General features: G+C 42.1%; 1 protein-coding gene across 1 annotated transcript; it reads left to right on the top strand.

Moving 5' to 3' along the window:
- Positions 1-3,064: 3,064 nt before the first annotated feature.
- On the top strand, positions 3,065-52,530 carry EPSTI1 (epithelial stromal interaction 1). The gene is given in 12 exon segments (XM_052786066.1): positions 3,065-3,353; positions 14,226-14,284; positions 16,874-16,957; positions 20,580-20,653; positions 21,291-21,374; positions 27,097-27,170; positions 37,825-37,918; positions 41,030-41,113; positions 43,702-43,775; positions 45,353-45,458; positions 50,397-50,429; positions 51,914-52,530. Coding segments are annotated over 11 exon segments (951 nt in total). The 5' UTR covers positions 3,065-3,156; the 3' UTR covers positions 50,418-50,429; positions 51,914-52,530.
- The last annotated feature ends 8,418 nt before the right edge of the window (positions 52,531-60,948 follow it).

The raw sequence follows: 60,948 nt of genomic DNA, 5'->3' as shown, positions 1-60,948 counted from the left end.
TATTTTCTGCCAAACTTCTTTACCCTTTAATGCAACAGTGGGGTTTGCATGTTTCAGGAGGCTGAATACATTGGCATTCTGATACTCAGGAAGCACAGATGCTTTAGCATCTACAACACTAAATAAAATAGGGTCAGAGACTGATCCTTTGTCCTAAATCCAGCTACCACAGACTTGCTTATATATATGCTGCCTAAGACTAGCCTCCACTAGGCTAGGAGGAGCCTAAGTGGCTAGAAGGAGCCTAATCGAGGCAATATGCATGTCCTTACTATATAGCACTTAAGCTCCAAGCGTCCCGAGAGCCCTAAGTGGTACTGCTGTGACCCTAAAACTTTATTATTTGGGGAGATATTGCAGCTCAATGTGTCTGAAGCATTATGAGGGATGGGTTACAACCAATCAAAAGTTGTGTTTTAGTAGCATGAAACTGAAGGAGTGATGAATGACATACTGTGGAGTATGACACAGAGGTACATTGGATGCGTTGGAGATGCAGATTGCTGAGACGGTGCTGGAGGGATGTTTAGGGTGGAGGAAGCTAAATCTGGTGCAGTCATATTCATATGGACTTTCTGGGGGTCGTGTCTGGCATGAACCATCCTTAGAGCTAGGCCCGGATGTTGTCCTGGAGAGAGTTAGTTTGGATTGTCTACAACAAAGGTAAGAAGTAAAAGAAGCATTGAAGTGATTTAAGCAATTGAGCTTCTAGTGCTTGGGTTCGTTTACAGCCCTCTTTTTTGAGCAATATAGGTGTAAACTATTTAGATTCTACAGTTACTGTTTGCAGCCAAAAATTTCTGAATTTCAACATGAAATGGATATTAGATCTGAATTTTACATAACAGTGTGGGTTTGAAGATACAGCAGCAGTGGCCACATTAATTATAATCAATTTTCGTAATTAAATTTGGGTTATTAAGGTATCAATCTGCATGGGTTAAGAACCCAGATGTTGAAGCTGGATTTTTACCAAATAGGATGCCTGTAGGCACAGCTGTTATTCCACAAATCTTTGCAGTCCTCAGACATGACTGCTATCATTTTGCGCTGCTTCTAGTCTCTCTGCACCTCCTGTATGCTCCTGTATGCACCCACAGTCCTGCATAAGGGGCTAAGCTTGATGCTTACTTTCATTTGCCAGCACCCTGTACATAAAATATATATGTATTTGTGAAGAGGAGGGGGCACCTGGCTTAAGAGATCTTCCCCAGGGCCTGCATTTAGCTGTGCCTGGCAGCTCACATGAAGGAGGACGGCCAACCTGAAGCCTTCTGGCCTACTCAAACGCTATCTTGGATGATGTAGGGGATGACTCAGATTGTCAAGTGCCATGCATTTGATTTCTGCTAAGAGCCCAATCATCATCCAGGACAAAATGTCCGTGTTACCCATAGAGACCAGAGGTAAAGAATAAATCCACACATCTAGTCCAAGGCTGTAATGCCCTTTCCTCCTTTAGCAATTCCTGAAGACATCTGGCAGAGGAGACACTCTTGCCCAGACCGACCTGGAACACCCTTAAACAAGAAACGTGCCTAGGTTGGCTGTTGGCATTATCAAGAGCCTTGGAGCTATGACCCAGCAATATCTTACAGACTAGATGTACTCCCTTGCCCACAACATATGGCTTTGAACAACATGAGGCAAAGGCGGCTGTTACAGTCTATGTTTATCTTCTGCTCTGGCCTCCTGGGCAGTTTCCAAACCAAGACCGGCTGTGTGAGCAAGCAATCTGATTAATGGTGCAGGCAGCTGAAAGAGGTTGGGATTAGAGAGATCGGGGCTTGGCAGGAGGTAGGTAGAGGGCCTTTGGGTGGCTTCTGCTATCTGTCTCCAAGAAGTGACCATACTGGACTCTCCTACAGTGTTTCTGTGTGTTCATAGACCAGGCTAGACCCATCGTGGCCCAGAAGTGAGACAATTCTGGGAGTGGTGCAAGGGACTATGCACCAGTTCATCCCTTTGCAACACACTGCCATTGCACTCCAGAGTCTGCAGAATGATTCGTGTACAAATGAAGATCATCCCTGCTGCAGAGGGATGGTGGGACAGAGACACCATTGATGCTGCCTTCATCGGAGATAGGAGATCTCACCTAGGAGATAGGTCCTGCTGGATGTGGCAGCTCTGGGGGGTGTGCTGCTGGTGACGGGATCCCATACAGCACCCCAAGGAGCATCACGAACACCAGGCAGCCTGGTGGCATTTTATTTTGCTACTTTCCCAGCATGTGTGGGGTGTGCTGTAAGACCTAGACAGTCCAGACAGTGAGGAAACCTGGCCACAAAAGCATCCCTTCAGCAATGTGGTTTTAGTGCAGCTTGAGCAGCTGAGGAGAAAAAGTGACAGCATCTGCATGTGTGGAACTGGATTTCCCTAACTCTGCTGCATAAAGCTTGAGTAGCATTACTAGTTCTTTTTTTCTTGCGTTAGGAGCTGCCAAACATCTTTATTTTACTACTGATATTAAGAAGGTTTTCCCTAGCCCTGCAGATCCCATAGATACAGTACTACTGGTCAGATGTGTTCACTGAAGGGATCTGCGTTTTCGCTTAAGAGGATCACGTATTTGTCCTCTATTCATCAGGTAGAATTAGGAAAGTCAAAGTAAAAAATTTTTCTGATTGAGCAGAATTGAAAGGCAGAATTGGGAGTTGTGCAGGACCATTGCCTTAGGATTTATCTGAGAGTTAGTTTTTAGTTTCACTTTCATCTTTCTTTGTACACTCCTGCAAAATATAAACCAGCAAACCCCCTAGTGTTATTCCCCTCTGTCACAGGAAAATTTGAAGTGCTGGGGTAAAACATTGTCAGAATATGGCTTTGAGCCAGACCTCACCGTGCTTATGCTGAAGCAGTCTATTCCAAGACTGCACAAACTGTTCTTGACTGTTTTATTAGTATCGATCAGCTTTGCTTTCACCCCATGACTCCAGCCCGCCTGGGTGCTGTGGTTGAGATCATCAAACTGAGCTTCAGTTGGAGGATGACTCAGAAACCTGTGCATGTATTTGCATGTATTAGAGCTGAGAGTCCAGGCAGGGGCGGGTCTGCAAGGAATTGAAACCAACTTGCGAGAACTCAAAGGTTTGAGTCTTTCCCTAGCCTTAGTGGCAATACTCCTTTCTGACAAGGCAAGGTACTCCTGAAGCAATGTCTGGGGTTAGAGGATGGAGGGAAGGCAGCAGGTATGGGACGGCTGCTGGCTCCACTACCCCGTTTTCCTCTCAGGGTTACCTTTGGGATGGCAACAATAAAAGAGAAGAGGCTGAAAACCCCCAGAAGCTGACAACATCTGAAGAGGAGCAAAGCGGCCAAGCGTTGGTCTACCAACAACAGCAGGAGCAGTAGTAAGTAACAAGGAGCCTGACTGAGATGGTATTAATGTGTATCGGGTGCCTGTTCTCTACCATATTCAAGGTGTGCACCTTCAAAGGTGGAAATACTTTATAGAGAGCCTGTGAATGGGACCGGGCACACAAGCAGCATGTCCTCATCCTCTCAGAGCCACCTGCGATCAGCCTGAAGCCTGCCTACGAACAACACTTCCTACATGGGACCCACGTTGTTCTGGCAGGCTTCCTGGTAGCGTGGCTTACAGCTCGTGCGATAGCAGTGGCTGGTTCTGTACGTTTGATGTTGGCGTACATGGTGTCTCTTTCTTGTTTTCAAAGTGGAATTTCAAATCTGGTTCTACCTCCCTGTTTTCTGTCTCCTAATACTTCATCCTGGAAAGTCTAAAAATACTTCCTTTGGCTTAAGAGATGGATGCAGGCTGTGTTCCAGCACTGATCTGAATGCAATCCAGGACACAAAACGGCTTCCAACAACTTCATGCTGACAGAAGTAAAGCCAAAGCTTCAGCCCTCAGTTTCATTTTAGGCTTTATTGGGATCCATCCTCAGTCCCTCTCTGGTTTTCCAGTGACAATTCTTAGATAGCTTGTATAAGCTCTAGCTTGCAGATATAATACAGAACAGAAACTGACAGCAGTGTGTGTGTATTTTGTGCACATGTGCTTTATACATATATACTTAGCTAACCAAAGCTAATTGTTTACAGTCTTTTTCCCCAAATGTGCTTTTTCTGAGCTGTTAGTAACAGTGCATATAATGCTGTTATTATTATGTGCTGAGTTTGCTTAGCTTGCTTTTTGTTCCTGTCTTTCAAAGTGCAGCTGACAGAAACCGAAGGCAGTTTCAGTTTCCTTTCCCTTCTTTCTGGATGAAGAAAGTGGAGCCACGCTGTGAAAGCGGTGGCAGGCCACTGATCTCAAGCAGCAATCAGCAGCTTTCCATTGTAACCCATGAATGCTTGCCTACTAGGGACTATTAAGAGCTGGGTAGCTTTGAAATCCGTCAGCGCTTTAATGACCGACTTTCAAGAGAGCAAACAACCATTCCTGAATTACAGTCTATGTTTACTTTCTGCCACTTCCAAGCAGAAAAGACCCTCTGTCTTGCCTGCCCTCACACTGGCATATATCCACAGCAGAGTGAGAGCAGCCCTAGTTAGCTTACATAGTTGTGCTATGTGCATTTTTTTCATAGAACCATGAAATGGTCTGGGTTGGAAAGGACCTTAAAGATCATCTCGTTCCAACCCCCCTGCCACGGGCAGGGACACCTTCCACTAGACCAGGTTGCTCAAAGCCCCATCCAACCTGGCCGCTCAAAGCCCCATCCAACCTGGCCTTGAACACTGCCAGGGATGGGGCAGCCACAACTTCTCTGGCCAACCTGTGCCAGTGCCTCACCACCCTCACAGTGAAGAACTTCTTCCTTGCAACTAATCTAAATCTACCTTCTTTCAGTTTAAAGCCATTACCCCTTGTCCTATCACTACATGCCCTTGTAAAAAGTCCCTCTCCAGCTTTCTCGTAGGCCCCCTTTAGGTACTGGAAGGCTGCTATAAGGTTTCCCCAGAGCCTTCTCTTCTCCAGGCTGAACAGCCCCAACTCTCTCAGCCTGTCTTCATAGGAGAGGTGTTCCAGCCCTCTGGTTATCCTTGTGGCCCTCCTCTGGACCTGCTCCAACGGGTCCGTGTCCTTCTTATGTTGGGGGCTCCAGAGCTGAACGCAGTACTCCAGGTGGGGTCTCACAAGAGTAGAGTAGAGGGGGAGAATCACCTCCCTCAACCTGCTGGTCATGATTCTTTTGATGCAGCCCAGAATGCGATTGGCTTTCTGGGCCTTGAGCAAACATTGCTGGCTCACACTCAGTTTTTCATCCACTAATACCCCCAAGTCCTTCTTCACAGGGCTGCTCTCAGTCCACTCTTTGCCAGCCTGTATTTGTGCTTGGGATTGCCCTGACGCACATGCAGGACATTGCACTTGGCTTTGTTGAACTTCATGAGGTTCGCACAGGCCCACCCGTCAAGCCTGTCAGGGTCCCTCTGGATGGCATCCCTTCCCTCCAGCATGTCGACCCCACCACACAGCTTGATGTCATCGGCAAACTTGCTGAGGGTGCCCTCAATCCCACTGTCCATGTCGCCAACAAAGGTGTTAAGCAGCACCGGTCCCAATACCAACCCCTGAGGAATGCCAGTCATCACTGGTCTCCACTTGGACATCGAGCCGTTGACCGCAACTCTTTGAGTGCGGCCATCCAGCCAATTCCTTATCCACCAAGTGGTCCATCCATCAAATCCATGTCTCTCCAGTTTAGAGACAAGGACGTCGTGCGGGACAGTGTCAAATGTTTTGCACAAGTCCAGGTAGATGGCATCAGTTGCTGTTCCCTTATCCAGCAACGCTGTATCCCCATTGCAGAAGGCCACCAAACTTGTTAGGCACGATTTGCCCTTGATGAAGCCATGTTGGCCGTCACCAATCACCTTCTTATTTTCCATGTGCCTTAACGTAGTTTCCAGAAGGATCCACTCCGTGATCTTGCTGGGCACAGGGTGAGACTGGCCTGTAGTTCCCTGGGTCTTCCTTTTTTCCCTTTTTAAAAATGGATGGTTTTGTTGTTTGGGGTTTTTTGGGGGGGGAAGAATGGATAGTGAAAGTTTTCTCATTGGTATAACTGACTTTTCCCAGATTTGGTCTGGGATACAAACTCCCTGGTATAGGTTAGGTAAATACTTCGTCAGTTGGTTAGCCTGAGCTCCCCACAGAATTTAAGGCTAGAGCAAATATATTCACACAGATTCTGACCGGAAGATGGGATCACCGCTAAAACTAAGTAAGCTTTTGGGGAAGAATAATTTAAAGCCCTGTTCCCTTTTTCATCTTCATATGATGCTTACAGAGAGAAAGGTGTTGTGCATCTACTGCAAGGAACGCTTAATATTTTTTGCAATGTGATACGAAAGATTCTCTTTGCGTCTTCATAAAGCTGTAACAAAGAATTAATTCCTAAACCTGAGTGTACAAATTAAAGTCTGCATTAGTATGTAGTTAATGAGGAGGAGGGATGAGGGAAGGGCAGGTTCAAACAGAAACCATGTAATATGAGTGGGAAACAACTACTCCATAAAAGAAGTGAACAGAACTGGGGTTTGCTCCCTTCTCTCGAGGAGGGGGATGGTAGCAGTCAGTTTGAATGGGATGAAGCTGCTTAAACTGTGATTTCCTTAACTAACCCAGAAGAAAGTGGTAGATAGTATCTGAAATACTGAAGCAGACAAGGGAAGATCTTTATTCTTAAAACAAAAATTATTTCATTCAGTGTTATTGTCTTTGTTCTGTTATTTCAAGTTATATTTCAAGAAAGATCTCAGATTAGCATTTTAGCAGTGATAAAGCTGACTCAGCCTTTTAGCCATCAGTCATTTTGAAGGTGATCTTTAAAATTCAAATACTGGCACACCCTCAGAATAGTCCAGGTTTCCAGGCTCTGGGATAACCAAGGGTTGAACAGAGCGATTGGAGAGCTGAAGTCATAGGGTGTCAGTAGACGAAAAAATGCAGACTAGCATTAACCTAGAAGGCTTTCTAGAATATACATTGCAGAGGGAACATGAGGGGCCCAAGGAGGATACCTCTGTGCCAAGGAGTGGCTCTATTCCAACTTGTGTGCTGCTTGCTATTTTTTGGAAACAGCCAAGATATGGTTTTGCTGCCAGCAAAGCAGGAGTTGGAGTCTCTTTTGAAGCCTCTGTGTGAGTTGTTTCCATGCAAACTCTCAGTCTCAGGCTGTGTTTCAGAGCAATTGGGAGTAGGAAAACACCTTCGCAACATCTTAGGGTGGGATCAGGTGACCTTTCCTATAGACTGGACACATGAAATATGTGTGGGACACGGCATGTTGTAGTCTCACCCACTAGTCGATATTCAAACTTGACTATTAAAAAGTACAAGGTGGGCAGCTGGTATTAGAGAGTAATTTTTCTCTTGCTTTGGAAAAGCCCTTATATGATATGTTGAGGCTGAGAAGTGATAATAAAATGGTTCTAATTAGGTTAAGAAAAATACTTCTTCAAATGCAAAATTGAAATCAAACTTTGCACATCCCCCTCCAGTTATATATAGGATATGGTTTCAGGCCATGGAGAGACAATCACCGGGATGACAAGTGCTTGAAACCGCTTATAATAATAAGCTTGCATTTAAGTTACTTCACTTTGTCTGCTAAGTGCCATGAAATTAAGTTGTAGAAAGTGAATTCCCAAATTGCCCCTGTTCATGTATATTCAGAAACAAAAGTCTGTGTAGAAGAAAAGGTAGAGGAAAATGAGGAAATTAGAGACTGAACTGTAGCTAGTGCCCAAAAAAGAAAATGCTGCCCCCATTCAGCAGTCTGTCCTTGACGCATTTAAAGCTGGCAGGAATAATATTGGTTCTGGTAAAATCCATTAAAAAGATCAAATTCAAATAATAAAATCTGAAGAGACGTTCTTGCACAGTTGGTAACAGTCCCTCATCATTTTGTGTGAAAGGAGAGCAGAGTTACTAGAATGCTTGACTCGCAAAATTGTGGTCTTTGACTGCCGGAGCCAAATCTATCAGGGCTTTCTTTCCTTCCTTTTCCAATCTTCATCCTGAATTAAAAATATATATATGTATATCTCTATAGTGTTATAAGACCTCTCAATCTTTTGCTGATAGAGTATACTTAGCAGTTCTTCTGAAAATTTTATTTTCTTTCACGATCTGAAATTTCTTTTTAAAAACATCAAATTAGTCTTCGAAACTGGAGGCAGATGCTTAGCAAAATGCTTGTTTTGCCCACTGCCCTGCCACTGGTGGGAGTGCTAGAAGGGTAATGTGAATTATGGACAATCTGTTTAGAGTTGAGCTCTGCATTTGCTGCACAGAAGAAATCTCCCAACTCTCTATCCTTCAGGCTGATATACTAATCTTTACAGCCCAGTGGGGTGATTCAGAGATGCCCAGCTTCGCTGCGGTCAGCAGCCAGTCTTGTCTCCAGCCAAGTGTTTGGTGGCAGGGTCTATGTAAGAGGATAACTATGCAGGAAGATTTCTGTTAGTCTGGATTATGGGGGTTGCTGTGTTCCTCATAATTCTTGGAAGGGGGGGAGAAAATCCTTCTAACTCCTGTATTAGAAGGCTTTCTCAGAAGAGATTGATTTTCACAAGCCCCGACATGTTCCCTTGATGCATAGCTTGATGAGGAGCTGTGGTGAGATGATGAATAAGAAACATATGGGAGGATGCTGTGTTTGGGCAGGGGCAAAAAAGGCCAACAAATACTGTGGTGCAGAGGCAGAGGAGGAGGAAATACATCGTTGAAAAGAAAGTGGGAGAAGCAGTCTAAGTCTTAATCTTCATGTGATACAGCGTCTCACCTGCTCAGCTCTCCAGGCAGTGTAGTCTACCCACGGGTGTATGCCGACTAAGGGCACGTTAGTGTTTTCAGGGAAGAGAGAAAGCTGTGCTGCGAGCCCAGTTTGGGCTGAGAGCTACCTCTTGGCTCCCTGATTTGATCCATCACTGTGACAATTTCCTTGGAGCTTTAGAAGGTGGTTGAGACCATCCAGAACGGGGAGCTGGCTGAAGTACCTGCTGTTCTTTCTGCTGTGCTGTCGCATGCTGAGCCCAAACCGAGCTGCTGAATCCGAGCCCCATCTTCACTCTTGGAAATTCAGCTCCGAGTTTCCGTTTTACTCTTTGGACCAAATTTTAATTTCAGGAATTTCTGTACAAGCTTGCGGGTACCAGAGAACTGAGATTTGGATGCCAACAGCAGAACCGCAGGTCTGTTGCTTTCCTGCTTGTTTCTGACTCATACCTTCTCCTGGGCCTCTCTCTGCTGCTGTTTTCCTTCTCACTCTTTCCCCATGCAAGTTGGCTTCTGCAGGATTTAACTCTTTGTTTTATCCCGAGGCCTCACTATGGCAAAAATGTTGGCCATTTTAATGAAGGTTTTAGCTAACCAGAGGGACAAGATACAGAAGTGAGTTACCCTGGCTTAATAAGCTTCCAGATATCAGCTGAACTGTGGTAATTAAGTGTGCTCCTAGCCTGTGGCAAACACAGGACAAAATCCACGAACACAGACTTTTGATGATAAACATTTTCTGCTAATGCAGTTCATTTTCTGCCTCTTGTGTAAAGAGCACACGTGCAGCTAGGATGAATCAGACAGTGTATAATGCTAAGCCCCAGTAATTCACTTTTGTCTCTGAGCTGCAAACTGGTAAGATGCTGCTGCTGATAAAGATTGAAAGCCAGAGCCCCAAGCCTGCACGCAAGGTTTGTACACCCGCCCAGAGCTCTGCTTATGGCAACCGCCAGGGCACAGAGCATATTGCTCGACTGAGGTCTAGAACTGCGGCTGTCAGTTATCATTAGCATCTGGCCGTGCGTGCGTTGTGAAATAGGGATACCTACAGGACAGTTGTCTGCTCGCTGGGATTTGGCATCTTGTAGCCCTCTGATTTGGCAGCTTCCGTGGTGCTTAGCAGCATATGGCTGCTCCATCAGGCATGGGAGCCTTGGTGGAAACAATACCTTGTGGTGGCGTGGACTTGCCTGCTCTTAAAACAATACTTGATAACTGAATGCAAAGTTCAGCTTAGCGTATCTTTGAAGGAGATTCGACAATTGTCTTTGGCAGTTTGGTCCCTTTTCTCTTTTAAATTCAGTCTTAACATATTATTTAATGCAGTATTTCACCTACATCTTCCCTTGAGTCCTTCCTCCAGACTGAAGCTGCCCAGGTCTTTTTCCCAAGCTCTAGTCATTTGTGTTGCTCTCCAACTATACTCTCCTTGGTTTCTGTCTCTTACACAGAGCACACTGCCCAGCAGAGCGAAATATTTAGCTTTCAGCTTTGTGGCATTCATGTACCAATGCACCCGCAGTATAAAACACAGTGGAACTGGAAATAGTTTATAACAGCCATTACTTTTGTAACTCTTTAAACTATTTCACACTTCATTTGGAAAGCTCCCCAGTGGTAGATGGCTGGAGCAGGCTTGAGGAAAAACTGAAGGGCACAGCTCTGCAAAAAGCATTATTGGTGAAGAGCAGTTTGCATGTGTTTTTTCAGTTTTAGAAATAAACTATTTTATACAAACCTGAAAGAAAGTAGAACAAAAGTTTCTATGGACTATAGCCTGAAAGCATTGAAAAGGTGTCCTTGAGTGCTGCTAGTTAGATGAGTAGTTACACACAGGATTCAGAATTTAAGGTTGCAGACATGGTGTTCTCTGTGTTGCTGATCACTCAAACTGTAAGCTATCTTTGCAGATTTTCTACGACTGTATGGCATGTTTCTCCTGACTGAAATGTTTCTATATCTGTCTCTTTATAGATATTGTTATATAGGTATTTATCTTCCCACTACTGTGGTATTTGATGTCTGTTTGAAAAATCATAGGAGGTTGCTTTTTGGCTTTATTTCAATATAGATACATTCTCTTATTGGGTTATAACTTTCTTAATCTCGTTAATATCTGTTCAGTCTGTGTAATTAGTCAATACATTCCCATTTTTTGTGGAGAAATTACATCAAAAAAAGTCTCATCAAGATTAGTATGACCTATAAAGGTAGAAGACAATTTATTTCTCTTTTTTGAAGAGCTGTAACTTAGGTAAGACATTCTCCCTCCCTCCTCCAGGGACTTCTGTATTTTTATTTATAAAACAACCCTACCTCAAAGATAGGCTTAAGTCGTATAACAATAAGAATCATTATTAGGGAACCTGTAAAGTTAAATTCTTTATCATCTTTTCTGGTTGTGGATTTTGAAGCACTTTGTATATTGGTATAAAGTACAAAAAGTCTGCACACCACTGATAGCTTCAAATCTTCACATTTCCTTAATTGCTACCCAGGTAAGTAGGATAATTTGCTCCAGACTTATGGCTACTGTGGCAACTCAGAAACTGACTGGAATATTAAATTGACAGGCTGTAGCGCGTTTTATAGGCTTTACTGGATCAGAGGTTTTGTCTGAACAAAGAAATGACATGCAATATCCTGCAAACTGGCTAAAAACACAAGATGAAAACTGGTGGTGGGTTTTTGCATTAACTTTCCTTCAGAAAAAATCTCAAGAAAATAAGGGACGCTGGGTGCAGATTTTAGTTTTAGCATTAGAACTGGTAGGGCAGATGGAGTGTCTCAGGCAACAGCTCATCTGGCTCCTCTCCTGCTGTAGGCTTGAAAAGCGAGGACCAGCTCATGCCCTGACTTTCTCCTACCCCACAAGAAGTTTACCATGAGCTCGCTCTTCCTTCTCCCTGATCCCAATACCCAAAGCTACACTCTTACATATCTACCTTTCCAGAGACCCAGGTGAACACTATAAAATTAGATAAACTCACTAATGCACTTTTTTTTTTTTTGTTAACTTGGACTAAAACAAAGCATGTAGTATAAGCACTAAGTAAAAGACAACCAAAAGTTGTTCTCCCTTTCCCTCCCCCACTGGAAACTTGACATCCTCATTTTATTTTAACTTTGCCTTTATTTCAATAACATGGAAAGCAAATTGGCCTTTAAGTAAGCACTCTTTTAACCGCAATGACTCTTAAACTGCTCTTTGGAAAGCAGAGCAGAGCTTTCCCTGGTGGTAAGTGTGGTGTCACCTCTACCTCTTTTGTAAACTGATTGATTTTTGCTGTATTTCATGTGCTGTCCTTCCGAGCTCCTGGATAACGACCACGGTCAGATGTCAGAAGAGTGGCCCTCAGCTGGCCTCCTGGACTTGGAGCTTTCCAGCCAAAAAGCAGAAACAGATAAAGGAAATGATTCATGGCATAAAGGCTGGATTTGATATTGTGGTTTCTTATCCATGTGCAGACACGCAGAGGTCCATGCTTTCTTTTAAAATTGATTCCTAATTTAAAAAAAACAACCAACGAAGCAACCACTGTTTGAAGTCATCAAAGTACATCTGATGATATAAAAACTCTTCTGCCCTCTAGTGCTGTGAAGCAGTGAGATGTCTGAGATGCACTGATGGGTTTTTTGCGGGGGCGAAATATGTAGCCTTGCAATTCACAATTCCAGCCACTTTTTTCACTGACAAAGGGAGGGAAGTGTAAAAGGTACTTAATAATTTTTTGTGTATGGACTTGCGAGAAATATGATCTTAATATCTGAAACAGCCAAGAAAAACTACTAAAAAAATTTCTTGGAACTGATAAACTGTATAGCAGCTTGTCAAAGGCAGCTTGGGAAAAATTGTAAATGCTACTACTCAGTCAAATAAAGAAAAATCTGAAAAACCATCACTGATGGGGAAAGTTGTGCCATAAGCAAGGCGGGCTGTCAAAACTTCTTTTAAGTTGTGCTGCGAATGCAAGAGGGGCATTGCTGCTCTCTTAGCTCCTGCCTTTGAGGGTCTGGGATTCGGTGGAGAGGTGAAGGACAGGCTCATGGGCACCAGAGTAAGCTGGCAGGAAGGGAAAGGATCATATTAAATGGCTAAAGCTCACAGCTCTATCTTTACTAGTTTAATCTCATAAATTAATCCACATCCTCCTAGAATAAGTCTTCAAAGAGAAAGAGGTAATTGGATATAAATACTTTCCTTCTCAAACCTTGAATTACAGTGGTATGGTAGCAGGCAGCTTTTTGCACTTTGATCTCTTCGCATGATTTTCATTCCCCTTTTTAGCCTTAGTCTCGGGCCTCATTCTCTCATTACTTTTTCACAGCCAGCTGTGCTCTCTCTGCTTCCTAGCTTGTCCTCTAGCCACCCCCGGTGGCCCTTTCTTCTTTTAAGAGGCCCAGCCTTCGCCCCTCATTATTCTTTGTTTTCTGCTCTTCTCCTTGGGCCTTCCCCGCCATGAAGTCAGATGAAATATTTGCACCCACATGTGCCGATAAAACCCTGCCGAGTGCCACAGAGAGATGTGAGCCTGCTCTGATACCTGGAGCCAGCTGTCACTTACTGCATTTCTGGTAAACCTGCACCCCCGTGGCTCGGCTTCTGCTGAGCGGGAGCAGTGTAAACTCGTACCCACACAATACACCGTGTAGATAAACCCCTGTGTTTTCTTCAAGTGGAACTGACATGTTTTCATCACTCTTTTGATCACCTCGAGTCTCTAATACACTCTGAACACTGTCCCGCTTCTTTGCTGTCATGTTAGATTGATAGCTCCTTGAGACAGCAACTGCATTTTGAATTAAGTCTAGAAAAACAGGGCCTTTGTCCTGATTCAGGGAGTCGCACCTTAGGCATGACAGCAAGATAAATATGCCCAAGGAATTCCTGGTGCCTGACACACACAAGGCTGACAAGGAAACTGAGGCTCGGGCTGAGAGCAAGGCACCAGGGTGCATCACAAACAGTATGATTTTGCACAGTCCTTGGACAACTCTTGGGCAAACTGCCTAAATCCACGAGGTTCTTGGTGCCCTCGAGGTGTGGGGTGGGACTGCCAGCACCAGTGCTCTTCCCAGGAGACGACGGTCTTCCTCTGTGCTTGAGCAAGTACTTGTGGAAGTAGTTGTCTACCACATGGAACATTTTGTTCCAAGGAAGTGATTTGATTTGAAATGGCTGAGATTGGAGGTCAGCGGTCTAGAGTGAGACTTGAATAAGAAAGTGAAGGCTGTGCTAGAAGTTTCTGAAAATATTATCCTTGGTATTTGCAGCCAACTCCAAATATAGCAAGTATTTCTAGAGAATTTACCAAAAATTCCCGAAGAGCTGAATCAAAATAATTACCAGTTTTGATATGAAGTGATTTGGTACAACAGCAGAAAACTGACGTTGCTGATGAAGGAACCCCCTTCTAGTCCTGGTTTTCTGTAGACAGAAAAAATAAGAGAGTGTTTTCTTTCATTTTAGTGTTGGCCCATATGTCTTGATAACTCCAAAGGAAACCAGAAGAAACCGGTTGCAGCAAAGTAAGTTGACTTGTCTAATATGGTAATACACTACTTCTACTTGAATAAGTTTAGGGTTTTGTGCACTTTATTGCCCTTGCAACTTTTATCCTCACTTTTACAGTGCTTTTATATGTGCAGCTGTGACAGTAAAGTCAGTGCTATGAGCATTCTCCATCGTCATGTAGGCTTTTCTTAAGATTAACTTCTCATCTGACTAAACTTCATGCAGAATAAGTCTTGTTCAGGAAAAGGTTTTTGGCAATTTCAGTGCTGGAGCTGTTCAAGCTGGCTCCTACGAGACTCAGCTCGAGTTAGTTCTATCGCACTTTTACAGCATTGAATTCAAATTGGAGAACCCGACTTTGAACGCTCTCTGGGTTAGGGGGAGGAAGAAGAAAAATGTAAGAAATATTTTTGAAAATACTCTCATGTGGAGACTAAAGCAACCAGAAACACTGCTGGTTCTTGAATCTCCGTTTAAGGATTTAGGTGGCTCTTCTAATAAAGCTGGGAAAGATCATTTTAGATGGAAAATATCTGTGGATATAAGTTCACTTTTGCTTGGCTTTGAGTCTTGCTGGTGAAAGTAGCTAAGCAGGAACACCCTGAACCTCTACCAGAAAGATTAGGCATGTGTTAAAAAGCTTTCATTGGCAAAGTTACAGCAAGAGTTGGTCGTGAAAGAAATCCTGTATGCAGAGGTGACCAAGCACAGCAGTCCTACATGCCTATCTGTTTATTTGTGCGAGATAAGAAAGCTGAAGGAGCGTCAGTCAGCACTCCTCATGGTTTTAGCCCTCAAGTAAACAGTGCAATTAAATCCTTTCTTCTCACACATTGTGAGTTTGGCTGAAATGCTTCACCTGGTGTGGAGTTGGGTTTCCCTTGGTTGCAAGAAAGAAAACGGACTCCTCGTGAACCAAACCATAATATTCTGGAAGGAGGAATAAAAGCAGATCTTCTTAGAGCTGACTCCAATGCTGACAGCAAAGGTGCTGCTGCTCTAATAAAGATCTGTTTTCACTTTGTGCCACCAGCATCCAAGGTCTGAAGCATGCCAAGTATTTCTGCCTTGGATGCTGGCAGAAACAGGGCCTCACTGAATCCAGTCTCTACCTAAATGCTTGTTTTAAAGGTGAAATTACAAGCCGGTGTCTCTCTAGGGCCTCTTTAGAGGCTTGCCCAGGAACTGGCTTTATCTTGTGTCGTGGTTTAACCCCAGCCAGCAACTAAACACCACGCAGCCGCTCACTCACTCCCCCCCACCCAGTGGGATGGGGGAGAAAATCAGGAAAAGAAGCAAAACCCGTGGGTTGAGATAAGAACGGTTTAATAGAACAGAAAAAGAAGAAACTAATAATGATAATGATAACACTAATAAAATGACAACAGCAATAATGAAAGGATTGGAATGTACAAATGATGTGCAGTGCAATTGCTCACCACCCGCCGACCGACACCCCGCCAGTCCCTGAGCGGCGAATCCCTGCCCCCACTTCCCCGTTCCTATACTAGATGGGACGTCACATGGTATGGAATACACCGTTGGCCAGTTTGGGTCAGGTGCCCTGGCTGTGTCCTGTGCCAACTTCTTGTGCCCCTCCAGCTTTCTCACTGGCTGGGCATGAGAAGCTGAAAAATCCTTGACATTAGTCTAAACACTACTGAGCAACAACTGAAAACATCAGTGTTATCAACATTCTTCGCATACTGAACTCAAAACATAGCACTGTACCAGCTACTAGGAAGACAGTTAACTCTATCCCAGCTGAAACCAGGACATCTTGTTAGAGGAGAGCTGGTGTTAGCATCTGATAGCCATTGCCTGCCATTAGAAAATATGGTTCATGTTGGTTTTAGCAAGAGTGAACTGAGTTCCTAGAGCAACTGAAGTACTGCTGTAAAACACAGCTCCTCTTTCCATAGGCTTTGTGGGCCTTGCTATTGAAAGGAATTGTTGGGGTTTTTCCTCTCTCAGTCGATTTGAGAGAGCAGTTTAATCAACCAGCCATCCTAGAGCACACGGCTGGTGCCCCTGGCTGTATCGACTAGACTTCCACCAACTACGCTGGGAACTTGCCAGCCATCCCACATGTGGACACCGGTGTTGAAGTGTCTTAATTTGAAGCTGAATCATCCATTCCTCCTGGTTTTATTTAGCGAGCATGTGGTTGGGAGGGAAAATTACTTATTCTTTATTTCCCTGCTGAGGTGTGTTACACCACAAGCATTTCCCTCCATGCAGCAATAACGTCTTAATCGTAACAACTTCTGCTTTACCTGCAGGAATAAATCCTGTGGCATTTACCTACAGGTTCCCAGGGGTTAAAAAGCAGTCTATTTGCAGTCCCTTAGCTGTTTTTTGTTTTGCTTTTGGGGTTGAGTCCTCGGGTTTGCTCACCACAGTCTGGAATTAGGCAAAATGTTTGCCTTGTTAGCTGATCATTGCAGTGACTGTGTAACCTCCTGGGGGCTGTCTGCACCCCTTGAGAACAAGTTTGTCTGTTCCTGGATGGGTCTTCAGGGTTACATACAATTAGAGATACTGCCTGCTTTTTAGTATTGCCTGTAACTTCCATATATTTGTTTCTTTTTGTACCTGCTCAGTTGCTAAGAAAGAGCTAGATGACCTGGAGCGGTGGAAGGAAGAGCACAGGCCAGGGCCAGTTAAGCTGGTTCCACAGAGACTGGGTAAGACACATAAATCAGCTATTATGAATTGCAAAATTTTATTTTCCAGGACATAGGACATTTTTCACTGTTTCTCACATGCTACTTATTGAAGAGAGTCAGTGTCAGTAAGGGCTAACATGAGCCTACTGTACGTGCTCTGTGCTTTTTGATGGTCACGGCGATGAAGATGTTTCTGAAACAAAACAGCATAGATTGTCACTCAAGAAATCTGCTGAGATCAGTGTAGAAAATCTGTACTAACTTCTGGATAAAACAGGTGGTTTATCCCTCCTGCTGGTGACATTATCTGTGGTTGACGTCTCCGAGGGGCTGCACACTTGGCATTAGCATGTAGACAGACAGCATGTGTCGGAGACCCTCCACTCACCTGTAAGAAAACTCTGTGTTAGGGCCAGTACATATGCTTTCTTGACTGCTGGCTCTTGAAGAGGCAAAAGTGATCCCTGCAGCTTCAGGCATTTGCAGGCTAAATGTGCATGAGGCTCCGTATTACCGATTTTATGAACGTAACATCAGAGACAGGTAAATGAAAAACAGGATAAAAAGCTACAGGAACTGAACTGAACTGATGTGTTTGATAAGATAACCAACTTTTTTTCTAGACAGGTGAGAGAAACCGTAGGAGATCTCTTCAATTGTAACTACTATAAAACATTTAATTTAGTGCTATTTGGGAGTCAGTTTAAAAAAAAAATTAAAAGACCAAAAGCAAAAAACCAACCCACCCCCAATCTTGTACAGAGAATAAAACTGCAGGTTGGGCTGAAGCAAGAGGAAGGTTATTAGAAGGGCTTTTCAACTACCAGTCTTGTAGTACATTTCTTTAATGTGTTTGGCACAAAAGGTAGGAGAGCCGATGAAACTTGCTGACAAGACAAAACTTGAAAGCATCATCCCTATAGAACATGATGAGGATACTGTGCAGCAAAAATGGGATGACCTTGAGGAACTGCACTAATAGAAATGGGACAAAATTCATTCCGACAAAGTGAATTATTATAATGATGCCTTTATTAGTTTTGTAAATCTAGAGCTGCCCTTCCTTCCCTTGGCTGTCCTAGGAGAATTCGGGGTGCACAGTGCAGGCTATTGTCTCCCTTGACCTGGGAACTATGTTCTTTTTTTGCCATGCTACACAAGATAAGTTTGGGGTGCTGTACTGTGTATAAAAATAGATACCAGGTGGGAGATGGAGGAATTTGAACCGACTCCAACCCAGATTTGGGTTTGTGGTCAAGGTGATACTGGTCTCACGTGTTTGTTTTGCCCTGCAGCCTGAGTCCCAGCTGTTTGCAGTGGTGAACCTACCTTTGCAAGTTGGTGTAATGCTCTGTATTCCCACCATCATATGCAGTCATGTAGCCAGACATGCTCTTTGTGAGTTCATACATACTAGCTGCTTCTTGCCTGTGAGCAGTTCCTAGAAGACATGCTTCTGTCCCAAGAGGACCACAAAGCTTTTTGCTGAAGAAAGGGAAATCTGAAAAACAGAAACTTGGTGTGTGGTGTCTATGCAGGATGTGTGTGGGCTGGCTGCGTGACTGGGGACGTGGTGGCAAACCCACAGTGACTGAGTGTGGGGAGTCTTAACTTCTTCTGGTCCCACTGCATTTTAAAACTTTCTTGGGAAAGAAGCAAATTAAGAGCTGGGGGGCAGCAAGAAAAAGCTGAAAGAAGTCAAGGATGTTATGTGAGCTCTTCAGTCACTCTCTAGCTGCCACTTAGAAAGACCCCTGGAGACTGAGACACATGCACTATGTTCAGTGCCTTTGAAATGAGGTAAGGTACAAAGATTATTAGATCTTATCATTCCCAAAGGAACAAATTTGGAACAGAAGAGAGCTCAAGGAAGGAGAAAAAAATATAAGTGGCATCTCTAATTTCACAACTGTAGGTACTCATTAAGGTAAAAAAGTTTCCTATGTTATTTTCTCAGAGTGATTTTAAGAGACTACACATCTAGTCCAAATCACCAGAGAATTCTTAAAGTTGAAGTTCTTAACACTCATGCTTTCCATAGGGAAATAAGTATTCTGGATTTCAACTGTAATATTTGACTGGCAAACTTTCAGGTACCACAGAGGGATGAGAGCAGTGAAGGATGCAAAGTTCCACCCTCCTCCATAAGCAATGAGTGGAGCAACAAATCATGCCTGATAAATGCAATGGCCTCTTTTTTGATCATATTATATAAAGCCAGTCATGACATACTCTGACTTCAGTGAAGCATTTGGCACATTACAGCCAAGCCAACTTGAGTGAATTAAACCTGGCTGAAAGGCTGTAGGCAGTGGCTAACAATGATCAGAAAAATACTTGTTTGTAGCCAATGTCCAGCAGTACATGCAGAAAAGTACAGTGAATGCAAGAGTGTTAAATGTTGCCCATAAAAGGCTAGAAAGAAAGAAAGATTAAGCATCTGAAAGGTTTCAAAACTTGTTTAATAGCAATTTTATTTCCTAGACCTGGGGAGGAGACACTCTACAATGCCAGCTGTATGCTTATTGCTACTGTGAGGTTGCTGCTTGTATACTGTACGGCCAGTCTTTCGTGAGAACTTAATCTGATGGAGTTATTTGTGCGCATAGAAATGTTGCCACACTTTGGGAATTGATCTCCAATTCACTGAACCTCACAAAAGCACCTGAAGATTAGTTACCTTCCATTGGTAAGCGGAGAAAGCTACTTCCAGTGAAGAGTGATCCCTCCTAAAAGATCTAGTACAGTTGTCTTGCATTTCAGGCACCTCAGGTAGCACAGATCGGTCCAGCTGCTTCTGTAGAATTAACAGTCACATAGTGGGGAACTTCTCAGAAAAACACTAGGTGAAAATACAGCCCTCATCCTCAGAATGGGGTGGGAGCTGCTGCTGGTTTTTGCAACAACTGAGGGAAAGAATTATTGGCTCTCCCAAAGCAAGAAAATACTTTGGAGAATAGTAAAGCAGAATAATAGAATCAAACCCTCTCCCTCCGTCCCTTAAGACCTATTACCACTTTCTTTGTGTGGTTGGTTTTTTTGTTCGTGGGTTATTTGTTCTGCTACCTGGATAGGAATATGAGGTCTGTGGGAAAAGGCTTTGATTTCCATTTCAGAAAGCAGATTCTTCCTCGAGGCCCAAGACATTACTTAGAAGATATTCAAATGATAGCATGCCATTAGAGCCGGCAGACTCCAAGCTCCTAAATTTGATAAAAGAGAAACTTTTTGGCAATAAAATTTCTGACTCTGTATGTGTGTGTGTGTGACAAACTGAGCGAAAGTGGGGAAAGCTGGATCTGAAAGTGAAGGCTCACCTGCAAAGTGTGACTGATTTTCTGAAAATGGAATAGTTCCTCAGTAAACTGATCATATACTGTAGGACATATTTGCGGGTAGAGTGGATGATACAGTGGATGCTCTGTAAATAACAAGCTAGTGCTTTTGACGGATGGATAAAATGATCAAAAAGGTCTCCTATCTGTTCTCTTTAATGTCAGACAGCTACAGTAATTATGAAAAATTTCCTGTATATGCATACATCCAATCTGTTATATTACTCTGTTCTGAAATGACTGGCATTTGAACTTAAAATGCTCATGCAAAATGCAATTTATATGGATTTGGTTTTTTTTTTAAGGTGGAAAGGAATCAGAGACTGAAGCAAGGCAAAAACAGCAAATGATGCTCATGCAATCTAAATACCAGCAAAAGGTCAGGAAGAATAAATTTTTTGTTTGTTTATTTTAAGAACTCAAAAAAAAGCTTTTCATGAAGTGTTTCATATGGCTATAAAATGAACTCACAGTTGCTTGACAAAAGAAATTCATGAAACCTGAAGGAAGCAGCAGAAAACTAGAAACAAATGTTCTGCACCAAAGGAAATGGGAAATCTGGCTATAAATATGTAGCAACCCATATCACAGATCATACCTAAAATGATAACCAGTACAGGTGTAAAGCCACTTTGATGCCTCGCTGTATCTTCCAGCATGCTGCCTACACTTCGACTAATTGATCAATGTACCACCCCATCCAGTGCTTACGTAGAAATGTTGTTCCTATTATAAAGGGTATAAATGCTTGTAAGTTATCAAACTGCTGTGTGATTCCTTGCATAGATGCCCATTTATCAGTCCTAGATTTCTCAGTCTTTGTAAAGCCAATATTGGAGTAGCTGGTGCGTAGCCTGCTTTATTCAGTGCTTCATTTTAAGAAAAAATTCTGGAAACTTTCCTTAAACACACTTTAGGTTTGAAAGATGTGCAGTACAGGAGTCAAGTCAAGTTACCTTATGTGTTCTTTATACACATACATATGTAAAATAATTTTCTATGTTTATGTCATACAGCACAAGAGAGAAGAATATGTAAAAGCAAAGAAGGCAGCTGAAGAAGCTGAAATCCTGAAAAAGAAAGCAATTCAGAGAGAAAAGGTAAACATCGTTACTGCAGATCTGGAGCCATATAACAAAGTTCATGTCTTGATGCTTGATTTTGCTGAACTACATGGAACGGCTAATTAAATTAAATGGTAGCCCCAGATTGCATCAAGGAGTGAGGAAATCCAGTTCTCCTTCTTTTTGTAGCTGACTGAAGGATGCCTGACCTGGTGTTCTTTGGGGCTTGAGCATTCCTTTGGCTCTTCAGAAACTCCAGCCTTTCAGCTGCATCCATTCTGAAGAGTTAGCAGAAAGGGAGAACACTAGGGTCGGGATTAATGTTGTGTGTACAGGTTATATGGTTCACTTTGGCATGAGCTTTCTCTGTAAGATTGGATTGTGGCAGATGGCACAAAGACCTTATAGAAATCCATAATTGCCTGCTGTACACATGGGAAGAATACAAGAAAATCCCACCTGTCATGGTGGAAAAGGCATCCAAATCATGAAAAGGTCAGTGTGGTCTCTGCATTGTGCTGAGTGCACCCTGAAATTCAGATGCCCCTCCGGGGGGGGCACACCCAGATGCATTGCTAATATGTAAGATCACTTTTTCTTCTAGTATTGGCCATATATTGACACCAATGATACCTCACTTGCAAATCTTCATTTTTATTTTGCATTTGTTTGTTTTTTCTAGTAATTCTCACAAAGCATCTTCTCGTCCTGCGTGCTGCATAAACCTTTGAAAAAGTTCATTCATGTCTCCTTGGTGGAAACCAAGCAGCACTCGGCTGAGAATGTAATGTGGAATTTAAATGAAAAAAAGAAAAGAGGGGGAGCACGATGCTGATGTGTACAGTAGTAATGAGAGAAAGGGAGATTTTAGGTTTGCAAGTTTTGTCTCCACAACAGTAAAAATGATCTTCTGTGCAGAAGCTGAATGTTGAGAGTTAATTAAAAAATCATCGCTACTGGATGGCATACAAGGGCACGCATAAACAAAATTAGTCTTAATTGCCTCTAGGTAAGGGTTAGTCTGTTCCCAGTCTTTCAGCGGTTAGCATTGCTCTTTGGGGATAAGCCCCTACACAATAGCTCACAGGGGCAATAAATATTATCATGTGAAAATGTCATTAACAGTTACCAGCTCATGTTTAGCTCCAGAAGCAGTGATGATAGCAATGGTAGAAAGGGGATTAATTATACTTTATTCACCTATTAAATATATGTTGTTTGTCCGTGGGCATTCGACAAGAAAAATGTTGCAAGTCTGCTATAATTTATAGTTATACCTAGAAAATGTATTGATGTATCAGTTTTGTTTTCATGCTCTTTAATTTCCTTACCTTCACTCCCACAGATTACAAAATCTTTATAGATGTTGTAGATAGTAAAACTGTAACTATCAGTTTCTTCTAAAGGAGAATGCAACATCATGGCGAACATCTTTGCCAAACAGACTGTTTAATTTGAATAAATAAACATATACCCACAAAGCAAACAAACAAAACAGAGGAGCATGAAAGGGAACTCTTAATTTGAATATGTTTATTCGGGTTGTCTTCCACAATAGTGATTTAGCTAATGAACATTTCTGCTGGGAAGATGTTTTTATATTAAAAATTCAACTCTGTGTTTAAGAAAAGCATGCTGAAAAGCCACTAAAAGGTGTCGATTTGGCCGTCTCACCCTGCCTGCAGATGAAAGGCTCCCAAGAGCTGAGGATGACAGGAAAGGGATCCTAAAGAACTGGTACTGTATGACCAACATTGGGCCCTGGTTACCGCAGGAGAGGAACTTTTTTTTTTTTTAAATGATGGATTTGTAGACAGCTTCACCTACAGGGCATCAGCTGAGAGCATGTCTTCCTGAAAATTCACAAGCCGCCTCTTCTTACTTAAGGCCAGTCCTTCTTTTGCTCAATGTTTTTATTCATTCAATAAAAACCAAATTGTCTGAGAGTCTGAAAAGAGGTAATGGCTAGCCAGCTTTACCAGCAGGGGCCCTGAAACTTTCGCAGCTGGAGAGCTACTTTGCCAACAAACGTGACTGGTGAAGCCCTACGGACTAATGTGTGGTGGCTCGAACGGGTGCTGGTACTCAGCTCAGTTCTTGCTTGATTGTAAGGATGATGTACTGGAAGCCAGTGCTGCTTATGAACATAGGATCTGTTGATGCTATTGCTTTAATGCTGGTTTTGCAGAGAAAAGCGGTATCTGCTCTCTCGTCATCTTTGTGACCAAGAGAAATCTGGGTGTCTGCCAAAGCAGTACCCGAATGTGGAAGGTCGGCTTTACCATCTGTACGAGTCCGCCTGCCTGTCTCTGTGATTCTTTAATTAACCATGAGGTTAGGTGCTGGAATACCAACGCTCTTGGCATCTACCTTGTGTCTCTCTGGTTCCCAGAGAGAAGAAAGGTGGATCCTTTCCCCTCGTGGTGTTCCACAGGACCAGTTTGTGTGAACTGGTACACGAGTCTCCCTGTGCAGCAGTGAATGGGATTTGGGATCCCATGTGCTCCGTGTCAGGCAGCTTGTCTTGGGACTGCTTTGATTTGTTCATGGAATAACCCTGAGCTGCATGAGTTTGGATATTCTTCCAAGCTAGTGATCTCTGAGTGCTCACTGAAATAATTTTGGAGAGACTTTGTAACGACAGCAGGGGAGTCCCTATTTCTGTATTTGTCCCTAGTGCCGAGATGTGTGTGTGATCTGCAGAAAGTGTGGGAGTACATGGGAAGTAATGTTACTATTATTTGCTCATTAGTAGCGGGCATCTGCAGTTGCGTATCTTGTGTGCAGCCCTTCACATCACAGATTTTGACCAGACCGAACCATAACTTCCTTTGTATCTTTTGGGTGAAAGGACTGTCAAAGTTCCCAAGAAAATAAACAAGTGGATGATATTTGACTTGGTTTTTTAAGCTTTCTGCATTGGTGCTGTACACAAAATAGCATAACTTCAGTGCACTGGATATTTCTGTTTGCTGTCATTCACTCTCTGTTCCTGTTACCCTGCCTTTAGCCTTTCCTTGGATATTCTAAATCTTTACTAAATATTAAAAAATTCAAAAGATTTGAAGTGAAAAGGCTCAGTCTGATTCTACTGCGTGCAACTTGCTTTTGCTCTTACATTACATAGTAACAGTCCTGCCATCTTTAGAAACCATCCTATTTAGAATAAGCTGTAATTTCATTTTATTCTTTATCAAATCATGTGCTCTTTAATTTGACTGTGTTAATCAGCATGAATAGCCTTTTTCGGGATTTTGTTAAAACCAGGCACTTTACAGACCTTCTGCTAATGCTTTTCAACATGTTTACCTTCAATATCACAGCTGTTCCACTCCTGGCTTTGTTTCTGAAAACCGTGCCAAATGTGGAGTGCTTTGGCAATGTCTATTGATAGATCGTCATTAGTTAGAGAATGTCCCAGTCCCGTTGCCTGTCATTTGTACGCGTCCTAAGCGGGGTCCCAGGGTAAACCTCCAGAGTAGAAGATTAGTCACAGCAGTTATAAGTAAATAATTTCAATATGCTGGATTTTTCTTCAGGCACCATTCTGGTGGTAGAATAGCTGTAGGATATTTCCTTCTTTTTTATCTAGTGGGAGATAGGGGTGATATTGAAAGACTGTATTTATCGAAGTTAGTATCACTGTGTTGTTCTAGCTAGGAGTCAGACCACAGCAGCTCTGGTGAGCTTAGGATTTGAACTTTCAGGAGCCTTGCAATATGTTGGTGGATCCCAAGTCAAATGCTTTTTCAGAGGTGAAGGCTTCAGCTTGCCATGTTGAGCAGTGGTGGAGAAAAGCCTGGGAGCTATTACTGGTGTCTTGAGGGTATCAACATCACCTTTGACAGTAATAGATGCCGTCAGATTTCCTTTCTTTCTCTTTCCTTTCTTTCCCTGTAAATTCTTAAGTTGCACAGATGGGTGGGAGTCTTTTGCCTAAAAAATCATCTGCTGCTGGGTGGAGGGTTTAAGAGCAAACAAGATATCCCTTGAACACTATCAAAATTTAGCTATACTGTGGGGTAATATTCCTTACTTTAGTTGGAATTTAACTAAATTAATTTAATTGCATCAGTGCTTCATACATTGTACCACTGTCTCAGCATGTCCAATGACTGAGCAATGGGACATCTTATGCAGAGGTTCATCTTCCTCCTTTTGTTTATTTTCCCATTGCCTTTTTCCAAATAACAACTTCTAAGTCATTTGCCTTCCAACAGTTCATATCGTTACACAACATAGTGGCTCTTTTCCTATCTGCAGACATCAGACAGAATTTTTTTTCTCAATCCAATACATACCGAGGAGGAATTTGCACTTGTTTTGCAAATCTCTTCCAGACAGTCATTCTTTATCCAATTAAAAAATACCCACCCTGAAATCACTGAAGGCAAAATAATTGAGTAACTGCCAGTAGAACTGTAATTTCTCTGAAATGCTATTGATTGCAGGACAGGAAGAAAATGATGGGGGTGGGGGTTACAGCCCTGTTCTTAACACCACTTTCCCCCTTACACACCCCCCCACACCTGCCCCGTTCTACTTGGCCTTGCAGAATACCTCCAGCCAGGTACAGTGTCCTCTCCCTGATTTGGGGCTCTGACCAAATGGGCCATTCCCACCTACAGCTCCCATCTCATCTCTGCAAGGTGTTGTCTGAAATTGCCAGGGCACTTCGTTTAGAGCGACTTCTGGTTGCTGTGTTACCAAACAATTAGTTTTTTTTCATTTTGAGGGTGGGCGATGAGCAGAGTGACACTCCGATGTTGCAGTTTTCTCAACATGCTAGTCGTTGTGAACCCTGGGGGGGGAGCTCTTGTTGGAGCATCCTCCCACCAACTGCAGCATGGGAGCTTGTGCTTAGAATATAGCGGGGCTGAAATCCTGGTTTGGCAGCCCTGATTTGTGCTTTTAATACACCGAACTGCCTTTTGTCTGCTCCTCCCACTGGACCTACCTACAGCCTGCATGTGGAAAAAAAAATTTGGCAGGCCTCTTTTTGACTGGAATTTAGCTTGAGCTACATATTGCTGTTGCAGCAAGTTCTCTAGTTTCTGCTTTATTTTAACATTTTATTCCACTTGAATTTGGGGGGGGTGGGGCAGCTTAGACGACCCTTCCATTGGAAATTATACGCAATTTTATATTAAAGGACTTAATCACTTGCGTGGTATCCAGATTTCCAGAGGAGTTTTGTGTGTCAGGGATTTGGTTGACTCTTGCACTGGGCATGATAACTGAGGCAGAATAACACGGGTTAAGTACAATTGTCTCCCACTTTCATCCATCTTAGCATGTATTCAACTGGCCAGTACCTAATGCTCCTGAAGGCCACAGGTCTATGTGCAGAGCTACATGTACAGGTATCACGGTGCTTTCAGCGCTGCAAGACTCTCATCTGCTTTGGTGTGGTGGTTCACGTCCTCTCCTTCTTACTAGGACCAACGTTGCACCAGTTACATCGAGAGATGGCCCCAAAAGTGCTGGCTCATGAGAACCTGGATGGCTCACGAGGCCGTTTGTGAGGATAGATGGGTCTGCCAAGAGCACAGTGCAGTTTTTTATTTCAGACTGGTGTCTTGACTAGGAGCTGTTTGGTCCTAAATTTTTAAATTTGAGAATGGGTCACTTCCGTACCCAACTGCTGCTATAGTTGTTTTAAAAAACAGAATATTGAAATAACTAAATTGAAATAATCAGTGTTTGTTTCTGGCTTACTGGAAATCTCAAGTACATTTTCCTGTTTTTAATGTTGTAGGCAGAGAGACTTGAAGTTAAAAAAAGGCAACAAGAAATGCAAAGAAGAGACATGTTCCTTGAAGATCAATATTAGTAAGTAAAATTTGAAACTTATTACCTAAAATTCCTAATCTGCTTGTCCTTCTGGTTTTGGTTTGGGTTTTTTGGTATTTTTATTTGTCTGCTTTTGTCTGGTTTGGGGCTTAGGAAGGGTTTGCCTTCTGTTGCTGTTTTTTCACTTTTTGACTTGAAACTTTTGACTTCAGGGCAAGAGGCAATGGGCACAAACTGAAACACTGGACGTTCATCCTGAATATCAGGAAACACTTTTTTACTGCGAGGGTGACTGAGCATGGGCACAGGTTGCCCAGGGAGGTTGTGGAGTCTCCATCCTTGGAGATATTCAGAAGTTCTGGGCAACTGGCTCTAGGTGGCCCTGCCTGAGCAGGGGGTTGGACAAGATGACAAGATGACTCCAGAGGTCCCTTCCAACCTCAACCACTCTGTGATTCTGTGAAATATTCCAAGCCTCCTCCACACCTTATTCTGTGAGAAATTTGGTTCAGTAGATTTCTCTTAGCTTCTCAAAACATACACTTTGAAATGAAAACTGTGAATTACAGAACGACTTTGTGTTTTCCTTCTGTAAGTGAATCAATGTGATCATTCAATCCAAGACTAATTATCGAAACAGGATCTAAATTACATCTCCACCCATTTATTTTAGTGACTAGTAAAGAAATATAACCCACACTGAAATAATGAGGACTTCCTATATTTAGCATAGTCCTACAGCTTAAATGCAGAGATCTGCTGTGAAGACCTGTTTCCCAAGAATACCTCCTTAACGTGAGATTTAGATATGGCTTAACTCCTGACATAATTAATTCCATTGGCAGTGAAGTTCCTGCCTGGCCAGTTCACTCTACCCTATTTATTTATTTTTAACTGATCCAAACCAATTCTATCACATAATTAACACACAATGCTGTTTAGTCACCTTTACCTTTTTTATCTTTGGCTCACAAAATTACTCACCTGTGTTCTTAGCATGATTGATTGCTCTTTCCTCCTCTGTGACCTCTAAAGGAGTCACTTTTGTCCCATGATAGTAGCTCCAGTTCCTTCATCATTTGCCCAGACTCTGTTCTCTAATGTATAGACATTTTAGTGCTTTCTCACTGATCTCAGCCTTTCTTGTCTTTTTCCTTCTATATCTTCCCATTTGGCTTCAGGTACAGCTTTTTCCTTAAATACATTGCCAACATTTGTCTCTAGATATTGGTATTTTGCCTGCTGTTTGTCATCTGTTTGTGCCGGTGTGGATTTCCCCCATACACCTTGATTCCTCAGGATTTCTGAAGACCCTGCACAGCTTTAGATCTCTGCCTGTTTCTGTCAGACTAGACACCTTCACACTCTTTGACCGTAGCTCAACAACAACCTCATCAGATCTTTTCAGCCCAGGGTCCTCAGTTATGGGACTTACTTGATTTTTCTTGAGGGGATTGTCAGGGTTCTTCCCATTTAATCTGATTTTTTGTCTGAAGGCTTATTCAGTTATATTTCTTCCTTTCCCTCACCTTCCCTGTCTGTACCTTTTTTTGCTTAGGGTGAAATTAATTCTGCTGATCGGCGCTTTTTTGCCATTAAAAGTAAGTTTTGTTCCATCAAAAGCAGGCCCAAACCCTCTGAAACACCTTCACGTGGGCAGTCGGTTGATGCCCAGGTGGTGCAGGAGCTCAGGCTGCCTGGGCACTGGGAAGGAGACTGGCTGGCAGCCGGTCTGTCCACTGGTTTAGGAAAGCCTTGTGAGCATTCAGCTGGTGTCATCTTAGGAAACCAGACTGGCTGATGCAACTGAAGGTAAGGATGGACTGTCGAGCTCCATTGCTTGAGGTTATGGTCAACTATCAGAAGATTATTTGTATGTACTATGTATTGAACGTGCACCAGGAGGACCCTGTAGATAATGCACCTGGAGGGAGTGAGCTGAAAACCTACCTGCAGTGAATGCAATTTTGGTTAAGCAAAAACCTCCCATGCTGTACAGAGTGATATTAGTGCCTTCTCTGGTCTGAAGGAATACTCTGGTGGGCAGAGGAAGAGAAGTCTTTACCGCTGGATGCTGTTGAGGTTGCATTGCTAAGATACATTGGCATTATGGAGCACAACATCCAGGAGTAACGGAAAGAGACTGTGCGACATCTCGGATCTTGTAAAGTAACTCCATTGAAGTATTGCCAGTTATTAGAGACATGTTCGCAGAAAAGTGCTTGGTATTTAAAGATGTGCTTTTGCCTACTATGCAAAAATGAGTGACTCATTACTTCCATCATCTGAGACCCTATGTCTAGAGGCGAAGAGAACAAATATGAGGTTGTGCCCCTCTCCTCGCTGTCTCTGCTAGAGTATTTTGATCTCCTTCCCTGCTTGCTGGGAGAGGGTGGAAGGAAGGTCATGTGCTGCATATAAAGCAATGACCTCTGCAAAGTCATGGCCTGTGGAGCCATTTCAAAAGATAGGCTGCCTTGTTAGTCTGTCCTCTGTAAGCATCTGTAGCTGCAACACCACAATTTTCCTGAGGACATCAATGCCTACCAGCAGTCTCATTAGCTGGGAAACCTTTTAAAATTGATCACCACCTCTAGCTGTATCAGCCTCCACGGGGTACAGCCCAATCAGTACTTCTCCTGTATGAAGTGCTGCTTCTACTTGATAAGGAAAGGCACTTAAGATTCTCATGTCATTAACATACTCTGACAATAAAGTATGACGCTGCCCAGAAGTTCGTTGTTCTGATTAAATTCCCGTCACTATTAAAAACAAAAACTTCTCACTGAAGTCCCCTTTCAAAGGGTGTAATGTGAAGTAAGTGAGTGCCAAATGGAAAAATTGTCTGCAACCTTGTCCACTGTCTGCAGAATACAGTTACTTCCTATCTCTTGAAAGCGTCGTTAACTTCTTTGTGTTCAACTGGCCCTTGAAAGTCAACTGTATCTCTTATCACAGTTGCTTGAGTATGTGTTTGTGTCTTGTGAGAATGAGGTCTAGACATGCATGCAGAGTACTGTGGAAAAGTCTGCAAGCCTCTCCTTTTTGGGATCAGCAGCTCCTCTGACCCAGGTGGACTCAAGCTCTATTAGGTGACTAACAGGGACAAAATTCACAAGGTATCTCCTAAAGTACTGTGTATAAAAAGCCTGAAGAGCACGCAGGAGCAGACTTTGAGCTGGCAGAGTTGCTGCATGGCAGGATTGCTACGGTTTGTACTATCAGAGAAGCACTTGAGGGATTTATTGGTGATAGCATCACTGTGGTTCTGCCTCTGCAGATGCCAGATCTAGAAAATCAGGAGTACGTGTGCACTTTTCTACTGGAAACTACTTACACATGAAATGGAGTCCTTCCTTCTGAGTAATGGTGTCTTGGATGCATTTTACATTGATGGGCTGTGGTAGAGACTGTGTTTCTGTCAGAGTGCATTAAAAGGTAACTAATGCTTGTGTAGTCCATACGTTGCAATTGCTAATCCTTGTGAGGAAAGGACTGAGCATCCATCTTTCCAAATGGGAACGAAGAAGAGGTTGGGTGGCTGGTCGAGGACTTTTCAGGACATCCCTCTTTAGTTAGGACACAAAAATTGTCATTTAAATGGTAATGAGGGATGGCTAACCTGATGACTTGCTTTTCTCTGTGGCTTGCTGTTCAGGCTGTATGAATCTGTGCCTGAACTGTAGTGTGTCTCACCATATGGTTTTAGCCCAGCTCTCTAGTAAGGTGCTTTTATTTAATTTGGATTTGACTTCCCAGAAACTGTAGTGTTGGATGTGGTCCACTGCTTTCTAATAGCCACCTACCTATTTATGTAATGGGAAAAGCAGTCTAGAACATAGGGTTACTTTTTAGTAGTACATGATGGCTGTTGTGTCACTTAATCCTTCCCTTGGTTACAGATTTGTGCCTCTGTTTTTGTGAAGGTTGTACTACTGTAAAAATTCCTGGCACTGCTGCGCTCGGGTACATGTGTGCACTCAATATATTCTGCTCAGAATTTGGAGCTGGAAACAGAATTTGCCAGAGTGCTTCTAAGTGCATATTCCAAACACAATGCAGGAGGTTCACCAAACCAAGCTGATATACACTTGCCTGCCAAAGCAGTTTTCTCAAAAGTCATAAAATGCAAGAAAATAAAACCTGAATCAAAACAGAATTTTTATTTATTTATCTATTTTTTACAGGATAAATGCTAGTGTCCTTGCCAATTTTCAGTCCCCTATGATGTGTGGTTCAAACAGCAGGCTGGTAACAAATTTTCCCCACAGAAGTGCAAATGTAAACCTGACCAGACTTTTAATATAGGATGCTAGAGAGAATGAAAGAGGGCTTGCACAAAAAGGGTTTGCAGCCTTGAGAATCTTTTGTTTGCTTCTTTTCACCACAATGGTCTTCGCTTTGTTCATTTGCTCCTGATTATTTTAAGCATTGTCAATTATTTAGCTAACAGGCAGAAAACTAGGCTTTTATAGACATCCAAAGGGACTCTCTTGAGTGTAATAATGAAGGCAGTTTATTGAACGCCTGTGAGGTTGCTTTCTAATTGTACGCATTAATCTGCCCATGCAAGCTGGCTGAAAATATAGAAGCAGATTGCACATGCAGATGGAGCACACAGAATGGAAGATCTATGCTATAGACTTATACAAAACTGCATTTTCCTTAAAACTGGATTTATGCTTATTACTTCAGATAATAAATGAAACTTGATGTCTAAAATAACTTCCGAGAATATTGGATGAGTTGGTGGGAGGAAAGAATAGCCTAGCTGTATTATTTCATCCAGTCAGGAAAACAAAAAAAGCAAGTGGGTTGACAGGAAAGATTAGTTTTGGGTGTGGGTGGGAACTGATGAAAATAATTCTGCTGAGAAAGTTGCCTTTTTTTTGTAAACTTATTTTTATACTTTCTTGAAGCCTTATGCCTAAAATGAACTAGTGCCACATTTTTTGTTCTTATCCCCAAGAATAGGAACACATGCTCAAGAACTTGCAGACGAGAAAGCCTACCGGCCAAAGACAGCACACTTTTGATCACTATCATTAGATTTGTCCAAGTCCTCCTTAGTATGCTTGTGCATTACTCCCAGGGAAGTCTGTGAATACTGCATTAAGCTTGGTATGTGGCTGCTGGAAGGATTTGTGCTGAGAAGCAAGTGAACTAAGTACCTGGAGGATGGCCTTTCTTCCCAGTTAAGGGCATTGCAGAAGAGCCATCAACACCATACAGGAATTGAATGGGTTAATTATTTCACATTGTAATTATTCACCTTATAGCTTCCAGCAAAAGATGAATCCCCCGCCCACACGCACACCAAAAAATGGACATTCATTCATGCTGACAACTTTGCACATGGCTGGTGTTTGCTTTTTTCTTCTTACCCAGAAGTGGACTCTGTCCTGCAGGTGTGTGTTAGAGTTGAGGTACAGGAGAACCAGAATCCACGTAGAGCTGAGGGCATGTTTGTTGCTGACGGACGGAGATGTTTTTACTACCTTGCCCCTTGTCATGGCCCAGCCGTGGGAAACATGGCAGTTGCTTGTAGCCTTCTGAACTTACTTAAACCTTGTAAACTTCTTGCCGTGGTAAATCTCTGCAAAGAGGAGGGGGTGTGAGAGGAGTCATGTATAACTGTATATCAGCAAAAGCCATTGGTGTCCCCACTCAGGCTGCTTGCAACTTTCTTAATGGCTTAATTTTGAAATATGTACCTTTGGTGGGATTATTTTCACACATGGTATTATTGGCCCACCAGCTTCATTCCCACTGCAGGAAATGATTTTCATTAGTGAAAATCCCAACTATACCTCCCTTTGGAGTCTCTTTCTCCATCTCCCAACATAGCATCTATGGGAAACCTGCATAAATGAACAGCAATCTCATCGACCTTTGCCTCGACTTCTGGAATTTCTTCTATTTTAACATTTGATTTTGTTAAGTAATGTGCCAGAGGAGCAGCAATGGCCCTAGTACCAGCCAGCCTGGCTTGTGGGTCATAGCAAGTGCCTGACCCATGCACCACGGACCTTACTGATGAAGGGCAGCTTTTCTGGTGGGTAGGCTTTAGTAGTGTTAAGCGACTGATCTTAATTTAGGCAAAAGTTGAGGAAGTTGTTATGCTTAGCCAATTAAGTATGTTGAAGTATGGGGAGAAGTGTAGATATGCTTGCTGGTGATGCAAGAAGATCCTTCTTGAATGAAATTCAGTTTTGGTTTTTTGTTTTTGGGAGGGGGAGTCCTTCTATTATTTAAAAACCATCGTGAAACTTCTGGGCAGATGTGTGAAACTAACATTATGTATGCATTATGCATGGTTCTTAGTTTTTCAGCTGAATTGGAAAAAAATGGTGAAATATCACTTTAGCATTGCTTACTGGCAGTGAATTTGGAAGCTGATGTGTCCATGTCATTCAGCACTAGATGCTCTTTCTGTTGTCTTAGTGACTACTCATGTCGTCTCCTCTCTGAAATGGCTATAATGATTTACCTGGCTTGGGATCCTTTACTTTTATTTTTTATTACTGTTTTTGAATGGCTCTTAGCATACTTGTGGACATTCATTACAGCAGAATTGTAATGCTGGAGATCCTGCAGCTTGAGAAAACAAAATGTTCAGGAGCTGTCTTGGTTTCAATAGTAATAAGAGTGGCCATTATCTTTTAAAATTGTCAAGAGAAATAAATAGATTTATGATATATGCAAAAGTATTGTGCTGCTTTTTTTTTCAAAAGCACTGGCATAAAAGCCAGTATATTTTTTTGTATCCTGGCATTTCAATATCCATCAATTAAAGCAAAAGAATTAACTGCCACTGGTTTCATTGGGAAGGAATAATGAAGATTACAAGAAGCCTTTTTTAATTGATGCATTTTAAATGTTAGTCTGTAAAACAGACTTAAAGCCAAGAAGTTTATGTGTAGGCAGAAAAATTATTTTCTTTACATTTCTGTTCTGAGAGGAATACAGTCTCAAATGAAAAGCTTAGCAAGTGGTGCTGTGCGACTCTCGCGTGGAGGAAGATGCTGGGCCCTGAGTCCATATCCTTATTCACGTCCCTAAGGATGAATCCTTTTCAGGACTGGCCCTTCTGTTTGCCTTGTAAATGTGACAGGAGTTAAGACCAAATGACACACAACATTAAAGCCCTTATTCCGCACAGGATTTTAGACCTCAGGTCTTGCAACAAGATCAGTTGCGGGTCTTCAGATCTTCCACAGTTGCACGCTGGAGTCAACTGTGGAGCTTTCTGCTTCTCGGCTGTCAAGGCTGGAGACCCTGTTAGAACATGGGAACTCCTACCTAGGCCAGAGGAACCCAGGCTCACTCCGGCTTTTGTATCCACCCCCTTGTCTCACCACCCTGGTGGGAATGTGGGCAGCACACACATTTAGTCCCAAGCAATAAGAAATGCGTGTGGATTCCCTGATCTACAAGTAGCTTGTGAGTGCAGGGTGCCAACTCTAAATCCCTAAATGACAGCGTTCTCAGTGGAGCACCTAGCAAATTCATGTTTCTGCATTTTACATGTACTTGTTGAGCTTCAAGTATGCGCTTTTACATAACAGCTTTTAAGAAAGGACTCTGCCTGAAGAATAGTTGTGATTTGTAAAGCCGTATATCTGAGGACCCACAGAAAGCATCTGCAGCATCGACTGGTTTCCACAGTCGTGCAGTGTCCTCTCCTAGCACGTTACTTAATGATCCTGGCAGCAGAGTCAGTATTTTCCCATGACAGCTCTTAAGAGCTTTTCAGGCCCCGAATCCAGTATTGTGCTTCACTCCTCCACGGCTGCATCTGTACTAATAAATTAAATCCTGCCAGTCACTGTCACTTTTGAGGCCAACAGACCTGAGACTGCCTGCTTCCAGTGCTAGCAAACTTTTTTTACCTCCCAAAATGGGGCGGTTGCATCCAAAGTTACTTGTGGTTGAAATTCATTCCCGGACAGCAGCCAGGAGTTATTTGGGAAAGTGCTATTGGAACAGGTCAAAACTATTCCAGGAACTGTCACCACAATATAGATGGCTGAGTTCCCATGCTAAGAGTATTGCCTGGTGCTATTAAACGTACCAGTATGGGAGCAGCCTATTTTAATTAGCAGAGTAAAAGATTCGTTCCCAACGGTGTAATGGGAAACAGGGCTACCGAGAAAGACAAAATACTCTCATAAGATCGCTCCAGCTTAACCAGTGCTTCTGAACAGCTCTCTTCCCTTCAGCCTGATGCTTAGGGGTAGTCAGAGCTCAGGTTAGCAGCCTGTTAGGAGGGTGCTGTCTTCTTGGTTTGTCTAAATTTTGGATCTCCTTTTGCCTAGCTATTTTTGAAGGGTATCGGGATGCTGCTGTATTCAAATTAATTTCTTCAGCTCATGCTCTTCTTTTCTTAATAGTAATTAGTCTAGAGGAACACATTTTATTAGCATCTTTGATTAGCCCTTGAAGTTTTAGCGAGCAAGTGAGATGTTGCTCCAGCTGTCTGAATGTGGAATACCTATGGACACTTTGATATGCTGATTTCCTTCTGGAGATAATCCTTTCCTCTCTGGAGCATTAATTGAACTGTCATCTCTCTGACTTCCCCCTTTCCCTGCAGCATGGCTTATGCTATGCTCTGCATTGTTATGACTATAAGCTTAATATTAGGAAAAACACCATTCAGACAATATTTTGACAGTCTGGCAACTCCAAATGCATCGCTGGGTTTCCGTAGAGATGATACACAGCGAATTAACATATATGACTGACTTGACTGAGTTTGTCTTTATCCAGGTTCAGAACCCTAAGTCCCTTTCTTGTGATAGGGACACTTTATTAATGTATTACTTAATTCGGTGTAGTAGGGTGTTTTCTGTATTCAGTCACAGTGTACAGTCTTGCTGAGAAACTTTATTTGCTTCCACTCTTGTAATCATCTTTTCTAATGCCAAAACTGAGTTAGCTTTTCATCTATCAGTGTGCTGATCCAGGAAATGCAGTGTTTTAACCCTCCACCCCATTTTTATGCAAATAATGAGAACTTCCACATACCCCATGCCATTCTTTTGCCATCCATAAGGAATTAGGACATCCAGGTATACTCCTAAGTTCCCAGATACTTCTTTGCAGAGCTTCAACCTTCTCAAATATAGTACAGACTTTCTGTAGGAGTTCTTAGTCTTTCTGGTGTTGAAATAAATTGTTATTTTACCAATTTTAGCATAGGTAGAGAAACACAAAATCTGCGATTTAAAACTTCAAGTTCCCCAAATTATTCTGTGCAATCTCACCACTCAACCACTCATCTTTCATGCAAAAAATGTGTGTGCTTAACGCTTGGGTAAGAAGACTATAAATCTATTTAACCTTGATATACGGGTGCTTTGTAGATCAGGGGATCTTATGTTTCACTTGGTTCTTTCTGTATTGTGTGTTGACTGAGGTCCATGTTAACTGCCCAGGTAATAGGGGAAAGGGAGTGAACTGGGAATGCTGGGACTCTAAAAGCATGGCTTGCTACAGCTTGAGCAAGTACTCTGTACCTGAAGTGCTAACATGGTTTTGTATTGTGTAGAGTAGCAGAGGAGAACTTGTGGGTTCTTGCTCTTTTTCCCCACTTCTTCTCAATATACCTACTGACCAGCAGGACGTTTTCCAAAAATGCATCCACTCACTGTTTCAGATCATGGAGTGAAAGATAAAAACACACTTGGTAGTCTGTTTCAGCAGTTAATCATCATCACTCTTTGGCAGCCAAGGCTTTTTCTCCAAGGTTAAGTAGCTGTCTTTGGTAGTGGCATAGAGCTAGCTGGTTGCCCTGTTAGCAGAGTAAATCTTTGTTGAATGCCTGTTGAAGCACTCTTTCTGCTCTCACTTCAGTACTTTCCTGCTTTCCAAAGCTGTATACAGAAATAAAATTGTCTCTTTCCTCTAACTCCGTTCCTTTGAGTAAGCAAAGACTTGAGTAGCCTGGGACTGCAGGTTAGGAAACTGATTCCTGATCATGGCACTGAAATTCCTGTTCTTAACATTTGTTTATGTTGCTGCTTGTGACTTTGTTTAACTGTACTTGGTTGAAACTGTGAGCAAAGCAATGCTACTTTGAAAATCCGGTTTATAAGGGGTGCGATTGGAAAAATAAAATTGCCCTTGCCAGAATAAGAAATGACAATGTTATGCAATTTTGCTTCAACTAAAGACAAGCTTTTTTTTTTTTCCAATGCTACAAAATGCTTCAAAGTCTTTCTGCTTGATTAAGTAATCTGTTGTAAGGCTGCATTGTATTAACCGTGAAAGAAAATTCCTTAAAATAATCTTTTAAATGTCTTATCTGAGATTTATAGATCCGGTAGAAGGATTTGCAACAATTCAGTGAAGCAATTGCATCCTGATGAAGTCCAATGTTATGCTAGTCTGTGTTTTAGGAGCTTTACAATGAGGAAAGAAAGCATACCCACTGTAGACCCCAAATATGCAAATGGCGATAATTATTTGCTTAAAAATTCCTCCCAGCAAATGTCTTATCCACAATATAGGTTCTGTATCCTCCGTCCCATTTTATTCTGTCTGTCTCCACAACCTTTTGTTCCACCTGTGATGTTTTTCAGCAGTCACATGATAAAATGTCTCGGCTAGATTCCAAGGGTGGAATAAAAAGCTGTATTTATTTTTATAGAAGCACTAACAATTCTATTTGGATTGGATTTCTTTGTAGCAAAACCAATGAATTATTGAACAGATTGGACTTGGGTTTGCCAAAGAGTGATTCCTGTCAGATTGCTAATTGTGGCCCAGAATCTACAGCATGGGTAAGCAAAACCATGGCATGTGCTATATTTTCTGTCAGCTTTCCAGGTGCTGTCAATAGTGTAATATTAGAATATTCTAATTGAGCTTAATTGCCTCGACATAACTCAGTGAGTACCAGGGAGTCTTTCTGGGTGAATGAGATTGCCTACATTGTTTCTTACACACTGGCAGAGTATCCTACATAGTAGGGGACTGCCTTTATTACTCACAGATCTCTCTCTGATAAATGAGAGCCAGATTTATATTCTAAGGTCAGATCAGAATCTTAAATGTACTCTGTACCCATCCGTCGGAGGCAAGCTTTTATGAAATCTCAACTAATTCATGTCAGCGGATGCTTTACTGCACTGAAAATGTAGTCAGAAGGGAACCTTATTTCTCACTGCATCCTAAAAGCGATTCCATAGACTGCTTGAGGACTTTGTCCCAGTTTGAACGAGCCTGGTAAGTATCAATGTAATTAGGAAATAGATAAAGTATTGCTTAAGTTTCATTATTCTAATTGCCTCAAAAAGGCTTTTTTACATATGATTAGTCTCTTCGTGTCTAAATCAAGCTTTCCTACTGATGTAAAAACTTGCAGTGAGGAATATTAACCCTGAGACAGAAGTATTTCTTGTTTAGGGAGATTTTTAATTGTGGGAAGACAGAGAGCAGGCAGCCAAGTGGACAGAAATTGTCGTTACAAGCAATAGTCTTAAGTCAGCAGAACTTGGAAGTATCGAATCTGGGCAGCCCTTTGTTGTATACAACCTTGAACACCAACAGTTGAGTAAAGGGAGGAGAAGATTTACCTCCATATTTCCTCGGAAGCCTTGGAAACGTGCAAGACCCTCCCATTACAGAAATTGCTGCAAACAGAATATATGACAGCTCTGTCTTGCCTCTAGTATCTTTTCCTGGTTTTCATTGCATGAAAAGGGAAGGTGATATTGAAAATAGGTTCCTTTCCCCTTTGATTCCTCGGGTCTTTTGTAGTCCTGGGCAGACAAGGAAGATGAAGGACTATGGGAAGGGAGAAAAGACATGTTGAAACCACTTCTACCTCCCTCTTGAAGCATCTGACACTCCAAACAGCAGGGAGCTTGTTCTTTGGTAGGGAAGACCCAGCTCTGCAGCCTTTCGTGTGGTGTGAATGTTGAACTGCGAAGACAAGTGAGCTGGTGTCCCCAGGACTGACTTGGATTTTAGCATTATATTTTATATATTTGTATTTTCGCATATACAGAGGTGGGTGGATGCCTGAAGGAACACTGAATTCTTTCAGGTGTATAGGTCCTACTTTTAGCCTTTGCCTTCTACTTCACCTACCTATATGTGCCTTTCTCATTCCAGTTTTTGATGGGTTTCTTAATAAGTTATGCCAAATTACATACCATAGTTCATCTTTGGCTTCACTAACGTCCAAGTGGATAAAATACATAGTCTATCTGTACTGTTCCTTAATACTAGCTGATATTATACGTCTTTCGCATGGCAGCATTTCTATAGCTTTGTGAATCAATTCATCACTTGCTTATAACGCAGCAATGCAGTTAGCAAAATGTCTTCCCAACTGGCTTGGATGAGCTATGGTCTATAGGGATACGCACAACCTCTGCGCTTGGTGTGAGGAATCTGAAACACATAACCAATGAGTTGTTATCTAAATAAACTTGGCGTAGTACCAAAATGCTAAACCAGTGGGAAAATTTGAACTCTAATTTTGATGTTATCTTGGACCTGTCCTTTGTCTGGAGTAATTAAAAGATTCAGGAACAATGTATTTGAAATAGTGACGCTTAGGAAGTGCCTGACATGCATGCTAAAAGGGGGGCATATATATATATATATATGTGATTTTTTAAATTTAAAATTCATGTTCTAAAGAAAGTTTGGGACAATGTAATGTTGATTAATTTTTTTCCCTCACATCATTTCTTTGATGATGATATTAATTTAGCACGCCTAGTTCAAATATCAGTGTCAAATATTACTTGATGTGCATGAACAAATTTAACTTCTTTGGAGTGACTCTGTCATTGGTGACTTTTTTGGCCCTCTTTCTTAATCAAGCTCATAATTAATTTTAATCCTGTCTTTCAAAGTGTTACCAATCCTGTGTAGATTTTTATTGTCTTTCAACTTGATTAACATACACTCCACACAATTCTCCAAGCCATTACGGAGAGTAATGAATAATATTGGACCCCGAATGAGTCTCCCTGGACACATGTAACAACTCCTCCCAGCTCAAAATTGAGCTATTAATAATTGCTTTCTCTATTCAGTCTTTTTAGCAAATTATGTGCCTGTTGTTTTAATGGTGTCATTCTGCATGCATATATCAAGTTTTGAGAACATTGTGTAGACCTGCAACAAATTCCTTACTAAAGTCAAACCTGCACACTTCTTGTATTAAATTATGCTGGGTCATTATTTAGTGTGCTACACTATGTCCCTGCTCAAAGACTTCAGTGTAAGTTCCTATGTATAAGATCCTAAGGATCCTATAAGATCCTAATGGTAGGCTGGCTCTTTGCTGACAACTACAACTTGTGAAAGACCAGGGCTACTTATTGTCGTGAAAACCTACTACACTGTCGAATACATTATTCATGATGTGTAGTTCAGATTTTCAGTTGTCTTGGCTGCCCCACAAATAATATAGCAGATTTGACCTCTCAGCTTCTGTTGCCCTACCTCCACAAATGCATTTCCACAAGTAATCCTGGATTCCCCTCTGTTCCCCATTCTGCTTTGTTATCTTGGTAATATTTTCAGTACTTTTCTTTCTTCCCAGAATACCCCACCTCACTATCAGATATCCTGATTGTGTTTTCTGACTGCTCAGGGTATCTTTATGCTTGCCACTGGGACATGGAATAGCATGGGCTGTGGCTGCTTGGTTGTGATGTGCAGGTGGACATTCAGCCAAACCGAATGACTGAGAGGCTTTAGACCACTTCTTGTTGGAATTCTAGTCTTGAGACTAAACTGGTTTTTAAGTAACTGGAATCATTCAACCATTTCTGTTTTAATTACCTGTATAACGATTTGGGAATAAGGTTTGGGATTTTGGCCCCCCCTCTCCCCACACCAATATATTTATATTCTCTGCTGAACAATAGATGAGAAGCCATACTTACAAGCAAGCTCTTTGAGAGTATGAAAACAGAAGATTAGAGGAAATGAAGCAAGAACAACAGAGGAAGGTGATTATACATTAACAGTTTGCATATTGTATCATTTTTGCATGCTGTGAAACCAATTAAATACATTGATTACTTGTAGCCTATGCATAGAGCTTCTCTTTAGAAAAAGTGATTCAATCACTGTTTTCAAATATTGTGAGAGAGATGAGCCAAGCTGTAAAATTTGGACAGGGACAGGACAATTATCTTCTGGGTTCAAGGCTATTTGCATCTGGATGACTAGCTCCTGTTCACATCTTCATCTGAACAATTATGCAGAGCATTTTTTGACCATGGCACCTGATTTCATAGGCTAAGGAAACCAATTTCCTTTCTTTCAGGCAGAAGTAACTTACTGAGATATTCGTGACGATCTCAGACTCTGAGTAGTCTCTTTCTTGAGCATCAAGGCCCATGTGCCCTGCCTGCCCAAATGGGGGTGTGGAAGCACTCAGATTTGCTGTTAAGTCTGTATGCTTCTCCATTCCCTTGCTAACCACCTAAAAGAAGAGTTTCGAATTGTCTAAAAAACAGGCATGCCGTAACTGCCGCTCTGAACTCCATCTTCTGCATATGCGGCACGCATTGCCTGAGATGTGTCTGAACCACTGTAGTCCCTCTGGCATGGATTTGGGTACCATATCCACATAAAGCTCGTCTACACAAGGCGAAGGCGCTGTGCCAAGTTATCTGTCTCGGCTCCAGGTCTGACTGTGCAAGTATGGGGAGGGCAGCATTTGCAAATCATATTAGCAAATCCATATTAGCAAATACGGAGCCTCTTGCTATGCCTCTGCTGCTACTAACATCCAAATTAATGTTAAACTGCTTCCCCAGTAGCAGAATCTTAGCGCAACAAATTCCACTCCGTGAGTTGCTACTAGAGCTGGACAAGTGACTCAGCCCATCTCACGGATATTTTTCTTTAAATGTTGGGGATAAGTGTCCTCGTTTCATAGTATTCTAGCAACCAGGATGCTGGAAACAAAAGGTGGGGAAAAGGGGAGGCTCTTAATTGCTTTCCCATCAGGCATATGCTTATTCCCCAGAATTACACAGAGGAAAAATTTTTGAAAGCCAGTCCTGATGGGTGTAAGTCTGGTAGCTGTCATATTCTTTACACTGATTCTTCCATAGAGAAAATAACTACGGATGTGAATTAGCATGCTCCTACTTTATGAGTTTGGTTTAAGGGACTCATGTAGAGCTTTAGACTCTTTATTGATTTCCACAGACAGCTGAGAAGATGTTGGCTGCTTCTGAGGCTGCTCTTGGTTGCTACATGGTTCCAAGTGCTCCTTGCCTTCACAGTTGCTACTACCTATTGCGCAGAGTAATGCACTACTTACAGACCTACTGTAAATAACATGTATTTTAAAGGCTCCAATAATTGTCCCTCAGATATATGTTGGCTCCTTTCTGCTTCAAACTAATATTAATTAAAGTAATTGTGAATTCTGTCTTGTGCGTACCTCCGAGCACAGTGTAGCTATAAAACGTATAGGCTTTGTCAGTTCCCTTTTTTTTTTCGGAACAGGTTTTAGTATGCATTGCTTGATATAGAAATTTTCAGTACGCTTTGAACACTGCATCATATACACACAATATATTTCAGAACATTAGTCCATGAAAGGACTCAGCATATTGGAAAGTCAGATACTGGGTTTTAATTTTCAGGTTGAATAGTTATTTAAAACAGTGAAAATTAAGGTTGGCTTTTTTATTTCTTAATCCTGTTTTTTCTTTTAGGGCTAGACAAATATTGATACACAACACATTTGCAGTTATTGATTTTCTTCATACATTTATTGCATAGTTTTTATTTAATGTTCTACTTAAATTGATTTTTTTTTTAAACTTTTGTGGTTCCATTCAGTTATTGAAGCTTTTATCTAACCGCATCATTTTATTTTAGTTACTATTCCTACTGCTGCTCAGTTGCTATGGAAAACATGAAAGATGGGTCTGTTCCTATCCATTCCCCCTCACCCTGCAAGCCAAATTTTCTTTGTGGAAAAATCTGCATCTTCAATTCTTGGGTACATCGCAGGGAACAAGAGCCAGACAAACAAGCACACACGCAGAGCGGAGTCGCGCGAGCTGTGTTTCCTTCGCAGTCCTGGCTAAAATCGCATGAGCGAACTCTCCCGAAAAGAATTCCCTTTGACGTCGTTTCTATACCTTAGTAGTACATAACGTAAGGATGGCAGGTTGCCGCAACGCTGGGAGCTTGCGCACCCTTCCACCGCCCCAACGGGTACCATTTTCCCTTCCCTCCCCCTCGGGGGAGCCCCAGGGAGCCGGAGGTGACACGCCACGCCGCGTTCCCCCGTTCTCATCTTCTCCTTGTGCTCCACGGAGGCCGGAGGCGAAGGGCATGTCTCCATCGGACCCTACGGGCGCGATGGCTGTGTCTGCTCCTGTTAGATGACTTCGGCTGTTTTCCCACTTGGACCCACGGGGAAATTCAAACCCGTGGGTTGGGGCAAGGGGAAGTGGACTGGTGTCTGGTGTACTCCTTTAAATTAATTGGGTTTGCAATATAGGTATGTTAATTAAAAGTAAGTTTGTTGGGATTTTTTTTTTTTTTTCACTTTTATCATTTCCAGGCTGAATTCATGGAATTTAAACAAAAGCAGGAAGAAGAAGCCAGGACAAGAGCACATCAAAATGAACAGAGGAGGTATGATGCCAAAATGCAGAATACACTCTAATTGAAATCCTATCTGGAAAGGGTCTCAAAATTGCAGGCATGCATGCTTTAGAAAACAATTGCAATGAGGATTCCCTGACCTCGCCTCTGGTTTAGCTTTGCCTTCAAATGAGCCACTAATATCCATCATTACAATTGCTCCCTGTAATTCAGTATGACCCAGAGTGCCTTTTTCACTTCATTTATCCTATCAGCATAGGTTACAGCATAGGGTAGAAACTATTAGTAGTTTCATGGGTAACTACTAGTATAGTAGTTTCAGCTGGGAAACATTTTATTTATTTATTTATCTATCTATCTATCTATCTGTCTGTCTGTCTATCTATCTATCTATCTATCTATCTATTTATTTTTGTTTTATTTTAGAATGGGCTACTTGTCCGTACCACATTTTGTGGTTGACTGTCACTAAGTTAACAGGCAGAGCTAAACATGGGATTTGATATCGATATAGATGGAAGCCGCAGTGCAGCAAGGCCTTCTGCTGCTGCACTGGTCATGCCCCAGGCTGTGCCCCACTGCTGTGCCTTCTCTGTGCTCAGCGGTTCTAATCTTGCACTTCTGTCACTTAACTGACTTTCCATTATCTTGAAGCACAGCTTTATTCTCAACTTTGTTTTCTGCTGGTAAAAAGAAACAACGCTTAGGCTCAAAAATAAAAACAGCAATTGTTTCTTCTTTATGTCATTAGGGAAATATAAAAAAAATTACTTCTGTAGGCAACACTCTCCATACTGTTTTCATTTCTTTTTTTTCTCTAGCAAAGATATTGAGATAATTACCCACAGAAGTTAATGAAGGATTTTCGATTCAGTCCATCTCGTGTCCCTAGACAGAAATAATCCAGTATCTTGCATTTTACATCATTCTTACCAATAGCATTGTAAAACATTAAAACAACAGTCATGTCTAAGCATGTGTGTCAGTCCTAAGCATTAATAGGCGGGGAAAAAGAAACAGTTTTCAGAAGGTTTGAAAATATTTAAGACAGATTGAGGAAAAGTGTATTTGTATTTGTGCATGATTTCCAGATTGATAGAGCAGTACAAGAAAATGCTAGAGTTGATTTCAGAGCTGGATGGTAGGGAAAGTTGTCAGCTACACAAATTGTCTCAATTAGTAACAAGATTAAGTGGGGGTTTTCTTTGGCATTAGCAAATCAGTACTTCTAGAAACTCTCCTTGTGTACTGAAGGCTGAAAGACTACCTAAGGTGAATTGTCAAAATAACTAACCCCCCTGATAAGGTGGGTGGTGGTATGCAGGTCGTCTTTCTACGGAGAATTTTGGTGCATTTCTCACAGCAGCTGAGGTATGCCTTTTAATCACAATGGACTGATCACAGGATAAGGATGCACCTAGTGAAGTGAAAATGAAATCCACCCTATCTCATCCCCATCCATGGTTATGCAGCACAGGCTTGAAAAACATAGGAAAATGGGTATTGAACTGAGAATAGGGAAAGCCACTCACAGAATGTTAAATTTCAAAAGTCTGTGAACTCCTCAGCTACCTTCAATCATCATTCATTTTTTGTTGTATTTTAAGAGTAAATAATGCTTTCCTGGACCGACTGCAGAACAAACCACAACCTAATAGCATCTACCAACCTGGTTATTCTGGGAGTCTGGACTACCTCAGTAATGATGCCTGGGTAAGTTTTTGGGTACAGAATGTGAAAGTAATCAGATTGTTTAAAAGTTGTCTTTTCCCCCAGATACTATTATGTGTCTGTGTGCGTTTAGCCTGCCTGACAGAACATACAGTCCTGGCTGGCTGTCTACAATAGCTTTTAAGAAAAAATCCTGTCTTAAATATAAGCTGTTCAAATGGGAGGAGGGAGGAACAGCTGCTCTTGCAGCAGAACTCAGTGGCTTTGCATGCAAGGTACTTACTGCAAGGAACCGCATCCAAGGTACTTCCTTAAGTTCAGAAAAAAGGGTAGTGAAATCGTAAGGGATTTTTTCAAAGTCTTTAAGTGAAAGATGTTTGGAAATGCTGTAAACATTTTAATATGATATAGAAATTGGAGGGGAAAAGTCCCATGAAAGGTACAGCTATTCATTTTTTACCTGTATAAAATTACGACAAAGAAGACCCAACTGCATCCAATTTAAAATACATAATATTTGCAAGGATTCTTTGAAGAAAAGATATCCTGACTGTAGCCTATTAAACATCCAGTAATTTTTTCAGCTGTCCTAATGAGGCATTAATGTGACTGTTCTTTAGAATTGCACTCTTCAGTGTAAAAAAAAAAAAAGTAGTATTCCCATCGTGGAAATTTCCATTAGGTTGAAATTCCATTGCTGAGAGGACCCTAGTGCAGAAATGGAAGATTTACAAAGACTGAGCAGCAAAAGGATGAGAGTCTAAGAGAATTTAGTGAGTGTTCCAGTGTGGAGAAAGACGTTTAGCTGATAAATCAGAAAAGTTTGAATGGGATTAGTTGGACTGTCTGGTGAGGATGTGTGTGTTGGCAGTATGGGTTCAAGCATCTACAAAGTCAAGGCATGATTAAGAAGCAGATATTCTTGCTGCTGGAGTTTTCTATATACTGGAAGCGGAAAAAGAGAGTCTTAATCACTACAAGCTTTGGGCAAGCCCTGGGCCATGGCAGAGGGCTTGGGACCCTTGGACTGAGGCCACCTTTGTGCAGAGCAGGTCTCTTGGTCTTGCTGAGATGAAGCAGGACCTGCCAGCTCAACATCCCATAAGGTCTGCGGGCAGCTGCTTGGAGAACCAGTTGGTTAGAGGCTTTACTGGTAAGGCCTGTATCACATGCCAGGGAATCCAGGAGTTGTTGGAAGCCAAACTACAGATGTCCAGGCTAGTGACAGAGTGTGACCAAGAGAGCACTCTGTATGGCAGGCTGAACCATCTCCTGAAGGATGGCATGTCTGCAGATAGCAGAGGCTTCAGGTAGGACAGAGCCGACTGATACCTAGTAAGCGGCAAAAGATAAAGTCTGCTGGATGGGCCCTGGTTAACAAAGGCAGCAAGGGCAGAAATTATTATTTTTATTTCACTTTGTGTCCTTTGTCCCAATTTGTAAACTGTTTTCTGATAAAAGAAAATGTGTGACACAGCCGAGATCCCCAACGTCTAAACTCGAGCATCTCCATCAGGGTGCCTGCTGTCACCACTGAAAACCTTGCCATTGCCTGCAGAGGGAGCGGGGTTTTGCCTTTAGCCAGGTGCCGTAAGTCCTCTTCCACAGGGCAGGTGTTGGTACCACCAAATGAGCGCTCTCAGCTCAGGCACAGCTTTAACAACAGACGACTCTGTGACGTACACAGCCAATCTATGCTTTTTTAAAAATACATGTATTCAAAGAATGCATCAACACAAATGCAATAAAACCTTGTGTGTAGAAGTGATAAAATTCCTACTCTGATGTTTACTTAATGGCTCCCAAGGAGCCTGCCTTCTGTTGGGTAATGCTAGATTATCCATTTTTCCTTTATGCTATGATGTGAGATTTGAAGACAAAACAAAGCAGGGAAAGAGTAAACTATGAGAGAATATGTCATCATGGAAAGGAATTAAAAATTAGTATTGGTAACAAGAGCAAGAAAGAAAAATCTCTCTCAAAAGATAGGCTGGAGGCTGCAACCTCAGTGTCTTGGATTGTACCAAGATTCTTCTCCCTTCCCTTGGGATTTTAAGCAAAATGAACTGAACTCCAGGTGGGGCTTACAAGTCTGCAGTGTGACATTTTACATTACAAGGGAGCTAACTGAAGCAGGTCAGACTATATACTAAGCTTAAAAGAAATTAAAAAGGTTCCCAAAGTTAAGACCTGCAGGTAATTTTTGAGCCTGCTCCGTCTGTGGCACTGAAGAGGAAATAATTGTTCTCTTTCCCGCTTCTTTTTTCTGGTTTGAACTCTTTACAGTCACAATGGCTTCACACTTAACAGAAACTGAACATCACACCACACTGTCGATACACCTGCTGTATTTTTCACTATTATTTCTATTAGCCTGGTTTCGTAAGGAAATGAAGTTTGTATGATCATGCTGTGTGTCTACATGTAATAAGGCGTTCAACCTGCTGGCCAGTCTTAGCCAAATTTGCAAGGGAGTATAAGTCTCAATTAAGTTTCTGTGCGTTTCATGAAAAGCAATGGCTTTTTGGGGGAGAGACCCCAAAAAGTGCCCCAGTCTGAGGGGTGATAGGAAGGACCTGGGCACTCTCTGTGTTGTTCGGCTGCAGCCCTCCGGCCGATCAGCGTGGGCACAGCTCCAGAGCAGCTGCAGCTCTGCCCTGTTTTCCTGGGGGCTAGGGCATGCAAAAAGGGACATGGATGTCACAGGGGGCATGGAGAGGAGGGGAGGAAGGTGAATTTATTGTGTGCGTCTGGGAAGGGAGGAGGAGAGCAGTCGCATTGCCCAGTTGTCCCCTAATCGGTAAGAAACCAGGTTTCATTAATTCATCTGCCCTCCAGACATCTTGTGTTTTATTAGGAATATTTATAAGCTGTTATTTCAAGAAGGATCTTCATGAAAGTAATCTTTTCTCCCTTTTTGGTTATAAATGCCAGGGTGCTGTCTGGGTGGTTGTGTGGTTTCTTTTTTTAATGGGAAAACAAATTAATGAATTTCCACTTTTGTCTGTGAGCTACTCCACCCTTGAGAAAGCATCGAGTCTTGTTGTATGCTATCAAGAAAGTTTTGGTGTCCTTTGTGCCGCCTTTGTCTCTAACATAAGGATAAACCTTTTAGGATAAGAGGGTAAAAAAAATAACAGTTGTCATTTTGATATCAAAGTTTAATCAACAAGATTTAATCCTTACTCAGCTGTGACCTATGACTGAAACAGTATCTGTTCACAGTAATGGCACAAATGATCAGTTTTACTTAAATGTTAAAACACTTCTATTTTTACAAAATAATAACTATAAAACAGTTGCACGTTTTTATGTCGCTCCCTCATGAGATTTGCCCATGTTGAAGTATGGAGAAATTTGCAGAGGCCAAGTGCTAACGCATGGCAAGCCTGTGAGAGAGCCCTTGTTTATTTTTTGTGTGGAAATGGAGCACTGTCAAGGACCCTTTTGTCTATTCGATTGATGGGAAGAGGTGACGTGGTGAACATATGAAATTTATTTGTCTACTCTCCTTTAATGAAATACTAGTTGTCTTGTTGAAACTCTCTGAGCTATAGTAAACCCAGAATCTAGAAGGCAACATGACATATTACACTGTCCCATTTCATGTCTCCATTACACCCGGAGTCATGCATAAGAATGAGAAATGCTCTCTCGGATGCTGACTCCGCTCTTTCAGTGGATGCGTAATTCTAAATATTTGTTGTGGGAAGCAACTATGCCCTGAATACACAGGTGCAGCGTGACAGAAAACCCCATTCTTTTCCTTTCCCATATGCAGAACAGGAACTCGATGGATGCTGGATAAATCTGTTTTGAGGAAACATGGTTTATGGATAAAATTATTTGAAATAAACATGGTTTGTGGGTTAGCACTTGATTTAGTTCTTGTACCATGATCCATCGGAATGTTTCTTTGGAGTCTCAACCAGCACTTGATTTATGCTATTTGCTACCAATTTGAGAGGGAGCATGTCATGAAGTTACTGTTGCACAGCAAAGAAGAACCATAGCTCAAAGGTCCCTGAAGTTACAAGGCCAGCACGCGTGCCACAGTTTTCCATACACAATCAGCCTTTAATGCAGACTTCCATGAACTTTTAGATGGACAAAGCTGCACTGAAAATGCTGGTTTCCCAGCACAAAGAAAAAGCTTTTATTTAACATGGGAATATTTGGAACAGAATATTTATACAAAAAGGTTCCAGAGTGCAATCCACAATGGTTACGTTTCTTTTAATGAGGAATGTGGTTTGCTAACTTAGCTTTAACCTGGTTAGTCTATGTACAATCTGAGTTGGAAAGATTATTAAATTTTTTCCTAAAACTGGTTCTTTTGGTCTTTGAGTTTGTTTTCTTTTCATTGAGAGTAATGTGCTTGTCTTTCCTGGCAGAAGGATGGCAGAAAATAAATAAACTACTCAGCAGAAGTATCAGCATCAATATAGGAACCTCAGATGATCAGGTGCAGGCAGGCTGTAGCTGAGTTTAATGACTTACCTCTGACAAGGCAGTAAAACAGCATATGCAGATGTGTTCTGCCTGGCTTGACTTTGAGCTCAATCATTCTTTCCTTTGAAAATCTCATCCTGAAAGAGAATAGTGGGAGTCTGGGGAGGAGCAGAAGAAACTTTTCACTCTTTCAAATTGTGTGAGATCAAGAAAGGATTGAGGCATCTGAAGATATTGGAAACACAGCTGGATTGATTTTTCCAGCAAAAACAAGATATGCTTATCTCCTGAGTTAATACACCCTGCTATTCATATTGAGTTCAAATTGAAGAAATATTTATTGCTGGAATTGGAATCTTGCAGAAGGGTTTACTTGTTATTTTAAGTGGAGTTTCAAAAGATGAGAAAGGGCACCAAGTAATCAAGAAAGTTCCACACAACTGGATAACCATAATTCCTTGCATAAATATGTGATTGTACTGTACATTGTACTGTACTAATGCTTTTTTTTTTTTTTCTTTCATCCAGGAATCAAACTACTTGGAATAAAGGAGGAGAAAGGTAAGGATAATGAATTTGTTCTTTCTTTTTAATACCAATGCTGGTGTTAATTTAGCTTCATATTTGACATTTCATCATGACAGATTGCGTGGTTTAATTCTCAAGCAATATGAGATTTATCTTAAAAAAAAAGCTTTCCAAATCTGTGTTTGGGGCCATGCAATGGCACATACCTGTTCTGAAACACCTTCTCGTAAAGAAATGCAGAACGTGTATTTCAAGTCAGAGGAGGTGCTGATGGAACGGAAGGCATCTGCTGGGGGTGCCATGATATTTCCTGCTAAAACCTCAATACAGCCACATTCTCTGTGTCAGGGACTGTGAGTGGATAAACCTGGGCAGCTGAGGAACGTGGCTGGAAATGCAGGAGGTGACTCTGCAAACTTTCAGTGGTCTTACGTGAAAGAGGATGACTTTGTCGTGGGCTGTGTTCTTCCTGCTGTTTCCCATGAGGAAAAAGGGAGACTATTCGTATCAGTGGAGGCTGGTGGTAAAACACCATGACTGAATCAGAGAAATCAGGCCCGCTGTTTTCAAAGGACCTTTTCATAAGGCTCACTGCACCTATGTTCTTTTTTGAAAGGGGTTCCCTACCCTAATACCCAGTTCTGATATAAAGATTTGTGCAGAGCCTTTACTTCTAGGCTTGGAGACTTTTGAAGGAAGTTCAGGTATTGACCCACATCATTCTTGCCTTAGGAAATGGCTTTGACATAACTCTTTTTTTTTTGAGAGCTAGGATTTTATAAAGAGGAATTTTAAAAAATCAAATTTAAATAAGCCCCTTGCTTTCAACCCTTCTCCCACAAATGCAGATATTCTTCTGTGACTTTCTTCCTCATTTTCTGCTCCAACAGTTATTTTAGTATTTTTGCAGCAGGGTTGTATTCTGAAGATGGTATCTAAATAATATTGTTGGCTTCCCATGAGTCATCTTTTCAGTTTTATGAGGAGTAAAATTGTTATTAAAAACTACCTCAAATTCACTAAAGAAATGACAATGAGTAGATAAAGGCAGCTCCCCACAGGGGAAGAAATGGCCATCTTTTGCAGCCCACAATACTATTAGGTTTTGCAAACTGTGGGCAGCTGAAGGAGTTCAACGCATTGGATTCTTTGTCAGTTTTCACAATATCTACAATACCAATAATATATTTACATATGAACTGTACAAGAATTATGGATGGGTGTACTTTTTTAAGCCATGTTTTACTGTTGTTTTGAAAACACATTTCAGCTTGCTACATTAATATATTGTTCAAAGAGTTATTAATATGTCTGCAGATAATTAGGACGTTTTGTGAATTAAATTTACAAAAAGATAGAAATCCCTTCATGAAGGCTTTACATAATTAAAAGCTAAAACCTGTCGGAAGAAAAGGGAGACTATTTTCCAGTGGACTTAATCCTAGGGAAGTTCACTTTGATTTTTGCTTTTGCTGCAAAAGATAATTTTTAATTCTGTTTTCTCCCTCTTGTTACAGGGTATTGGAAAAATATTCACTTTTATCTGGCCTAGGCCAAATGACCTTGTAAAAGCTCCAAGAAAGCGCTCTTTTATCATCGTGATTTTTTTTCTTACCCTGACTTCAGCTTCACACCCACTTCATGAGCAATCTGTGGAGACTGGTTTCTAGCTGTCATTATTCACACATATTTGAAGCAGCTGATTATGAAAGTCCTATTTAATTTTTAATAAGAGAATGTGTCACTTTTTTTTTTCATAAATTGTTTTGCCTCTTGCAGAATGTAATTATCCCAGTCTTTGGGATCTCAGAAAAAGAAGACATTAGCGGCTACAGAGGCTGCAGTAATCTCTGTGTTTACTTGCTGTTCTATACCAAGCCAAAAACATCGCAGGGACTTGAACTAAAGAAGCAGGTAGAGGCTGTTCTTTTGGGATGGGAAGGAGAAGCATTGCTGGTTTGGGGTTTTTGTTTTGTTTTGGTGGGGATTTTGTTGAATTGTTTTACTATTATATTCAACAGCAGACACTCAAGAAGAAACAGATGTGTGTATTGTAGACAGGATCTTTTAAATATGGTCTTAGAAAAATACAACACATGAAAGAAATAAAAACTTGAAATAACACTGAAATTTATTCAATCTTTCCTACATCTTTTGTGATATAATATACCAGTTTTTCACTTTGCCCATTTTACCTTGGTAATTTCTGTTACATGAGCGGGGAAAACTACTGCAAGGTTAGCTTTAGTTTCTTGTTTTTCTTTGTCCCTTTAGTCTATTGGAATTTAATTTTTATCTCCCTATTTCTGCAGATGACAACATTTTAATGCTTTCCAAAAGTCAGATGCATGACCAAGATATTTCTAATGGAAAAGAAGGGTCCACAGTACATGGTAGATAAACCATGCAGACAAGAAAAAGTACCTGCGGCATTTACAAGTACATCTTAGGCAAAGTTAAAGGCTTCCTGAGCAGTTTTTTTCAGTGTGCAGGCATGCCATGGTATTTTTCCATGACCCTTGCAACATGGAAACTTCATAATGGATCACCTGAAGTTTTCCTTTGAACTATGAATGTTGCTACTTTCCCCTCTGGGACTCTCTGCAGTTGCCCTTGGCTCTCTTTGCCTCAAAGAATTACTCAAATCTCTCATACTACTAGCTAGCTGATGTTAATAGGAAATGCCTGAGACCTTGGTAATGCTCTGTGGTTTAGCCTTTTTTAAAGCATCTGACACTGGGAAAATTCCTTGGGAAGACTTTTGCATACCTACACAATGGCACTGTATCGCAAATGGTACTTGGCTGTGCTATTGGACTGCTGTTTTGGAAATTAAATTCACGTCTCCCTCCAAGAACTCCCTCACCCAGCCTCCTTTAGCAGATATCAAGGCTGAGGCTAAATGTCTGCAGAGTAGGATATATGTACATGCATGCACATATATTTTGAAGGAAATGTCTTTAATCAGAATCCTTGTATTGTACTCTAATCAGACCAAGACTTGCAGGTGGTCTTTTTGAAGCAGTGAACCTGCAGCCTCTCCACACTTCACATACGATACCCCTAGACCCAGCTGACAAAGGCTGAGTGGGAGGGGAAGTCACCATGGTCACTAAGAAGTGAAAATTCAGTGTGATCCTGTTGCTGTGTTTCTATACCCAAAGTAAGAGAAGAACTTTTTATTAACCTGCTACTTTCACATTCAGGAACAGTGATGGCAAGTCACCTTGAGTAACCTCTTCCATTAAGCTTGTCTACTTTCTTTTGGCTGTCTTCAGAGATGAAACTTGATCGCAATCTTCAAAGTGCTTCCCCTTATCCAGCATTTGAATCTCTTATTTGAAATGCTCTCTACAAACTATTTGAGACATTAACTATTCCAGCCCTTTTTAATGGCAAAGTATCTGAATTTTTCCTCTCCTATCTTTCTGAACAGAACAAACAAATCTATATGAACAGTGGCCCAGGAAATGTCTTTGAGAGCCATGGCCTGCAATGGAGATGATAAGAAGTTACACGCATCCACGAATTGATGTTAGCAGGATGTCTGGAAAATGCTGTACTTATCCTGTTGGAAAGCTTCCAGTATCTCAGAATTACCATCTCCCCCCACACACATCCTGCCAAAACTTTAAGCTTGAAAGCAAAGGGATGTTATGACATCTCTTTAAAGGGGTTATAATGAAATGAACTGGTGATAGACTGGGAAAATGGCTTCAAGTCTCTCAAGCCTTAGGAACTGATAGTTGGGTGTGTTTGCTATCTGCATGTTAGAGTAAACCTTTGATAAAGATTTTCAAATACAAATAGGTTCCTCTAGTTATAACATAGACCGACCAAATTAATTATCTTTTATGCAGTGGTATAAAATCAGATTTTATTGCTATATAACAGTAAATGGAGGTTCTTTTTTTTGTTTTGAAAATTGTTGATGTCTCCATATAATCTGCACTGATAATCTCCTTGCTATTTCAGAAACAAACCTTCCAACAGGGAGTGGTATGGGGGCTGGAATTTACAAGAGGAAACCCCCTTGCTTTTTCATTGCTGAGACAAATTCATTGTAACAAACTGACTGAACCATTATGATCAGCTATTCTGAATTCCGATGTAACTTGACAGCAAGATTCCTATGTTTAGATTTTATGGTCTGCCTAAATCAGAAACTACCTTCCTATGAAGAAATGCAGTGTTTGTTTAAGTACTTACAAGATTGATTCTCCATTATGTATCTAAAAGTTGTTCCAATGGTTTAACTATCCTTGCTTTTAAAAATATCTGCCTGACTCCTAGTTCAACTTTCCCAGTTTCAGGCATTCGTTATTGAATTTTCTTAACAACTTGCCTGGTAAATTAAAGAGTTTTCTGCTCTTGGGGCTCTTATTTTTTTCAGTGTGCATATTTGGACAGCTTCATTCAATTTGCAGTCCTTGTTCAGCTTTTATTCTTAAAAATATCCCAGATTTACAGAAAGCCTCAGATGCGACAGGATTCGGTATAAGTGTACCTTCTTTTTGGTGTGTGCCTCACTACCCAGACACTGAGGCAGAATATTATTAGCTACTAGAAAGGGAGCTAATCCATAGCTTACATTTTATGGTACTCATCCATGTTCAGTTCACGCCTCTGCTTCAAGAAATCCAAATCCCTGTCCCCTGTCTTGGAGAATATCTTACCTACTGGGCTCTTTAGGGTAGTTGTCAGCACCCAGGCTGTGATGGCTCTTCTGCTTTATGCAAAGGAATAGAAATTTGTGTGAAGTGAGAAAGCACATGGCTTTACCTAGCCCAAGAGCTGGATGTTCCTGCTGTGGCCCATGCCATGACTCTGCTCCCCATCTGTCGTGGTTTAACCCAGCATGCAGCTAAACACCACACAGCTCCCTTCCCATTTGGATGGGGGAGAGAATTGTGAAAAAAAAAAAGAAAAATTTGTGGGTTGAGGCAAAGGCAGTTTAATAGGACAGAAAAGGAAAGGGAAATAATAACAATAATAATGATAAAAGAATTAGAATATACAAAACAAGTGACGCACAATGCAATTGCTCACCACCTGCCAGTTCCCGAGCAACGGCCCCCAGCCAGTCTTCCCCCTAGTTTATATACTGTGCATGACGTCATACGGTATGGAATACCCCTTTGGCCAGTTTGGGTCAGCTGTCCTGGCTGTGTCCCCTCCCAACTTCTTGTGGCCCCCCCACCCCCAGCCTCCTCGCTGGCAGGGCAGTATGAGAAGCTGAAGAGTCCTTAGCGTAAACGCTGCTTAGCAACAACTAAAACATCGGTGTGTTATCAACATTATTCTCATCCTAAATCCAAAACGTAACACTGTACCAGCTGCTAGGAAGAAAATTAACTCTATCCCAGCCGAAACCAGGGCACCCTCATAGTCTTCCCTAAGGGCTCCCTCACATAGCGCACTCCTTTACACTTCCAGATATTTGTTTTCTCTAGTCCGGCTCCTGGAGTACAGGCTCTCTGGCAGAAATCCCTTTCACTCCCTCTGTTAAGCATTCCTCCTCCTTTCCCTTCAGTCATGCCCCCTTTCTTGTTAAATCCCTCTACTTCACCAGCTGAATTGCATCAGGAGCCTGTAATCCAAGGATTCTTCTTTCGCACTCTTGACTCCTTCATCAACAGACTCGTTCTCTGCTATATCTTATCGAAGAACAAATGGACAAAACACTATTGCTATTTGCTGCTTCAACTTTTTTCTTTTGCAGTCATTTCTCCTTCCTTTCTGAGAAAAGGATGTGTTTTCCTGACTATTCTCTATGTCCCCTACTTATCCCATCCTTTCCCATCTTGGTATGGGGCTGCATTAGGAAGAGCATTGCCAATGGGTCAAGGGAGGTGATCCTTACCCTCTACTTAGCACTGGTGAGACACATTTGGATTGCTGGGTCCAGTGCTGGGCTCCCCAGTACAAGGAGGACATGGACATTCTGGAGTGAGTCCAGCAACGGGCCACGAAGATGATGAAGGGACTAGATCATCTTTGATATGAGGACAGACTGAGAGAGCTGGGACTGTTCAGCCTGGAGAATATAAGGGTCAGAGGGATCTGATCCATGCGGGTAAATATTGGAAGAGGGGGGAGTAAAGGAGATGGAGCCAGGCCATTGGTGCCCAATGACAGGACAAGAGGCAATGGGCACAGGTTAAAATACAGAAAATTCTGTCTAAACACACAACCCCCCTTTCTTTGTACTGTGAGGGTGATCAGGCCCTGGCACAGGTTGCGCAGAGAGGCTGCTGAGTCCCCATCCTTGGAGATATACAAAACCAAACTGGACAGTCCTGAGCAACCTGCTGTAAGTGACCCTGCTTTGATCTGACATCCAGAGGTGCCTGTGAACCTCACCTGTCCTGCGGTGATCTCCTAATCTGTCTATAGCTATTTTCATCTTCTGCTATTACTCATTTCTTTCCTCAGCCTGTATTTTCCACTTTCAGCTCACAATCCAAGAAAAGGTTGTTTCATCCTGCAGACATAAACCAAAATTTTTGTGCCCCAATTAATTTTAACTGCTTCCACCCCTCTTTTTTATAAAAAACTTTGTACCTTGTTTACAGTAATTCTACACTTTTAAAATTAATTTTTGAAGAAGTAGTTTAAATCAATATCTCAAATTATTTCATTTTGTCTAAATCTTGGAGTCAACCCTTTGTCATCACCCTCCTTTCTTTTTCACAACAGCCAGTCCTGGTCCTCTTGAGCTCTGCTCGGTCCCTTGGGCAGCTCTGGATAGCTCTGCAGGACCCTGGATGCCAGCTTCAGTGCACCTGAGGTCGGAACTGCTCATTTGCCTCCCTCACCTGTGGAGGAGGAACCTGTAAGTGTCTCATGTTATCCACAATAAATGTTTTCTCTTGTCCTGGCCTTAAAGGAGTCACAGTCGCAGCGATCATGGGCAGGCACTCAGCAGATGCTGACACTGTTAGTAGAGGGGGAGCATTCCCTGTGACCGGGGCTGGGTAGAAATGCAAGCTTGAAGATGAGAGAAAATTCACTTGAGCTTCTTCAGCCTCTCATTAAAGGCTTTCCAAATTTCAAACCCTTCTAGGGATCTCATCTGAACTCTCTCCGGTCTGCTTTCATTAAAAAAGTGTGGGTTTCTTTCCTGCCAACATAAATTCATTTTTTATCTCACTTACAGCCCACATTCCCTGTTCCTAGCTGTTTGATCTTCACACCTAGCTCTTTAATTAAAAGAAGCAAGCCCAGATTTTCCTGCTGTCTGGACCTCTCTCTGGAAGCTCTCTTTATCTCTCATTCAGTTAGTGCCAACCACAGCCTTTACCACCAATTTCTCTTGCTTTCCCTCCCAATCCATGAACTCCCCTGAACTACATTTGGATAAGAAAACCCTACCAGATATGTTATTTTTGAAAGATCATTCCCATTCAGTATTTTCTTTTAAAATCTCTCTAGTAAATTTTTAATTCGCTTACCTAGACTTTGAAATTTGAATAGTTCTTTATTTTTTTAAATGAGAAAGTCATATGCCCTTATGTAACTTTGCTATTTTAACAAATGCACATTTTGTCAGACTAGTAATCACACCAAAATGCAACTTATTTATCTTTAAAGTTTTATCTTTCATTAAACCATGTTCTCTGGTATTAATTATGCTGTTCACCCCTAATTCTTTATTGACCACATCCTATTTTGCCTTCCTGAGATTTTGCCCTGGGTAACCATTAAATTAACAGACCTGTAGTTACATTTTCAGCACATTATCCTTTGGAAATATTGAAAAGTTTGTTTCTTGTCCTCTCTGTTCAATCTTTTCGACAGTCACAATATCTCAGAGTACTTATCCAGTATCCTACTTTGAAAACAGCAGTTTAACAATCTCACCATTCAATACGTCTACAGCCAATGGTCCAAGTTTTCTGCTTTGTTGATATTTAGTAACCCACTGCTTTACTAAAGGAATAAAAAACATATATTTCCCTATTCTAATCTGGAAATAGTCATCTGTCTGTTTCCCAAAAATAAATAAGAATTTATTTTATTACCGGAAGTGAAGATTTTGCACTTTTGCCTCCTCTTTGGCACAGTGTTTGTTATTGAGCTAATCTGTGGGGGTGGCAGAATTTCTTTGCTAGTGCTCCTTGGCTTAGATTCTTTGGCCTCTGCCTGGAGTGGGGTGTTTCCCTGGAGGTAAGCACATAGTAGCAGTAGCCCCCAAAATCATAGAAGCATAGAATCATAGAATAGTTTGGTTTGGAAGGGACCTTTAAAGGTCATCTAGTCCTGCAAAGAGCAGGGACATCTTCAGTTAGATCAGGTTGCTCAGAGCCCCATCCAACCTGACCTTGAATGTTTCCAGGCATGGAGCATCTACCACCTCTCTGGGCAACCTGTTCCAGTGTTTCTTCACCCCTATTGTAAAAAATTTCTTCCTTATATCTAGTTTAAATCTATCCTCTTTTAGTTTAAAACCATTACCCCTTGCCCTAGCGCATCAGGCCCTACTAAAAAGTTTGTGCCCGTCTTTCTTATAAGCCCCCTTTAAGTACTGAAAGGCCGCAATAAGGTCTCCCCAGAGCCTTCTCTTCTCCAGGCTGAACAACCCCAACTCTCTCAGCCTTTCTCCATAGCAGAGGTGCTCCAGCCCTCTGACCATTTTCGTGTCCCTCCTCCGGACCCGCTCCAACAGGTCCATGTCTGTCCCGTGCTGAGGACCCCAGAGCTGGACGCAGGACCGCAGGTGGGCTCTCACCCGATGGGAGCAGAGGGGCAGAATCCCCTCCCTCGACCTGCTGCCCACGCTGCTTGGGATGCAGCCCAGGACACGGTCGGCTTTCTGGGCTGCAAGCGCACGTTGCCGGCTCGCGCCCGGCTTTTCATCCCCCGGTACCCCCAAGTCCTTCTCGGCAGGGCTGCTCTCAATCCCTTCATCCCCCAGCCTGTGTTGATACTGGGGGCTGCCCCGACCCAGGGGCAGGACCCTGCACTTGGCCTTGATGAACCTCATGAGGTTCACATGGGCCCACTTCTCGAGCTTGTCCAGGTCCCTCTGGATGACATCCCGTCCCTCAGGCATGTCAGCCACACCACTCAGCTTGGCGTCATCTACAAACTTGCTGATGGTGCACTCGATCCCACTGTCTATGTCCTCGATGAAGATATTACACAGTACTGGTCCCAATACAGACCCCTGAGGGACACCACTTGTCACCGATCTCCATCTGGACATTGAGCCATTGACCACTGCCCTCTGGATGCGACCATCCAACCAGTTCCTCAGCCACCAAACAGTCCACCCACCAAATCCATCTCTCTCCAATTTAGAGAGAAGGATGTTGTGGGGGACCATGTCAAAGGCCTTACAGAAGTCCAGACAGACAACATCCGTAGCTCTTTCCTTGTCCACTGATGTAGTCACTCCATCCTAGAAGGCCACTAGGTTGGTCAGGCAGGACTTGCCCTTGGTGAAGCCACGCTGGGTGTCTCGAATCACCTCCCAGTCCTCCACGTGCCTTAGCATAGCTTCTAGGAGGATGTGTTCCATGATCTTCCCAGGCACAGAGGTGAGGCTGACAGATCGGTAGTTCCCAGGGTCCTCCCTTCTACCCTTTTTAAAAATGGGTGTAATGTTTCCCTTTTTCCAGTCCCCAGGGACTTCACCTGACTGCCATGACTTTTCAAATATCATGGAGAGTGGCTTGGCAGCTACATCAGCCAATTCCCTCAGGACTCTGGGGTGCATCTTGTCAGGTCCCATAGACTTGTGTATGTTCAAGTTCCTCAGGTGCTCACGAACCTGATTGCTCTTACAGTGGGACGGACTTTGTTCCCCCAGTCCCTGCCTTGTGGCCCATTGTCACGGTCCACTCGGTGGACTCGTGATGGTTCATTTGCTACGATCTCGAAAGTGCAAAATTAAGGTGACCAACACCAAAGGGGATAGCAATAATCACACAGTAAAACTTTATTGTATTGCCTGTGAAGAGGCACGCGATAGTTAGAGATGGGTGAAAGAAAGGAGAAAAGAGTAAAGTTAAGTTTAGAGAGAGGAGAAAGAGAAGTTATAGCTACCACCGCTGATCTCAAGATGTCCTAACGGTCCCGGGTCCAGCTAATGCTGCATCGTCGATCGTCGTGGTCCTTGGTGGGGAAGCTTCAAGCTTCCGTTGTTCAAAAGTCATCTTTTATGCTTAGTAACACACCTTGCTCCACCTCTGCCTCAGGAGTCTCCGCCCTTCTCGAGCGAGGCTATCACGCAGGCGCAGGGTCAGTGTCCCAGGCGTAGTAAGTCTTGGAGGCGGGTAGCCTTCGACCAGGAGGTGTGTTTTGGTATTATAATGAAGCAAAGTTCATCTAAAGTTCATGATTTCTTCATCGATGTTATGGCAACAGTTGCAATCCATCCTTTTTGACAGTCTAATGGCTCTAGCCAGGTACCTTCCAGGAGCCTTGTACCGCGCGTTCCATTCTTGGGATCGGCCACTGCGCTCCAAACAGGCCATTGTCAGGAAATATACTGTTCATGTTCCTGATGACAGTGTTGAGACAATGCTGATTTTCTGACCAACTCCTA

This window comes from Harpia harpyja, chromosome 4, assembly GCF_026419915.1.
Source record: "Harpia harpyja isolate bHarHar1 chromosome 4, bHarHar1 primary haplotype, whole genome shotgun sequence".
In the NCBI taxonomy this organism is placed as follows: domain Eukaryota; kingdom Metazoa; phylum Chordata; class Aves; order Accipitriformes; family Accipitridae; genus Harpia; species Harpia harpyja.
Note: the sequence above shows the minus strand (reverse complement) of the source record. Positions and strands in the feature narration are given on the sequence as shown.